We start from the raw sequence: 71,782 nt of genomic DNA, 5'->3' as shown, positions 1-71,782 counted from the left end.
TAAAAAAAGTCCCCGCACTGGGCAATATATAAAAAGAGGGCAGATGTTCACTGTTATTTATATACAGTCAAACCCTGGTCTAACGGCCACCTGTTTTAATTGTACCCTTGCAATATCCAATTTTCAATTTTAGAATGATTACAAAATGGAAAACCTGGTATAAAAAGTACTATCCAATTACAAGTCTCTTTTTCTGTTTCCCTTGCCTTGTCATTTAATAAAGGTTTGACTATTTTACAAAAATGCTAGGAAAATATAAATAATATTATAAAGTCTGTTATGATAAAAAGTATTTTTCACATATTTATTCGACTAATCGATAGAAAATTATAATTAATCATGATTAGGGATACTCTAAAAAAAAAAGGCGACATCTCAGTTGAAATCATAATAATGAATCAAAAAACACGTCCCTAAAATATGCTCACTCATTAACACACACACACTCAATCAATGAATGACTAGGGATGGGCCATATTTGTAGAATCCGAGGAGAATAAAACTCTAATAGTTATCTACAAAAATCCCATCTCAATTTTCATTTTCTAATCTGCTATCATTATTATCTAATTTCTAAGGAGTAAACTTCCTTTTCTACTACATCCAAGCTATCATTTTTATATTGAACCCCGGATTGAACATTTTGCATGTACTCATAAAAGACGGAGAGGAACCCTGAAAACTTGTTACAGAGCTCGTCGGACTTAGAGTATAATTGAGGATCGACATCGTAGTAATTTTTGCCTATAATTGCTTATTTCCTTATGCTCTCCTCCCTTGTGACAGCTTGTTGTTGCTGATCTCCTCCAAAACATTCTTTAAATTGTCTAGGTTACCATGTTTTTTTTTTTTTTGTTTGTTGTTTTTTAACATGCCCAAAATTCTACCAATTAGCATCACTACCTATCAGTATTCAATGTGATATTTTTGTCTCCATAGATATGTATTTCATCTCTTTTCTTAGAGCATCTTATGTCATGAGGTACTAATAAAATAAATTATCTGAATATTTTGAATCTTAAAGTCGTATGAAAATATAAAGCTACAGTAGGTCTTATATTGATAGAAATATAAGTAAGAAAGGATTGTCGAAGCATACAAATTCTTTGTTAAAAATGCGATAAAGAGCTTTAAAGCCTTGAAAAAAAATGTAAAGCCAATTTATCTTAATGAAGTATAAATTTGAAACAAAAATTACGTACATTTTTAACTTTAAACTTTACCTTTTTAGTAGCTACCTATTAATTATATGGGTTTTCTTGTAACGCCAGTAAGCATTGGTTTATTTAAAGGCCAAGCCTTCTAATTAAGGAATATTTTTTTTTAAAGGGAAAGATAATACCTATATATACTTGTTAGGAGTTTTATGGACATCATATAAGAGAGTGTTTGAACTTCTTGGATTATTATTAAGGAGACAAGAGCCTTCTAATTATTTGGGGATAGTACTCTTTGGAATGTTTGATCAGTAAAGGTGGGTTATATGTAGTGTATTTAAGATGATGATCAGATAATATTTTTTACACATAACTACATCCAAAGTTGGATAGTCATAATTGGTTTAAATTCATTAAAAGAACTAAGACAAATATATTTCTTTAAATTATGGTTTCAACAAAGATATTTATATTTTTTTTTGTCAGCTGTCATTTTTTTTTTGTCTTTTTCTCTTTTTGATGCTAAGGTTTATATATACATAAATAAAACGTTCTTTATATTGTATCCAATTGGTTAAATTGAAGTTGTTTTTGAATATTTCTCATTTTACCACAAATATTTTGTGAGATTTTTAGGACTTTTCAAATACACATACCTTGCACATAATATGTACAAGGTCTAAATAAGGTATTCAGAGTAAATATTTATGTAAGTCGAGGCCCTTTAGTATAAAACGAAACACTTTTTGAAATTTTTATCAAATTCGGACAACTAACAAGTATAATAATTTAATTGACCTTTCTCGACATTCTCAGTTCCGGCCTTCATTACCAGTTCCAGCCTGGTGTGTAATTTTGAACAGGAGTTGCTCACAAAGGTCGGGTCCAGGTTGGCCCAACCGGCGATAGGTGTGGCTTTTAGCTTACTTGGTCGTGTAAAGGACTTAGTGAAGATAGCAAAGTCATCAGAAAAAATGGAGGTACAATTATGACTAAACTCAAACAAGTTTATTAAAGATTCTGGCATTGCCTCTAATTAATGTCACGATTTTGGGGGGAAATTGCCCCAGCCCTACGTTTGACTATAAAAAATAAAGACTCCACAAAGTTTAGATTTGTTTGTAATATTTTATTAAAAATTAAAAAATTGGCAAGAATCCGCGTTTTTTGAAGTATCGGAATTTTTTGAAAAAAGTCCAAAAATTTCAAAAACTAAATGCTATTCATCTTGACCAAAAAATATCTAGTAAATAGCAAAATTTCCTTGATGGGGGTGGGGGGAGGGTAGGGGGCTACAGCCACTCCAGTCCACACCCTGCCAACACGACTGAAAAGGGACTTACACGTATAACTCCCGAGCAGCTCCTCAGTGAAAGTCTCCATCTTTCATGAGCACACTCCCTTGTGATATATTCTTCTCTCCTCAAGAATTAAATAATGATGATGGCAGCTTTAGAAAAATAAAATACATTCTTCAGTTTACCAACACCAACAAAACTAGCTAGCTAAAAAATGGCTATGGATTTACAACCTTATTTATAGTTTTTAGTACCATTCAAATAAATTAAAGGTCACTATTTATTATTCAGACATATTATTTAAAAAATATTTTTATTACAATATGTTTCATTCAAGGATCTATAAACCTTGAGTAAAATTATATTTATCAATGTCGTTCATATAAAACATGCAATCTTCAACCAAAGTTAATAAAAACAATATGGAGTTTTACATTTTATTTTTAAAGGAATTTGGTACATAAGATGAAAGTAAATTATTCTATATTTGCTTATTTATAGCTGTTGTTTTCTTTATTTTTAATGACACTTTTTCACTTTTTACAGTAAACAACATATGTAGTCTGTCAACACAAAAGCAAGCTAGACTAATTTTTCTCAAAATTAAGTATGGATTATATTTGTATTCTTCCATGAATTTTCGTCAATTTATATCAACAAATTATTATCATTATTCTCATTAACCATTTGGAGGCACGACAGATTGCACTTGAAATTGCCAAAAATAATGAGAAACTTTTTTTTATTTTATTTGATAGTCTCAAAAATCAAATATTTTAACTGTAGCTAAAATTCTTTGGTATCTTAAATCATCCCTTAAGTTTGAATACAAATCATATCATTAAAACAAATTTGATCAAATGAGTTTTTATGTTAATAAACCACATGTAAGGATGAAGAAAGTATAGGTATTGGTTGTTGAGCGACCAGAGTAGGATCCTTTCCTCCTGCTGTATCCCTTAACGTCTCCAGAAATGAACTATTGGTGAAGAAGAGAGTCCCATTCTGATCGTTCAATTACTAATAAGTACACTTTATTTATCCCTTAAAATGGTGGCAGTTCGGGATTAGTCCTCAACGTCTTTGAAGATGAGCTACAACTGCAGAAAGATAAAATAATATTGAAGGTAAACCAATGTCCTGGGCTTGTAGAATCCTTTGAACATCGCGTGGTTGCATAAACTATAAGTATATTGGACTGAACTTTTAAAGGTAAGAGTAATAGAAAAAATAGATCAATGTTTTTCCGTCAAAAAAAAAAAAAAATATCTCGACAAAGTTTACAGAAATTAATTTGGCCCTTCCGTTCTAAATGTACGGGGGCGGAAGGAAAATACAAATACCTGGAAATCTAATTAAATAAAAAGAGTAGAGTAGTTCCACTATCAATCACAAACAAGTAAACTTTATTTCAATGCAATGCTTAGGATTTTTCTTGAAGGGGGGAGTTACTTGTTGACAAAACATTGTCATTATATTTATAAAAAGGTTATTAAAAAAATATTAATATTCTATCAAAATAGTAAAAATATATCAGACATAATATGGGAACTATAATTTGAATGGGGATTTTCTATTGGACAACAACAACAGCGACAAAAAAGTAGAAAATGTTGACAGCAACTGCTATTGAAATTATAATTTTAAGTCAGGGGAGTGTATTTACGGGCTTGTCCTGAGGAGTAGATACATTTGGGATACAATCATTTTTTAACTATTTTTTTTATAACGTTTAATTATGATAGCAATTTAGTGCTTGGATAATTTATCCAATAAGTTTAATTCATAATTAGTTATTTTTTATTAACTTGGCTTGAGAAGAAGTGAATTTAGCCATGGAGTAGGAAGAAAGATTATGATGGATGACTCCTAGGGAAGACTCAATAAAAACATATAATTAATACACAACTTACTTTGTATTTCTTTTCTTTTCTCTTCTTTTTTTTTTTGGGGAAATTTTGTTATTTCTTTGCACAAAAAAAAAAAAAAAACGATTCAAACAAACAAAAAAAAATTCAAAAATCCACGGCTGTTGAGAAAATATAATTTTCTAGAAAAAAATTCAAAATTTATTTGCAAAAAGTTAAATTTAAAAATTAAAATTCAAAAATCCACAGCTATTAACAATAAATTATATTTCTTGGAAAAAAAAAATTAATTCATGGTTAGAAAAATATGTCAAATATTTAATTATTTTGAAAAAAAATCAAAAATCCAAAGCTTTTCACAAAAATTTAAATTTTTTGTAAAATTTTTTCAAAAATCTATTCACAAAAAAATAATTTTTTTGGAAAAAAAATTCAAAAATCAACAGCTATTCACTAAAAATTAAATTTCTTTGAAAAAAAATTCAAAAATCCATAGCTATTTATGAAAAAATTAATTTTTTGGAGAAATATTTCAAAAATCCACAGCTGCTCAGAAAAATTTGACTTTTTGGAAGAAAAAATAGAAAAATTAAATTTTTTGGAAATTTGGATATTGAGGGGAAATTAGAGACCCTTCAGCCCATCCCCACAGGAGACCCGCTCGTTATTGCTTGAATATATTTAGAGATTATACCAATCATCAGTAGCGTCTCTAGCCCCTGTTCCGCAATGCTTATGAAGCCCCATTTTTTTATATCATTAATGGGATAATATGAGACGCTTTTCAAAATCGCCAATATTTCTCAATCTATTATGGTCATGTAGACAGAATTTTTACAGTAGATGTATATACCTTCATACTGTGCAATAAAAATTATTAACACTTATTTCTAACACACAAAAATATTTGAAGTTAGAAGCCTTTTTTTAAACCTGCAATCGTCCCATTTTAGCCCATCTTCAGATTAGGACAGGCCACCAAAGTTACAATGGTATAAATGAAACTAAATTAATTTATTGTTTTATTTGGCTACTAATTAATTAATAATAAATAAACAGTATTAATCATTGATAAAATGGCATGTATGTATATATCATATAATGCTAGCAACACGTATCTGTTAGGTTATATGGAGGCTGCATCTCCTATTTTTCAAAGTTTGACAAATCTTTGCCAAAATTCAATGTTGTGCCTGTTGTAGATGCACCTCATACAAATTGAGAACTTGGAAACCTCATGAAAATATCAGAAACATTTACAAAACCATGGCAATATTATTCCAATTAGTGTGTTTCATATTACACATGGGTGGCACAAACTAACTCTAATGCAATATGGCTGATAAATGAATAACTGTGTCATGTCAAAACTAAGTAACTATAGAAGGAATACTAAAGTTTATATTAGTGTGTCTCATATTATGAAGGATTTTTTTCTTCGACCAATGCTGTCGTTTTTTTCTTCAAATCGTTATAGAATCGGTCCAATAAGTTGGGAAAAATATTTGTCATTGATTTTTATTGTGTTTTGAAGGTAATCTATGTGCATTATATCGTGAGTGTTCCAAAAAAACGGGTTTCAAGACTTTATTAGCTGACAAACCCACCTTGGTCTTCTATGGCACCAATTGACACGAAAAGACCTCCTCTTTTGACTCTTGCTTGGTCTTTTAGGTGTTGTGTCGTGAATCCATGTTTTGTTTATAGTATTTTTTTAAAATGTTCCTTTAATTGTTTAGATGGAGTTGCACTGATTAAGTATAAATTATAACTATAGTATTACATTTACTCCATCTGACAAAGGAATTGTCTTTAAAATCTATATACCTAAAGTAATCGACTGAACAGATCCGCTACTTTGACTACTGGTCCGTGTTTTGGGTGCAGTGACTTGAATCCATTTTTCGTTTACCGTTACGAAACGGCACAAAACTCATCCTTCGAAGTTGTCTTACAAATGCGTTTTTGGTCGATCGTGAGCAAATGCAGCACCCATCTGGCAGATAGCTCTTTTATACCCAAGTGATGTTTCTAAATATACACAATTGAGCCTTGGTATATGGCTATGGTTTTTTCACAATCTTTCACACTTTAAACTTAAGATCCCCCAATACAATATCTTAATCTCAAATGGGTTTCCTAAACGTTTGGAATTTCTGGTGCTTGTACGACCGCAACGAAATTCATAGAACATTTAGAGTCCCCCATAGTGTGTATCAAGCGTAGCCTTGGTTTCAGGGATGTTTTTTTATCATGGAACAAATAATGCTTGTTGAGCATACTAAATTAATTTTTCCCATTTTCACCACAATTCACACGGTAGTCTGCTATTAATAGTACACAATCACACACTAAATGACGCATCTTGTTCAAAGATGCGTAAGAAGTCAACTGACAGATGCTTGTTGACAGGATCAGTACTGTTATTCCAATTAAGAGCGGAAAATTCAAAAAGCTACAACCTTATTGACCTGCCTTCCTACATCATTCAAGTTGAGCAGGTCAACAAACGTCCAAATATAATGTTAAGGTTGCATAAACACTGAGAACGGTAAACATTTGTGAATTATTTTTAACAATCCATTTATTCACAAGAAATACATAGAAACCAAACTCATGTACCATATAAAGTAAAACATTTTGCCAAAAAAAATGCAGATGAATATTATAAATAGAGGATGATAGTTACAAAGTAAGAAAAAAATGCATTTAATACCTTTATAAAGAAATAAAATAACTTTATAAGTTATAACGGTTATATTTGCCTCGTGTTTATTGTATGCAGAGTGTATAAAGAGTTTCCATTTAAAACATTTATGCTCTCAATATTTTTTGGCCCTACAGAAGTGCTAGTAGTTTTGTGGTAAGAAGAACAAAGATGTATTCTCACTTAATCAGTTTTATTTATTTTTTTGGACAAAGGCAGACGTATAAACTGCATTGAATGGATCAAATCCTATTTTTGAAGGGTATTTGATTTTAAAAAGACATTAATATTTCATTATCCTAGTTGACAAAACTTACCATACATATATATTTTACAGTACGTTTAAAAAAAAAATGTAACTGCCCGCAAAAATTGGCTTCTTTTTGAAACCCAAAAAAACTTTATTTAAAAGAACTTAAATAGATCTTTTAAACGATGCCATATTAGTTGAGATCATAATTTAGATTGGCCCTCGATATCAGAACGAATTGGATTGGGTATTAGTAACGGATTCAAAATTCAATTACATTTTCTGAGCATATACTAGGATCTAGTGCCTTCGCTATCTCCTTTTTAAGCATTTTAATCCTATAAAACTGAGCAAATGAAAAGTGATGATTTGCCTTCGTGATAATTATAAGAGTATGTTGTTTACAAGTTGCAACTTATATAAGCAGATTGGGTGAATTACAAATTGTATGTCACATAACGTCTTATTTAATTACAACATCAGTCATTTTCATAAACAACTATACAATGATGATAGATCATTTCATTTGGATCAACTAAAACTACTTGACTATTAAGTATTGACGGGTAATACAATTTGAGGTTTAGTTGTTAATGTGCCACGAAAAACGTATCTAATCCATAAGTAATTTTGATCAAAATCGTCAAAGATTACGCCATTAATATATTGATATCTAATGTAATATTTAATAAATGCATATTCCTCACCACAAGTACTGGCAAATTATTCATCTAATTCCTAATTTCCAACTTTTGTACAAAATATATGTGTAGTCTTGTATTGCTCAATACTAACTGAATTTTGGTGTACGGTAACTTCGTATAAAACCATTTGGTATGGTTATTGGTCATTATGAGGAAACGGGGCCTATACTTTATGAATTTTCATTTTGTATTCCGAATGTTGGGGGGTGTTTTTGGGTACCGCTGATACTTAAGTAACTACTAAGAGCCCCTCAAAACCCCCTCAATTATAGCCTGAATGTTGGGGGGTATTTTCGAGTACTGCCGGGTCCAAAAACGGGATGTAACTTACCCCCAAAACTTGAAAAAAACAATTTAAAGCCCCTTACAAGCATCCAATTGTACTCCGAATGTTTGGTGCTGCTTTCGGGTAATATTATCACATTTGGACCGATGCAGTTAATTTTAATAGTAGGTATTCATGTAACAATTAATTCAGTTTACCTTTAGCTAGTTGGAGTTATAGACGTTACTTCATCTATGTATTCCAACACAAAGTGGATGAATAAATGCAGGAAATAGTACGTAAAAAAAAAATCTCGAATAAATAATTCACATTTTTGATTTGATATTTTAAAACTAAAGTTTCTTTTTATTTCGAAAAAAAAAAACAACAAGAAATGACGCTCATCAAAACTTGCTGCTCATTTTGGGTCACCTTGTATTTTTAAACTTATAAATGATTCCATCAAGGCTATCACAATAATACGACATACGTTCTATGTGTATATTGAATCAAGAGTTACACTATAATAATTAAATGTGAGTAGAAGAATAACTAAAGTTGAAAATACATATGTCGTTATATTCAGAATCATCCTGTTTAATTCAAGGTTTGATCTTTTATTAACACTGCTAAAATGTTTATCTGCTATGAAAGAATCCATCAAAAAATAGACTCAGAATGTAATCTTCTTTATAAATGTAGGTCAAATTTTATCTTCAATGTACATAAAATACTACTTCATAGAAGGTTTTTTCGAAATGACGCAATTCTACTCAATGCCAAGATTTTTTTTTTTTTTTCATAGGTATATATAACTTGGATGATGTTCCGACCTCACTTCTATGTTAAATATTATAATGTTTGTATCATACTTAATTTTAAATAATCAATATATGTTAGATAAATATCTTTTCCAAAACATTTTGCACGCAAATACCAAAATAGTTTTCAGGAGTATAAAAATGTGGCCAAGGTTATGAAATTCGAAAGTTAATAAAAATACGTCGTTTGCTTCATTTTTTTCTCTTGTTCTACCGATCGCAAAACTATTGAATAGCCTACAAATGTTTTATGCGTAGAATATACAAATTTGCGTCCTATTTTGTCCAATCAAATTCCAACTTTTATAGATTAATATTATGTCATTTAATAATTATATCCTCATTGGCTCATTGCTTTGCATCAAAAATCAATATATATTACCCAATGATTTTAAAAGTTGACATCCAATTAAAAAAAAAAAAAAAAAAAAACCATATTCCTAATTATTCGTCTCTGAATAGTTTCATGATGATATCACACATTGTTGCTTTAATTGTATATTTCAACCTCTCCTACAAAAAGAAAACAGATAAAAAGGTACAAGAATTGCTGAGAATTGCTTACGACTTAACAAGACCTAATACAAACAATAAACGTTCAGAACACTGATAAAAAGGGGGGGGGGGGAGGGAGACAAATCCACAGACAATAACAAAATACAAATTAGATTTGTATGAAAGTTTATGTAAACGCTGTCATTATATAAAAATAATTCATCAAAAATACTTAAGTTTGTAAGAATAGACACATCTGTTAAAATTTAAAAATGAACACATAATATTATACGTTTATTAAACGAATCGATTACCCTAATGTGGAGAAAAAGTGCTCGTCAATGTCTGTAAATATGTTCCTCTGATTGAAGAGTCCACCATTGATGGATCCCAAAACAAAGCGAATCATCACCAACACTCGAGATGTTGGTCTAAATACATTCATGTAGGCAGTTGAAAAGGTCAAATATATACCTAATGTATCAGAAACAAGTCTCACTGTTCTGGAGGCATGGATTGAATCCTTGTTTTATGGATTTCTTTCCACTATCAAGAATTATGCACTCAAAGTTAAGCAAAATTGCCCGAAAGCGACGGAGGGATTCAATTATGTGATTAAAAGGAGGGCCAATTTACGTGAAATCGGTGATCGGATGGGTGTAGGGGTTGTTGTCACCATTAATGAGTAACTTGATGAGATTTAAAATAATTAATACCACAACTAGTACAATATTGTGTGATAATCTAGTCTTGTCTAAAGAAGCAAATTTTCAGACCAATAATAATGTTGTTGTAAGTCTCTAAGTTATCTTCAAATTATGGTCAGTAATAGTTTTTATTCGTTTGTTTATTTTTACAAATCTACATAATTTGCAAATATTTAAATTTTAATAAAACTTGTTTAATAGTCAAATTAGCTGAATATACATTTATGTAATAAAATGGATGTCTTAAAATCCATTCACTTTTATTTATAAACGAGAACAATATCTTGCCTTATCAAAATAAATTTTGAGATTGGTTTCTTAACATTTTTATATCTATTTTTTTAATCTTTATTATTTTAAATAATATTTTTTTGTTTAATTCTACTATGAATATCTTAAATTGAGTATGTATCCATCTTACAAATAATATATGCTTTCTTACTATAGATTGTTTAAGGGCGCTGTTGTCGCAGGATTTCATGTCAGCTATTGTTAGAGGCAGTAAATCAATCAAATTTATTATTATAAGGAAATAAAATATGAAGTGATCATACAATACTTTATATTTTTTAGCTTTTTTCCAAAATAAAGGTGATAATAAAGTATATAATTAACTTTTTTTTTTGAAATATTTTATTTTTAAACATAAACTACTAAACCAAAATATTTAATCTATCATTTGACGAAAATGTATAAAGCTAAAAATAACATTCTATGCGATATTTACTCCATTATTTCTATAGACATAACAACAACATCATTTTTAATTCAAACAAGTCATAAATTTTTGTCTAGTACTGGGTAAAAATATTTGACCCCGACAACAGGCCACTCATAATCCACTACTGCAGCCCCATCAACTTTTTCTCTCTAAAGGACTTTAGGGAAAGAGCGGTCAGAGAAAAAAATAAGCAATTCAATCATAAACAAGGAAGAATATGTTTCTGACGTAGTCACTCTTATTCTTCTCTTTTCACTTCCCCCTAAAGGGGGAGACTCACTCCTGCCACACTGGCTGGGTGCCTAGGTGGAGGAACATTTAGCAGCTTCTAATTCTAAACCAATCAGAATTGAGAACTACTAAATCCTACCTTCCTTGTCTTGAGTGCCCACTCTTTGCCTAGAATCCTTTACGTCACTCTATATATTCTCTATTGTTCATACCGTTAAAAAAAAAAAACAAAAATAACACATATCTTATTATAAGTGTCTAGTCTGCGGGATTTTCAAATAAATTCATAAGAATTTATAGTCTTCATCTTATCCTTTATAAAATTCTTTGGAACTATATGCCTATTATGAAAATTTACACTTAATAATTCAAAGTTTAATTTGAGGAAGATCTTTTATTTTTTGAATATGTCTTTTTTTTTTATTATAACTGGTTAATTCAACTTTTACAAATGTTATGAAAAAATAAGATGGCTACCATTTATAATCAATGAAAACTTTATTTTTTTAAATAATACATTCTACAGGACATAATTTGAAGCCTACTTTTCAAAAATGACGTATCTAAGAGTGTGTTTTTTTTAAAGGGCAACAAGTGCCACAACATTGAATATACGTATCAATGGAAAAAAGATTTTAAAATGGTACTTAGCTAAAGGGCAGTCAATTCAAAATTTGTAAGCATTAGTATCTATTCTACATAGGGTTAATTTTTAGATTTTGAATAACATTTATTTTTATATGGAGTATTCCCAGTATTTACCCGATACACTAGCAAATAAGTTTGCCTAAACACAATCTAACAATACAATTAATTTCTATTTGCGTGTTTATAGGTCAATATTGTAAATAATCGATTAAAAATTGAAGTGTCCAAAATTAAATATCTAGGAAAGAATAACTTTATTCATATTATGTATAAAATGGATTAATGAAGATGAAAAAAATGATAACTGCTCCTTTGGAGTGTCAATTTTAAATATATGTATCAGCCTCCAAAAATCCATGTCGGTCGAGTTCTAGTATGTAGGTCCTAACAAATCAATCTTATAGAGGATAATAACGGAAACTATTTATCATAGACTGTAAATACATATAATCAAGGTTATACTTGGTTAATCAATCAGATTAAACTAATAGAAGAATCCTGTCCCACTTATTGATGTATTTCTTTGTTTTAGAAAATACAACGCGTAATTTATTGAACGAGACGGAACGGTTAGAGTTTATTGGTTCCGGTTCTAGTAGCATAAGAACCGGAGCTTCTAGTACCGACAGGCTGATAAAAGTACCACGTCCCATATAATTGGCAGCATAGTATATGTAACCGGGAGGCGTAGGGAAATGCAACTCCGCAAAAGCATTTAAATATAGGTTACACACGTCGAGTTTTTAGTAACAAATTAATAAATTATCATTGGCTTACATATTAAAAAATTTCCTATTCTTCCTATCGTTGCCGCAGCAGCCCTGTAATAGAAAGTAAATATATATAATATAGCCCCATGAAAATTTGATGGATTTTGAATAGAGTTATCATTTGCAGACCATCAAATTTAGTATGAACTAAATACAATATATTGTAGAGGCTCCTTTTACAACAGGGGATCTTAATAGGAGAACCTTGGACTACCTCTTGGGTGGCCAAACTCAGTGTTTAGAAACTTTGAATTCTTCAAAAATTTATCGCCTGGATCTCTCTTAGATTTTATTTGAGAATTTTTGCTTTATAACTTTACAGAGAGTAATAAACAGATAAAAAATTTAAGGACATGATTTAGTTTTGAACAACTTGAATGCAAATAAATTATATTTGGGCTATTTTTTATAATTATTATTTATTTTAAATATCAATCCATATAAAATTTACCTATAAAGAATATAAAAGTTTTCTTAAAAAAATCTTTTTAAATTTATGAGTTTCTGGCTAAAACGAATATTTTAATTCTCATGAGAATCTAAATAAAGTTAATGACAGATTATATAAGTAATTAATCTAATGTGAGCATTAAAAGTTATCATATGTATAGTGTATGTAGGATAGAATATTATGAAATATTTTTTAAGATAGATTATCATAAATATATTCAAATATCTTTGGAAATAATCTTAATATAGATATTTCTTTGTAGTAGCACATCATATTCGACGATTAAGACACTTCCTAATCATTTATCAATTAGGAGAATAAAAAATCAAATTAAGTAACAATTCAAAACATGACATTTCGTTTTAGTTTTTTATGTTGGTATCTATATATAAATATGTATTAAAACAAACGTAATGTAATTACTAGAATCTTTTTGTCAAAAGGTATTGGTTTATATGTTTAATACTTAATTTATAAAAGTTTTCCTTATTAACAACTTTACTAAAATCTTATTAGTATTTTTATTTGTTACACAAAATATGGTCATTTTTTAGTCTAATTTCTTGAAAAAAGCTTTAAATTGCAGTCCAGAGAATTTCTCTTTTCAATGAGGCGAAGGAAATACTCGTTCATTTTAAATCTGTTCTTAACCTTGATAAATCCTGGGAAAAGAAAATTGTACACTATAAAATTCAAGCCGAATTCCGGGGGTTTGTTTGAGCTATGAAGCAGAGTATTCTTCGCCATTTTGTGTCAAATCGGAGTATTGGAAAAATTTGTTATCGTTTAAGCAAAATATTATGTATAAAATATGTCAAAAAATCCCAAAAGCAATTGGTAGTTAGCCAATTCTTCCCAACTATAGAATCATTATTCAAGGGAGGGGGGGGGGATGTGTTAACAGCTTACAAGAGTTACTTACTAAGGGTTGTTACAAAAAAATTAAATTCAATATTTTCCTTTTAAAAAAGACATTTTGATACAAAATCGTGTCTCTAACTTCAATATTATAATCAATTTTTCATTGAAATTTCAATCCTTTTTTCTTCCTGTTTATGTAATAACTATAACAAAAATATGTTATCTAATATGATATTTTGACAAAACAAAACAATTTTCTTAAACAGCAAGAGAATTGAATGAATTTTTCAGGAATTACAGACTACAGTTATGTAAAAAATTTGTTACATTTAAATACCTGCAATTGAAAAAATAAAATAATAATAAGACAAAGTACTTTCATATTGTGCAGTAATAAAGATTGAAGGTGCTAATGCCGGGTTAAAATTTATGTACTTTGCATCAATAAATTGATTGGAAACTTTATAAGGTACTAGATAATGTAACTTCCAGTATACCTTTTATTTGATCCATTACACACAATTTGTGATTTTGAAGCCTATCTTGAAGTGACTTATTTTTCAGCTAATGGTGCGATTAAACAAAGCAACGTATTGAAAAAAAAAAAAACTAAGAAAATATTAAGAATTGATCTACATTAAATATAAGTCAAGTCTATCTATCATTTTTATGGGGATTCCAAAAACACTTCTAGACTTTCGTGCACGTCTCCAGCAAGTTTTTTACGGACCGTAATTCAGCATTTTGTAATATATCTACTTCTAATTCAACCAGTAAATGCTCAAAACACTGATTAGAAGAATAAAAGCCTAAACATCTACAGCTGACAACAAAATACACTGTACATTTTTGTGTTGTGATGTAAAAAGAAAAATGTAAAATAGGCCAAAAATCATTTGGTAGTAGGTCAATTCTTCCCATATGTGGGATTATTCTTCATTTAATTATAGAACATAGTTCACTGACTAGCAGCATCTAAGTCAAATTCAACTCTTCAATTATTAGAACCGGTAACTCCCTGGTTCTAATAGTTGACATTTCGTCCAAAAATGTCAAGGCTACGTAAAATCGGACGACAAGACGTTATCATCAATCTACGTCGGGTATCTTGGACATATTATAAAATGCTTGTAAAAATAAAAAAACACATTAATTTTGCCCTAAAAAAGAATAATGGCAAGCTATTAATATTATTATTGTACATAAATATACTTGAGGTTTTGCTGAACAACTTAAATTGATATACTGACGTATATACTTTGATGTAATATCTGTAATAATTATTCCATGTAGAGGGTGTTTCCACATATGGTTATTTTTTCAAGGACTGATGACACTGACGGAACCGATTAAAGTTCCTAAAATATGGACCAATACAACCCCAATGTTAACACTAATAAGAGAAAGAGAATAAGAAAAATAGAAAACTGACACAAAAACCATGTAAATCTGTATTTTAGTGAGATAATAACGTACATCGAATTTTTTTTTAAACATGCAAAAATGTGAAAAATATTTGTTATTCCCATAAATATTAAAAAAAATATATTTACTAATAATCAGATATTTTTCCGATTTCTACTTAATAACAATTCAGATCAACTGATACATCAGGGGCGTCCACAGGGGTGTGCTAGAGGGGATGTAGCCCCGACTAAATTAAGGAATTGTTGCTGTTTACTAGAAAACTAAATATTTGATGAAAAAAATCCAAAAAATTTTCAATTTTTTTCAAAAAAATTGAATTTTTTGTAAATACCTATGGTTTTTTTAAATTTTTCTCCGAAAAGTTTAATATTGAAATTTTTTTCCATAAAAATTTTACATTTGAAATTTAATTTTTGAACTTTTTTCCAAAAAAATTAGTTTCTTGTGAACAGCTGTAGATTTCTGAAATTTCTAAAAAATATAATTTTTTGCAAAATCGTTGCAGTTGCGGATTTTGGAAAGCTTTTAATAATTGAAATTTAAAAAAAAATTAATAATTTTCTGTAAATAACTATAGCATTTTGAAATTTTTCTCCAAAAAGTTTAATATTTAAATATTTCTATAAAAAATTTATGTTTGAAATTTAATTTTTGAATTTTTTTAAATTTATTTTCTTGGGAACAGCTGTACATTTTAGAAAAAAAATTCCTAAAAATTTAATTTTTGAGAATAGTTGTAGTTTTTGGGAAAAAATTTTAATAATTGAAATTTAAGTTTTGAATTTTTTTACAAAAAATAACATTAAATCCCCCTTCTCTCCCCCACAAAATAATCCTGCGGGCACCCCTACATAGTTAGATACACCATTTCACTATACATATGATAGATAATATTAGAAACAATGTTAGTAACAGGCATTACTCAGAGTTTTTATACCTCCGACGAATAGAGAAACTTTGCTTCCGTAATATAAATTTGAACTTCCCTAATAAATCCTCAGTATTTCCCTCCATTTTTCATGAGTACACTCACGCATAGTTACACAATACTTAGATATTCTCTCCTCAAAAATGAAAGAATATAGGTAACAGCTTGAGCAAATAAAAAAACATTGTTCATGTTGCCAACAACAACTAAATTCGCCGCAAAAACGCTTAGGATTTACAACCCTAAAAATATATCATTCCCCTTTCTTTTTTTATTAATATGACACGATGAGCTTTAGCTACATCAGCGCGTCGTTGTTAAAAATGAGTCCTCCTCAGACAATCAAACAAAGAGACAACCATTGTTTTAATAATATAGAATAAATAAGTAGATATCCATTAAAGTGATCATTTTTCATTAATGAAAAATATGAATTGACGAATAAATACTTAAAAATGTATTCTAAATATGTATTTAATGTACTTGTTGTGTGTAACTTATTCCTTATGTGGAAAATAACTTGAAAATAAATAATACGTCTAATATTCAACCTCGTTATCTGCAAGAAACAAATAACATTAAAGTCAAATTAACATGTATGTACATATACAAATATTTAACAAAAAAAAGATGTTTGGTTGTTACGAGGACATAATATGTAAGTCACTTCCCAATTAGATGGATGATACTTGTTGTAACATACATAGATAGATATGGAGGAGTGCTCGTATTCAATTGAAACAAAATTATTATATAAAAGGGATGACACTTTTACGCTCCATGAGACTTCCCATTAAAAAGGTCCCACTCAGTTACAATCATGGTTTTGTGAAGTTGAAATACACTTCCTTGTACAATGAATGTACTGAGAGCAAAAGGTTGCTACACATTTGCATACAATAATTGCTAAATAATTATTGAAAATACGCTAAATATATTTACAAAGTACCTATGCAATCACTATTTATTCAATTTTTGCAAAATCATTTTATGAATACACAAATTGCATGTAAATAAGATTTATGGATGTCATTGGATTTATAATTAATTATAAAAGTTCATTGAATAGTATCAAAATAAACTTTGTATTGTCTTTACATTTGAGGATTAAATCCAACTAATGAGAAGAATTGGGTTCTTTTCAAGTCAATTTTGACTCTGATTCAACCGAAGCTAAAAAAAAGAGCATATTCTTATTGGAAATACTTCTGAAGTGTTTAAATTTAGCTAGCAAATTTAAAAGTGAGAGTCTAATTTGGAGGATTTGAGAGAGCCACAACCAAAAGAAGATGTCTTGAAAATGGGATCAAATAAGGAGACATCAATGTAATTGTATTATAAATTAATTAAACTAATGTTTGCAATATTGCCGATTGTCAAAAATTATGATTTTGTTATCGAAAATTGATCCAAATCCAAAATTTTTATATGTAAAATATTAACAACTCTTTACAACACTTAATATTTCAAATCAGGAAAATGTGTTGCATCATATAGATTACTTTTTCTCGAAATAATCCGCGATCAGAGAATCGAGTAACTTATTCCCAATGTGATTACAAAGTTTTGTTTCAAGACTATGTTCTCTGCAGTGCTGAAGTATATTTTACTTTCAAGACTGGTAAGATGACAACTTAGAAGAGTCTATCCCAAAAGTTAGAGACTCATAGAATTGTATCTTTTCTTTATAACTTTAAAACTATCTGCGACATGCGGTAGGCCACCACCAGAGTCAGTGTTGGTAGCTCTCTGAATGCAATTATCTAGCTCATTAGCCAGTTCACCTGGTGAATCTTCTTCCAAATTATCCACATTCTCCATTTCAGTATTGCTGTTTTCGTCATTTCCACCCTTCATATATTCAAATTATCATCGATATTTTGTTTTCACAATCGACGTTGAAAACAAAGCAGTATTTTTTGCAAAATATCGATAACAATAGTCCTCGATTGCAAACATCAAAACAGGCAAAAAGACTTTGGTTACTAATGATTCATAATTAATGTTGTGTCGTATTTAGAACTGAAGACTTCAGTCCCGACCAGTTCAGTCTCGATCCGTCCAGTTAAGTCCTAAAACTTATAAAGTATGGTCCTTGATAATGACACTAAACTTTATTTCTTCTTTTTTAATCAGTCCTAGTACTGACGGTCCAAAGGATCGACGTTTTTCAGGAACGGGTCTCAATACTGGATTGTACCAAATAAATAAGGACTGAAATAAGTACAAAATCCCAATTTTTGCACAAATTAACGATGTAGGAATAATATGTTTTGATCTAAATGTAAGGAGTGTGTTGTATATGTATTCGTATATTTTGGAAATGAGAACGTAGTCAGCATCATTTTTGGAGAGTAAACTGTACAAGTGATCATTATCTTTTAAAACAATGACTGCTTGAACTAATTTGAAATGGTAATCGTCATTCCAGTCCACAATGATTTAAATTGTAGAAAAAAGTTATAATAACGATGGATACAAAGTTCAGTTCCCTACGTTTTGTCATTTATTAACACATTGTTGAAAATAATTTATTACCATAAATGCAATGATGACAGAATTCTGCAGAAATGGCTCTATAAACTATAATTATTATTTATTTATTCCATTGTTATTTGTAAGGAAACAAAAGGAATTTGAAGGCGTTTTTTAATGGATAGATAGAACATCATGGATCTTGAGTTTAATCTAAAACTTATGTAAAGGATTTTACATATACGGAAATTATTCCTATTATTAACTCTGTAGCATCCTACGTATCATATAAACGGCTTTTGTAACCCCTAATTTGTGCAGCTTGACAATTTTTGTCAAAAACTTCAAGGATACAATTGCCAGAGTATAATCAAGGGATCATTAAACAGAAAAGATACAATGTCTTACTTATGACCTACTAGTACTTCAAACGTATTGCCTCTTTTAGAAAAATGTTGCAACCAATGAGGCATGAATTAACAAAAAAATATATTATCCGAAAGGTGGTGTGACAGCATGTAGTTTAGGGCACGTCACAAATAAATAAAAAAGGAGTATTCCTTTTTATTTTATTTTTCTTGGACCCGAAATACAATTTTTTTTAATTTACAAATAATAAATACTAGTGGTAGTGCCCCTAGCTGCCCACAGTAATTAGGTGTCGTCTAAAAGACAAATTTTGCTTTAATAAAATAGACAATATCTACCCAAAGAAATCATCAGTGTTAATCTTCGTTTTTATTACCACACTTACACTTAATAAATCAATACTATACCAATTCAAATGACGTGGTTTCTCCTCAAGAATGAAAAACTAATAATAAGGGTTTTAGAAAAATAACTTAATATGATATGATGACTCATGAGTCCTTTAGTCTCTAGAGCACTTACTAACAAAAACAGTTCTCCCTAGATAGAAGCTTGACACTACATACAAAACGCCTGCTTAAGTTATTTTATTTTCACATGCCAGTGTTTATACTTTATTCAAATTTCGACATTCAAAATTTTGATACTGTAAATCCATATAATTTATGTATTATGGTTTTTCAGGTAGCAATAACAAAAATAAACAGAAACAGTTCTCCTTGTATACATACTCGATACTACATACACACGCCTGCAATATATGATTAATACAACTACATTCTTACTTGTTATATCAAAAATATGTATATGATATACATCACGGAGCACTGTATACAGTTCCCTCCAGTATAGACGCTACATATACGCACCTGCTATATTTGTTTATTTCACTCCATTGCTATTTTTAGATCAAAAATATGTATTTGATATACATCACAGAGAACTATATACAGTGCACCCTGTATAAACGCTCGATGCTACATGCTAAATTACTCCAAGATCTATATTGACTTGACATTTTTATGTCTTAGATCAAACTCCCTTCATTGGGTTCAAAGATTCATCCATAAATACAAATAAACTTTGCTTTATTAATATAGATGTTAAATAATATTATCATTAAAGAAGTTGTATGAATTATGAACATCATAATTCATGTGCATTTTTAGTATATTATATTGTCGCAAGAGGGTCCACTCTCCATCCTTTTGATATCAAACTAATATAAGTAAAGAACGCTCATGATACTTGATTTGAAAAATTACAGATCAAGTTTTAGACGTGTAGTTATGTGGAGAATATCCTAAGTTTGCAAGAACAACCATTTAACTTTGAATAAAAACTCAATTTCTAACCAAAAACTCAGAAATCTTCGATTTTGACCGATATAAAAAAGTTATTGGAAAATAAAAAGGATGTCGAATAAAGCAGAAAATTATAACTAAGCATCATCCCAGTGAAAGTGAAGGATTTAAAAGCAATGAAATCCTGCTTTTTACTCTTGGAAATGTGATTATAAAATAGAATAGAAAACGTCTCCACATGCAAAAGTTCAACGACATATTTATGTACCTTATATGTATATACTATATATATTACTATGTACATACGAAAAAGCATAAAGCGTTCTCTAGGAATGGAAAAGAGTGTAAATCAGTTACCATGAACTAACGTGAATACATATACTCGAATGTATATGGTATATCTTAGACCGTGAATAGTTAATATTCTGACATATTTTTCAGCAAATTAATTAGGTGTACATAGAAAAGAGTAGATATGATTATGAAATTAAAACTTTTAACTACGTAGAAAATACGGACTTATTTTATTGTTCATGAACGTTCCTTGATACTTTTGATAGAAAATTGACTTTTATTTAATAATGATTACAATTTATCATTTATTTTATTCAAAGTAATCCTTTAAGATTGTCAAATATTTATATTTTTGTAATGAGGAATTTAATAAACGTTTTTTGAAAATTCCACCTAGAATTTAGTGTTGAGTATATATATATATAATTTTAGGGGGAGCTTGGTTTTTTTTTTTAAATATCCCGAAATTAAAACTTTTTGCAAAAAATTCCAAAAATTATATTGTATTTTTTTAAATTTCAAGCAATAAATTTTTGTAAAAAAATTTCAAAAAACCACAGCTATTCTTAAAAAATAAAAATATTAAATTTCAAATATTACATTTTTTAATAAAAATGTTAAATATTAAATTTTTTAGTAAAAAAAAAAAAAACAAAAAAAAAAAAAATGGGGGCGGGCTACAGTCCCTCCAGTTAATATATAATGTATTAAAACGAAATATTACAGCAGAATACGTAATTAACACTCGTGTAGACCGAATTAGTTGGTTCTTATAAACCCAAAACACGTATAATTGTAAAATACTCGACTATATGTTATGGACAGTTGTGAAAATATTTGTATGTATGTAGAAGTAATTACAATATTAAAAATTTGTTCATTTTTTATTAAGAAATGAGACCCTCAAAATATGTAAAAATGACAAAAAAATACTTAAATATATTGAGTAATTATAGATTTACTATGTTGTAAGTATTAAATAGTATACCTATATATGTAATTGAAGAAAATGCCAACACTCTTCCAAGGACGGTCTTTATTTAAAAAATAAATATATTTACTGTAGGCAACACTTCAGAATACATTTGTATATGGGCGTCATTCGTTATTGAGTTGTTTCATTTAGGTGTGGCCTATACAAGTCATAATATTATAATAATTTTTGTTTCTCCAACTCTTTAGCATGCATAATGAATAATTATATATATATATATTAGGGGCAGGAGAGCGGGGCTATCAGGGTACTTGTCTCTTTTTGGCATATTACTAAGCTTGTAAAAGTGATATTGAGATTTGACTCTTAGTTATTTGCAAAGCTCAAAAAAATATCTAATTTTGTAGAATCCATTTCATATATTAATTAAAGATACTTTAGCCTGAATATCCATTTTTATGTTTGCAATTTTTTTATCCAACTTGTCCCATCGGTGACACAAGTGGTAGTAGTGATTATCTTCTTATTCGTAAAGCAAAGTGTATTTGTATGTATGAATGTCTGAAAAACAGCCAAAGGGTGGACTGTATATAGCGCTTCCTCATGTAGGAGTGTGGTCAGAAAAGTTGCAGACCTAATAGAGATATGAGACATTATTTCTAAATTTTATTTTTATTTCTTAATAGAGTCTACTTGTAACTTAAAAAACTTCTCCCAGCGATGCTTCCATCACTGTAACCCGTCTAAATAGTTTCTCTGCAAAATAATTGTTTACATGACACTTGTTGTTTTTGACTCAATTACTCCGAGCTGGATTGAGACTTAAAGGTGTCGACTTTAAACACAACCAGCCTTTATATGCCTACTGTTGTTTGAATCTAGTAAACCGCTACACTTTCAAAAACAAATACTTAATTGCAGCTCGATACTTGATTTTATCCATTTTGACAAAAACTCTCACATCAACTCACTCAAACGACTGTTATATAGCAACTGTGCGTCCAAAATGGCTGAAACTTTGGTGAGTAACTTTCAACAGATACTAACTAGATATCACTAGCTTTTATTTACGAGTTTTTTCATATTCACGTTGAGGTTGGAAACTTTTCAGACCACTCTAGTATATCATATGTTCATATTTTTGATTATTGAAATATTGCAGACGTATGCATAGAGCATAAAATATTTATTACTCTTTCGGATTATTTGTTGTTATTACTTTCTTTAGTATGTACTACCAGTAGTATTTGGAAAAAACAGTCGAAGGCTGCTCAGTATATAGTGCTCCCTGATGAATATATAATATACCAATACAGTATAAAGAAAAAAAATGGAATATAATATATATCTACCAGGAACATATAAAATGAATTAAATCTCGATGGTGTTTAGTTCAACTCAATGAAAAAGAAAGAAAAGAAGTACTTTATATAAAATTTAAAAAAAAATGAATGTGAGTTTAGATGAGGTTTAGCTAAGAGCTAAATTACTCCCTGACTTATCAAATCATATTATTTTTTTCTCAAACTGTAATTATTATTTTTTTATTCCTGAGGAGATAAGGTTTAAGTATTGAGTCAGAAGCTACGTGTGAGTGTGCATGAAAAATGGAAAGAGTAACACCAATGATTTGTGGGGAGTTGTCTTCTATACTATTAAAGGAAAATTTGTATATTTGTCGACGCCTAATAACTCCGGGAAATAGCGGTTACAGCGGTTAGTTAATAAATACTAGTAAAAAATCATTAGTATAGTTGAAATGAAATTTATTCAACCAAAGAAATGTATTTTAGATACAAGTAAACTAATAAACAAACTAAATTTAACATAATTAAAGTGATATCACAATTTTTTTTATGTTTTTTTTTTTGGGGTCCTAACAAGTATGAGCCAACTTACCTCCTTGTACTTTTTGAGTTCAAACTTAATAATAAATATCTATGATTGCTTAACCGATTAGCTCTACTTATATCTGAGATTAACAACTATTTGTGTATAAAAATACACAAGGGCTTAAGAATTGAAGGGTAATACTCGAGTTTCAGAAGAGATTCAATGAGCATAAAAAAATAACTCCGAGGTAGCAAATTAAGAAAATGAGTCTACTGATACTACGACAAAGAATATATAGTATAAAGCAACATTCATCAGGGTTTATTCGTATAAAGTAGCTAAATATTGAAGACCCCAACTTGTCCCGTGCATTAACTAGCCACCTCCTTACTTGATAGTTTGAATTTTCAAACTATTCTTCATTTAATAGTATAGAATTGTTCACAGAATGATAATAATATCTAACTTGACTTCTACTAATCATTGTTCAGAACACTAGCAATGAGTCAAGAATAGTAAAAAAATTAGCAGTTGTTCAAAAAAATACTGTGTAAATATTGATACAGTTCCTTTAGGTAAATCTGGGCCATCCTTCAGTACCTCCAGAACAATTTTCGAAAGCATTTAACTCGGTTATTTGTATTTTAAAATGAAAAGTTGCGCCTTAGCTTTAAGTTAGTTGCACAACTTTTAATTCAATGCAAGTATTGACGATGTAGGAGACCTAGAGGAACACCATAATCGAATTTGCTTGCGCGGGACACAGCACAACGTGAATCATGATAATGCTCATATATCCAAATAGCACAGTCTACGATGTCTATAACAGCTGGAAGATGAAGAAGAATGATTAAAAAACGCACTCCAATATTCTTCATAGGTCTGAAACGTTCCTTGAAGTCATCTCCTGAGACTCTGATTAATGGTCTTGCCAAAAAGCATATAGGAAGCCGTGCAACAGTCTCCAGGTTCATAAATACTGAACTGAGGATGAAATCATACCGCCTCTACAAAAGACATCTCCTTACAGACGAAATGAAGGCCACCCAGGCTTCCCACAGAAGAAAATGGCTGAATGATATTAAGTTCCTTGGTAACCAAATCATCTTTTATTCCGTTACCGAAAAAAATAGATAGTGGACAGATCCCACATCATCCAGAACAACAGATGGTTGGCCAAAGAGAGAACTAATGTCCTCCAGGTCTTTAAAACCAAGTTTAGGGCCAGCGTCATGATCCTTGGAGTGATTGGGAGCAACGGAAGTGCCATGCCCCCATCATATTTGACCCAAAGTACAGAGTGGATGCCGACAGATACTGTGAACTCCTGTCTGATCAAGTGATACCTTGGATAAAAGCTGGGACCAGTGGTATCAATTTCCTGGTTCAACAAGAATTGACCCCCTCTCACAAGGCCTGCAAGATCCAAAACTTGTTTAAAGAAGAAAGATGTAATTTTGACACCCACACACCTGGCCCTCTAACTTCTCCTATATGAATCCCATGGATTACTTCTTTTAGAGAAAAGATAGGCAGAAAGGTCTCTGCTAATCCACACTACAGCATCGACTCCTTGAAGGCACCCATCTTCAATTACTGGAACAAAGTATCCCCCACGGACGTAGTTAAACCACCAAATCCTTTAGGCCTCTTATTGAGCGAATGGTAGGCTTTAATGTCAAGCACATTCAATGATTTTTTTCTTTTGTATTATTACAACTTATAAATAAAATTGGATGAGAGATTCTTGGGATATATTAATATCCAAGAATATTACCTATAGTTTACAACATTCATGAGATTTGATATGGTTTTTCAATCAAAAAAATTTATTTCTTATTATTTCATAATGATCATGAATTTTTGATATTTTAAAAGTAATTTGAGGTGTATCCAAAGGATTTGTGTATAGAAATTGATATTAATAAAAAAATTGAAAAAGTTAAATTTTGTGGAAAAAATTTCCATACTAAATTTTTTGCTCTGCTGCATAATTTGCCAAAATGTAGAATTTTTTTTTTTTTGCTAAAAACAGAAATGCCTTAATTTGGAGGACCTCCTGCGGACACCCCTGCTTTGTGTAAACTACTTTTCTCAAAAGTATCATCAAGATTTGTTTTGCCATTGTTGTATGGATGGTTCCCTTGTAAATGTAATTTAGCATAATTTGGCTGTAACCCAACGATTTGTTCGTGGCTTGTATTAGCCTTCACATTCAACTATTTAATAATAAATTTTGTTCATATTCTTTCATAATTGTATAATATATTTACATATTCGTAATTTGATACTTAAACATAAAATCAATCCATTGTTGCACTCTATTTATTCACTCATATATAACTACATAAAAATAATTAAAGTTCCTATAGATACTTTAATGCATCAGAAGTAAGTTAATCTACATCTAATCAATAATTATTAACGTATTTTATCTATTAACATTATACGTATATGTCTTGAACATTATAATATTCTAAAATTAGCTAAAATAAAAAAATGGGCGTGTTTTCAATTTTTTGACACACCTTCGTTTAAAACCATAATATTACAGTGATATCTTTAATTATGATTAGTAAGAAATAATAGTTAACTGAAGATACCAGATGACGATTGTGCCTAAGGTAGTATTAGAATAGTTGTATTTATATCAATTATATAACCCTTACAGAATAAAAAGAGGTACGTATAGTAGAGAAAATAAGTATTCCATCCATTATGATTTTGTAAGTTGGCCCACTGGCAAAGAAATGAAATATAAATAATTTTTTGTAGGAGTTTGACTTGTTTAGATGATATGAAATATTCATCATAGTACCTTATATTCTTTTTGCCTTTAAATTTTTGTATAAAGGAATAATCATTTTTACTCAGCTAAAATAAAGATATTTAAATCTTAACATTGGTGACCCTGACGTGATATCATGCCTCCTAAAAAAATCTCATTCTGATGGTCAAGACCATGCAGACAATGTCCCTCAGATCAAACAAAAGTACGTAACGGAAGAGGTCAGCAACTTAACTCTTGCCGTAGCAGAACTACGTCTTCCAAAATTCTCGGCGATGGATCCGGAAAATTGGTTTCGAAGAATTGACCTGGATTTTTTGATGAGGAAGATCAATGAAGATCAGACCAAATATTGTTTAATGGCTTCAACATTACCTGGTAAAGTTTTTAGATCTATTCCTGTTAAAAAAGAAGGACTCATATATGATTGTGCAAAAAATGCAATTTTACAGAAATATGGTCTCTCACCTTTAGATAGAGTTGAAAAAATTATGATATGCTGTGCCATTCATTGGGTTTTTCTCCTGGGGAAGTTATAGATGAAGTTGAGCGTCTCCTTGACGAGGAATACATCCATAATTTGCGTCATCATTTACTACGGGAAGCCCTTATCAGAAATGTCCATAAACACCAGTAAGGGCACTTGAGAGCACAGCCCCATTCAGTTGAAGAGTTGAAGCAAATGTGGGTTGCAGCCAAAGAACTTAGCAATTCACATATTTCCACTGTTGAAGACTCGTCCGTTTCGCCTCCTATCAATCATGTTTTCAAAAAAACCTCTTCATAACACGTCCAAATTTACTAAATCTAAGGAGAAATAAGATATCTGTTATTCATTCTAAATTTAGAATGAACGCAACTGCCTGTTCAGGAGCTAGTTGCCATTTTTTGTTACTTGTTTCAAAAAACTAAATTTCCCTCGGTTGCACGGGACCGAAATTGTAAATAAATCATCGAACTTCTTTTTCATCAAAGACAATTCAAATTTTATTAACTTTCTCGTAGATACAGGAGCGCAAGTGTCTGTTATTCCATTTAAAAAATGTAAAAGTATTGTTCGAGAAAAACTCTCCCTATTATTGGATATGCAGGAGCCCTTGTTGATATTATGTATAACAACTTTAACTCTCAATCTAGAAAATCTAGGAGATTTCCAATGAAAATTTATTGTGGTACAAAGTGGTCGTCCAATTTTGGGTGCAGATTTTTTTATAATTTCAGATTTGGAGTTGATATTTTCAATAAAAAGTTATTCCGAGATGAACCGTGCTTCATTTCAGAACTATCGAAGACTCAAGAAATCAAATTGAAATATAATGATGTCTTTGATAATAAAAGTTTCGTTGAATCTTATCCAGCTCACGGAGTTGAACTCCATATCGAGACGAAAGGTCCTCCTTTCTTTGCGAAATCACGCAAGTTAGATGGTGAGAAGTTAAATTTTGTACGAGACGAAATCAACAATTTGTTAAAGAAAGGAATCCTATGATCGTCCTCTTCTAATTTTTCTTCCGCTATTCACGTCGTTCCAAAACCCAAAGAAAGTTGGCGAATGTGCGGCGACTATCGTCAGTTGAATAGGATGACGGACCTTGATCAGTATCCCCTCCCAAATCTAAGAGATTTGGTGGCTAATTAAAAAAGTATGACTGTTTCTAGTAAAATGGATTTACACAGAGCGTATAACCAAATACCTATGAATAGCACTTCTATAAATAAAACTGCAATTATTACGCTATTTGGTTTATATGAACTTTTGAGGACGCCTTTTGGTCTTAAAAATGCTGCTCAGACATTTCAGAGACTCATTGATACAATTCTACGAGGAATTCCAAATGTGTTTGTGTACCTTGATGATATCCTTGTCGCTTCGGAGTCGATGGATGAGCATTGGAAAACGTTGAACGTGGTTTTATAAATACTTAAAACAGCTGGTATGATCCTCTCCCCTGAAAAAATGTGAGTTTTTCATGAAATCGTTAGACTTACTTGGACATTGTATATCATCGAAAGGTTGTAGGCCTCTGGAATGTAAGGTAAAGGCAATCCAAAAAGTACCAACTCCAAAATCAAAAGATGAACTGCATAGATTTTTGGGCTTGGCACAATATTACTCTCAGTTCATCGAAAGATTGTCTCAATGGACAGTTCATTTGTACGCCCTGTTAAACAAGAATGTAATGTTTAATTGGAATACAGAACATGAACACGCCTTTCAATGTATTAAAAATAGTATGTCTAAAAGTACTCAACTCGCATTCAGAGATAGTTCATTGCCTTTAGCCCTGACGACTGATGCATCTGATACAGAGATGGGAGATGTTATCGAGCAAAAGGTAAATAAACACTGGCAACCTCAAGCTTTTTGGTCTCTGCCTCTTTCAACGACACAAAAGAAATATTCTACGTTTGGTAGGGAATTATTAAATGTTAAGGAAAGCATCAAACATTTTCTATAGCTTTGGATGGACAAGTTTTCACGGACCACAAACCTTTAGTCACTGCGATTGACATTTGCAATCCCTCTTGGACAACAAGACAGTTCTGTACTTTTGCATTCATAGCAGAATTCAATTGCGATATCGAACACATTTCTAGAAAATTAAATCATACTGCAGACATTCTTTCTAGAAGTATAAATAACATCATAATAGGTCCAACCTTCATTGAAGATATAATTGAGGATCAAAAGAAACAGGATCCTAATATACTTAAGTTTAAAATTAAACCTTCTTTTAAATACATTGCAGGAGCCCTACTTGCTGGTTTTGGCAATGCTGACGCATTCTGTGAGGCTGTGTCATCTCCAGAATTGCGTCAAAGAATCGTGCATTCTGTACATAAGGACAATCGTCCGGGATTCAAAGAAACGTTAAAGAGGGCTTCACTTTTTTATGCTTGGCCTAATTTGAGAACATACGTCAGAAACTTCTCTTGAGAGTGTTTAGCCTGTCAGAAAACCAAACCTTTCAGGACATCAAGACCAACGTCGTCTTTCGATCCACCATCTGAAAGATTTTCCTTTATTCACGTAGACATAATCGGTCCATTCCCACTCATTCAGGGACAGTACTATGCCCTAACTATTATGGATCGTTTCACAGGGTGGCCAGAAGTGATACCTATTCCAGATATAACCTCCAAGAAAATAGCAAATAATTTTTTCAGTTTTTTATGAAGATAAGATTTTTTACTTTTACTGGACACCAGCAAAGAGAAAAAGAATGAAGAGAAAAGTGTCGTTTTTCATCATTTTTCAGCATAAAAATGGATATATTTCGAGTTTAGATCAAGATACAGAATGAATAATGGAACAACGTAGCTCAATGGACAACGTATTTGGATCGAATTATTCTTCTGACCCCAATGTGTGGAAGTTTGCGGCCCGGTAATTCCTGGAGAAGGAAATATACTTTATGTATATTGACTTAAAAGAAGATTCCTAGGTTAGATGGAGTAAATGTAATACTATAATGTTTAATTATACTTAATCACTGCAACTACATTGGACCAATTAAAGGAACATTTAAAAAAATGTAATTCTTCACTCGAGGATCAATTACATATATACTTGACTTAAAAAAATGAAAAGGCCTAAATCATATTTTTTAAAAGTCACCTTATATCAGAGTCGTCGGAAAAAATGAAATGTCACACCAAAAATGCAAGAAAATATTATCCCCCCCCCTGCCCTCAAAGAAAAGTCCTACACTGCCACTAGGTACAGGTATTACCCGCGTCCATGTTTAGTATAATTCTAATGAATCAGTAGAAAACCTATTTAAGGAAAAAATAGTGTTCAGACTTCCACAGCTCTAACATTTTTTTTTAAAACTTAATGATATCTTCATTCGACTTTATTACATACGCTGCCGTACCCATAAAAAAACAATCAAAACTACATGCAACATGCAACAAAAATGCAACAATTAACAAATAAATATATTTTTTTTCTTCTTTTTGAAAGACAAAATTTACTTATTTTTTAACTAATACTGTAATTATTTTTGAATATCATAAAATAACCTGAATATAAATATACTATACATATGTCTATTTATTGTATAGGTACATGGAGGTAGATTGTTCCACCCAAAAAAAAAAAAAAAAAAACCCAAAAGCTTGTTCATTCTATTTTGAATCATAATTATTTATTTTCCACTTCCTTGATGTAGAATATCTGGATTACGATAAGTTTCTATGGTAGAAACATTTTTAAAAGTAAGTATATATATACTAGTATCAAGCCAAAAAGACTTCCTTGTATGCATACCTACATAAATTGGTTGATTTAACCATCCCATTAATGGTCAAAAGTGTGTTGCTATTGTAGTATAAGGTTAAATAGTAGTATTCTATTATAAAAAAAGGCTACAATGAAAAGCAATAACCCAATGGTGTAACGATGACCACGTAATCCATTTTTGTCCAAATTCAGTTAGCTAAGAGTATACTTTTTATCCCCTAGGGGTACCATGAATAATTTGATAGAAAATTTCGCAATATCCATGAAATTACTGTTTTAATTGAATGTCAACAAATTAATTCTACCATGGGGAGGAAAAATTGCATGCACCATTAGCAAAAATGATAAAATAATCTCTTCTGTGGTATCTCAAAAGAAAAAAATTGACGAGGGAAAAGTTTTTTCGTTACCAAGGAAGTATTTTAATATTAAAAGGCGCATTTGTAGCTTTATTTTATAGGTTGCTAGTTTTCTATTGAAAAAATGTCCTATTTACAGTGAATATAAGTTCAAAAGGCCATTTCTCATATTTTTATGGAAAATAAAGTATTTAATAGGTTTAAATAGTCAAATATATACATATATTTAAAAATCAGGCCTGTGAGATTCATAAATCACAGTTTTGAAGAAATTATTTAATTCCAATTTCAGGACTGTCACATGCCTCTTTTATAAGATAAAGGTAATCATTAGAGAATTTGAAAAATAAATAACGGCTGTTGTTTTCCATAAAAATATAACAAATGGTTGACCAATGGCTTTTTGAACTTATGTTATGTTAGTGTAGTAATTTCTCAGTTCTTCTACCCCATTTATAGTGGGCGAGTTTGAGCCTTCACCTACGGGTATCTAGTATTATAAGTAAGACGTTATAATCACAAACACAAACATTGACACTTTAATTGGTTGTCAACTGTAAATGTGTCTTCCTCTTATCAGTGTTCCTAACATAGGTTAGTTGGATGATGATTAGTTTTTATTAAGATGTGAAAAGCTCATATAATAATAATTCTAGAGTTTTTTTCAGTTTCTATTCAAAAGAAAGGTTCTGAGATGCAGTATATCTAGGTAACAACGTGTCCAATGTTATTAAAACAATAATTATAATAATACCTAATAATGATGTTCTGATTATATGTAAAAATGTAACCGTAATCCGGATACTATTTTAATAAGGTCCCGACTTTGCGTAAAATACTCATAAATTCGAGACAAGTATCTTTCTAATTTTGGTTTCGGATCTGGATCCTAAAGTTAGAGTACCCGAAATTTATCGGAGTATTTATTTCTAAAGATCCGAACCAACCTGAATCCGAAAAATGTAGATACCGCCTATCTTCACTCCCCCCTATTTTTTGAAAAACAATAACAGTTGAAAGTTGGATTATTTTAGTACCAACAATATATAGCCTCATTTTTATATGCATAAAGGGCTTTTTATATATGAATTGGTTCTAGTACCCCCATGTTCAAATTAAAACTATTTTCCTAAAAAAATTAATCTCCTCAGACTAAATCTAGGACTCAAATTTTGATTATGTTTTATACTCAAATTTATTTGAAAATGAAACATTAACAATACATATATTAAAATTACCTACTCAACAAAAAATTGTTTTTTTCCTAAAGGATTGTGCGAAAGGTAATCCCATACTGGGATTACGAAGAAGTTATAAATACTTTCAATGAAATGACCAATTCCAATCATTTTAAAAACACTGGCGTAATTAACAAACTTTGTACAATTTTAAATAAATAATATATATTGTTTATGTATAAAATACAGAAATATATTGACTAGAAAGAGTTTTATTCAACATACGTATCATATTTGATAAATGAGTTTTGAATCCTTAATTTGAGCAGTTTGACCATTTTTGGCTCAAAATTCATTGATGCAATTACAAATTGATCACAAATGGGTCATTAAACATTATTAAATGTAAATTTCTTTTTTATTAACTTGTATTGTTGTACGTACATTCTGTAGCGAGAAACTAGAAACGTCAGTACATCTATTCTACGAGTGTAATAGGATGAGTCCTTTGGTAAGAATGTGTGAAGTAAAATTACAAATAAAACTACAAGTTTTGACGTCAGAAGCTGATTGGGTAGTGGCCACCGACCCTAATCTGCCGATGGTTTTTAAGGTGAAGGGCATCATCAGTAAAGCGCAGGTAATGATATATTTTCCAGATGTTACAAGAAACCCATACCAACAAATTTTAAAGGTGTAATATAGAAAGAGCTCGACGTTTTAGCTAATTTTTCCGACAATAGTGGTTAATTCGGACTTTTAGGTGCTTGTATAGAAAAAAAGGAAAAAAAATGTAATTTTTAATACCGTTTAAATTATTATTGTTTTTCTTTAACTCATATCAAAAACTCAAAGAATCCTTAATCTCGATTTAACAAAGCACGTAAAATCTGTTATTGAGACTGATTTAAGAAAAAAAAGCTAATCAATTGGATTTTTAGTAATGGACAAAAGGATTGTAACTTCAAAAATAAGAAAATTCTGACTATGCCCTAATCTACTGTGTCTTATAGAAGTTAAAATATTTTTCAAACAAATAACAGAATCAATATTCAAGAAAATTTGTTTTTGCAATTTTTCCATTACTATTGAAAAGTTACTGCAGTATAATAATAATAATATTTTCCTAACCCTGTGTTTTAAAGTTTAAAAGACTTTGTTTTCCATCTATCAAATGTAGACCCATGTATTAATAAAAAAAAGCATGCGTGATATAGAGCTTTAGTTTTGTATTATAATGTATAAAATAACTTTTTTGAATTTTATAATGGATAATTATATAGTTTTATCGTGAAGTTGCAATATACATTACAAACGCAGGTACATCAATTGTTATATTTAATCAAATATCTACCACATATGACAAATGTCTTGTAATGCTTGAATTGATCATAGTTAAACTTTTAAGGTATGACCAGAAAATTGATTTGCTACCAATGAATTAATCTACCCAAAACAAAGGAGTGGCATACAGTGCTAGCCAAAGGGTTAAAAGCATCTAAATATTTGAACTTTTCATCAACTTTCAAATTATTTATACGTACACAAACAATAACTCATACTAAACTTATTTAACGGTAAAACAAAACACAGCCTTTTTAGACACCCCAAAAATGTAATGATAATGATTAATTCAATGTAGATAGTTCAAAGGATAACAACTGCATTCTGGGAATGACCTAGGAATACTTTTTTAAAAGGTTAACTCCATAAAGGGAACCGAAGGACTTGAGGTTGATTAATATTTTTCCTTTATATCGATACTTCAAAGATTTATTGATTACGTTTTTGTTATACCGATTCAAAGACTGTTAAAAGGTATTTCTTAAAGTCAAGAGACTTTGGATATTTTCTATTCACGAGGTATTAAAATTATAACAGTATCGAACCATGATTTGATACTGTACACGTGATTCAACGGCACAGTATTCTTAAAAATGAAATATTTATCTACAAGTATTTATATAAAGTATAGTGATGGACGATTAATCGGAATCGGGAAATCGAGTGTTTTTTCTGAGATCAGAATCGGGAGGAGCATCGGAAAAGTAAGATTTAATTTGGGATTCCAATTCTTATTTATTACTAGGATTTAACATTATTACTTTTCTTTATTAAAAAAAATTTTGCTTTTTACTAAAAAAATTTAATATTTGAAATTTAAAATTTTTTTGTTCAACAGCTATGAATTTTGGAAATTTTTCTACAAAAAGTTAATTCTTTGTTAAAGGCTGAGGTTTTTAATTTTTTAAGAATATACATGAGTTTTTGATAGTTTTTTTCCCAAAAAAAAATGAATTTTTTTGAAAAAAAAACGCTAAATAAATATACATATAATCCTGTGGACGCCCTGATAGCAAAATGGTATTTTTTAACTAATATTTAAAATATTAAAAAATCCGAATCGACATCAATTTTTTTGGGAATCGTCCCATCACTACTATTTTTCACTATTTTATTATTGAAAAAACAAACAAAAATCATATATTATGTAATATTAAGAACATTACATAATATTTTAGGTCCTTGCTTTTTTTCACAACTCCAATTCATAAATCAATTATGAATATGTACCATATTATGAAGCGGTACGGCTGAACCAAGGTCCGTACGGTACTGTGGATTTTTCGTACAATTCCAGTCCTTGTCAACTCAAACGAAAACTGGAATCCTTTTTATGAAAATTAAATTTGTATAACATTTGTATTCCTCAATTAATTAAAGCTAATTTATTCTTATTAATCCTAAGGGAGACGCTGTGTCCAATAAATCAAATGTTTATAACTATAGTTTACTCAATTAGGTATCTCAACTAGTGATGGGACAATTCAAAAAAAAAAAAAAAAATCCCAATGCCGATTCCAATGCGATTCTAGTGAAAATTCCAGATGCAGATTCGATTCTTCAACATTTTAGCGAAAAAATATACATTTTTGCAATCAGGGGCATCCACAGATATATAAATATTTTAAGGGGAGTTTTTAGTTGTTTTTTTTTGAGAAAAAAATACAAAGTTTTTTTTTTTTTTAATTTTAAATAATAAATTTGCAAAAAAAATTCAAATATACTATTTGGTATTCAAAAAAATTAAAAAATCCACAATTATTCAAATAAAATTAAATTTACAAAAGAAAAAATCAAACACCCACGGTTATTCTAAAAAAATAAAATTTGTGGAAAAAAAAATCAGAAATCAACAGTTGTTCACAAAAATTAATTTTTTTTAAAGAAGTTTTAAATATTAAAAAATTCTAGAACTAATTGAAAAATAACTAATTTTTTGGAATACAAATTAAATTTCTAATTTTAAAATTTAAAAAAAATATTTAAAATTAAATTTTTTGGAGAAAAATTTCAAAACGACATGGTTATTAAGGAAAAAATTAATTTATTCCTAAAAAATTTCAAAATGTAATTTTTGGAGAAAAATTTCAAAACGATATAGTTATTTAAAAAAAATTTAATTTATTGGAAAAAAATTACAAATTATTTTTTTTGGAAAATTAATTTTAATTTATAAAAAATTTTTTTCTATATTTCATCCAATGTCCAGCTACAATGTAAAATTTAACAAACAAATAAAACAAAACAATTTAAATTCCAAATATTAAATTTATTTAAATATTACATTTTCTAGTAAAAACCAAAGATTCCATAATTTAATTTTTTTTTTCTTGGTTACTTAGAAAAGTGAGAAGTTGTTAAATACCAGTAATAAAAAGAATTGGAATTGCAAATTAAACATTTAATTCAGTCCCGATGCCGATTCCAGAAGAAACAACCGATTTTCCTTTTCTCATTAATCGTCCTATCACTAATCTCAACTAGTCCCAAAAATTTGAATGCAAAGCCTATAATTATTGACTGCAATATATCTATTAAATATTGGGTTTTACGTATAAATATCATTTATGTAATTTTGCTTTTCTTGATTTTTGTTCAATATCGTTTTTGTGTTTACTCACAAGGCATGTAGTTTAGGATGTTGCGTGTCGGCGGGAGCAATAAACTTTGGAACTAGAATATAATATTTTAAGATATAAGCTATCTTTTCCATTTTGACAAAATAAATTGGGATGACTTATGCTAAAAATTTTAGTATCGTTAACCATGAATGAACTTCTTCATAATTGAGTGAATAAAACAAAATGAAATTATTGACAAAATACCAAAATTTTCATCCCATGTTCAAATAATATTATTACACACACAGAGTCAAATATGAATTAAATGAGGAAAAAGACAATAAAGTAATAATTAAATATCTATTTATTATTGAAATTTTGTACAGATTTCAAGTTCAGGGCCTGAAATTTTTACTTTTCCATAGACAATTGAATATTTAATTTTATTTTTTTTTAAACATTGTACATTTTAATCTTTTTTCCAAAAAAAAATTATTTTCGTAAACAGCTGTGGATTTTGAAATTTCTTGGGAATAATGGTTGATTTTTGAATCTTTTTTTCAAAAACATTAATATTCGAAATTTGATTTTTCCTCAAATAAAATAATTTTCTGAGAATAAATATGGATTTCTCTCCAAAAAATTAAATATTTGAAATTTAGTATTTGAATTTTTCTTTTCAAAAAATGCAATTTTTAGAATACAGGTGCGGATTTTTTAAGTTTTTTTTCAAAAATTTGTCCACCTCCCCCAAAAAAAAAAAATAAATCTAATCCATTAGACGCCCTAACGTTGTACAAGGATCAAGTTTTTGGTCTCAAAATACCTTGTTTAGTTATAACAACAACTATATTAATTACCAATTACACATTTGATTATTTGTCAATTAATTTGTTCATCATAACCGTATAATGACAATACATCAACCGTCAATTCAAAAACCAATAATTGTAATGTCTTTATCAAAAATACTAAAAAATCTTCATTCAAAACATATTTAATCTCATTTATGGATTGCGATTTGTGCAATTTGCTTATACTAGATACAACTCGTGCAACTTGCTTATACTAGATACAACTTGTGCATAAGTTACGACTTATACATATGTAAAAATAATTAGAAAAATGCTGAGTATCAATAATCGTATATTCATATTTCTTCATAGGTAAAGATTATAACAACGATTAATAGAAGCATATAACTTTTAAAAGACATCAATGTAATAGTTTAAAACAACATTAATATCATATTCTTCATTATAGAACATTATAATTCATAAAATATGTATGTGGTTATTTGTGCCGCAGAAGAGTTATAGTACTACTGTTCTGTTTCTCAGAAAATATGAATAAATTGGACATGATATAAAAAATTCTTGAAGAATCAATTATTTTACATAGTCTCTCAAACAAAAAAGCGTCATTAGATTAGACTTGAGCCTATTTAAGTTTTTTTTTAAACTGATGTTTGAGTTATTATTATTTGCTTTCAAGTAAAGTTAGATATTTCAAAAAATATTAAGGTGAGCAAGAGTAACTTTCATAAAATTGTCGACTTTTGTAGGGTTTTTTCGAATCCAATACGTACCAAATAGTAACAGGAATTGATTATAATATAATGAATTGTACATTATGTCATTATGAAGACTTGACCGATCTGTTTTCAGGTTAATATTTTTTCCCTCCTGCCCAAAGACACTTCCTGCTGGAGACAGTGAAAAACTGACTTTGGCAAAGTTTGAGGTCTCTAATGCCATTTTTGCCGTGGTGCAGGCTATTTTAGTGTGTAAAAAGTTGAATTTTTGGGTCAAAATTGGTCATTTTTGGAACTTCCCAAATATGGACTATTAGTAAAAAATTGTACTGTTTATATTATTTTAGTATTTCGTTATCAGTTAAAAATATTGTACATCCTATTTTTTCTATAAATTAAGGGCTCTAAGATGTACTTAATGATTTGCAAGTGATAGTTTTTGAACAAAAAGGAGGAAAAGTATCTAGTTCTATGATTGAGAAAAGAGGGGAAACTCCATTTTTTTACTATTAGCATCATATTTAGGATGGTACAAATACTAAAAACGTCAAAAATACAATTTTTCAAACTAGAATAGCCCATACCATGCAAAAAAGGGCATTTAATACATCACACTTTGCTCAAGTCAGTTTTTTAAGCTTGTTGATAGCAGAAAAGGTGTTTGTGCAGGAGGAGATAAATATTCACCGGAAAACGGGACCGTCTAATGAAGACAATAGAATTAAAACTTTTCATACAATATACATGAATGAAAGCATATATGGCCAATGAAATTCAAACAATTTAATAAACTGTATACATGGAATGAACTTGCTAGAATCCCAATTATTTGAGAGGAAAAAAACGGTCAACTTATTTTAAATACGAAATTGTTACTTTTTTATTAGAGAAATACTCAAATCATATTAGAACCTCAGCCTTGTCCTTGACAATAGATACAAGTATAGATATTAAAATTTAAGTTAAAGATGTCATCTTTATGACCATTTTGTGAGGAAGTAAACTAAAAATACGCAGTGAAATAATAAAAGCGTCCGCAGCGGGTAGGCTAGAAGGGATGTAGCCCCACTCCCCGAAAGAAAAAAAATTGAATTTTTGCATTTTGTAGTAATTTTTTTTTCGTCATTCGGGAAATGACAAAATAATTTAATATTGGAATTTTTTTCCAAAAAAACACTTAAATGGTGCCAGTAAAATAGTAAATGAACAAGACTAGTTATGTATATATCTAGTAGGGCTGGGACAATAAGCTAACCCTACAGTTTGGTACAGTATTATAGTGAAATGGTTTTTCAAGTTTTCTCGATATTTTATTCTTTAATAATTTATTTTCTGTATAAATAAAATTATTCCTAAATATACTTAACTTGTCTTAAAAAAATCAGAGGTTGATATGAAATATACAATGGTTATGTAATAATATTATTCATTATTTTTTTGATTTTTTTTGCAAAAAGATGAACTTGTCCGAATTTTCCGCTAACAGTCACAATATCGCCAGCTTCATAAATGAGCTGAAATATTTGATGTACTTCAACTGTCATAAACGATTAATGTAGAACAATACTTAGGAAATACCGTAGACTTAGGTACCAGAAGGAGTTATATTCAACTCGATATCAAATTCGCTATCCATAACAATTTTTTGTTGAAGAATGCTTAAATGAAATCTTGTTCTAAAATACAGATTATTTCGAAGGAACTAAGAACAAAGAACCAAATAACTCTTTATTATTGGTTGAATACATATTTAAGGGGAATATGACAGAAAATATATGTTTGATTTTGTAAAACATAATAACGAAGTCAATGGTTCCGATTGAATTATACATCTATGCTAAGCAAAATATATAAACCAAATAAGGAATGATAAAACAGAACCAAAATATTTTAATTATTAAAATAAATTAATATGCGATTATATATATACGTACCGAACCGATCCGCAATACAAACCCGTACCGTACCAGCCCAATATGTAGGTATATAGAAGTTATTGAAGTCTTGGAGATATGATTGTGATAAGATAATGCATATTTTTTAAAGTAGTGCGCATGAATATTAATAGAACACAAAAAATATATTTATATAAAATTAAAAATACGGACTTCAAGTTAGGTTTTTTACGGAGTGATGCATGCCTCCATTTATCACTTACCTTATTAATTCACAAGTTACTATATTATTTACATGCCAACTACAATTATAAGTTAACGCCTTCTTCTTAAAAAAAATTAGCCATTCTAAAAGATATTCATTATTTAGATAGAATAGAAGGTATTAAAAGTGTATATTTCATTCATATCACTTTGACATTGGTATATGAAGGCGCATTTGTTTGTCATTGTATGAAAAAATAAGCAAATAATCCATACACTATTGTCATAAATGAGTTTTAAAGCTTTCTTAATCATTAATGTAGACTCCCTTAGCGGCAATGATGGTTTCCAGACGGCAACGGAAGGTCTGGCATCCGCCGCAGATATATTCCTAGGTCATATGGTCCCAGTGATGGCTGATAATTGATTTGAGTGATTCGGTGTATGGATGACGTACACTGCAGGCCTTACACTTGACATGCCCCCAAAACGTGTAGTCAAGGGAGTTGGCATCAGGACTTTAGGGGGGGGCAAAAGTGTAAAAAAAAGTTCAAAAGACTCATTCAAAGGAGTCTTGCAACGGAGGAGATGATTTTCTTTCATTACTGGTGTCAAAAGTGGCCTCTCCACCCTCATAAGGTTCTTTCCATCAACTTTTTTTTGTAACACTCTGGACAGTCTGCTGTGAAACCCCAAGATCTCTTGTATGGGCCCTCATGGACTTGAAGGTATTGATTGGGCTATTTTTATCAACTCCTCCAAGTCCGGTTTAGCCTTTTTGACAGAGCCCTTTTTCCTCTCTAACATTTGGGACTTACTGACGGTAGTCTTGGAGCTGCCCAACTGCATGGAGTTCGCGAATGGAAATTTATCGATCACGTTCTAGTGTCATTTTCTCAACTTTTATTTAAGCTTGAGAGATCAGGTTTGTTTTGTTTTGTAACTAATTTGTTATGCTTTAATATATCGAAATATGAATTAATTTAAACCAATTAATCTTTATTAATTATTCAATTAGTAAGTGTTTAAATTTCAATGGACTACAATCAATAACCCTATAGTTTGTTTAATTTTAGAAAAAAGAGCCGTATATAAAGGTTTTTGAGAGCCTTAGATTGAACACCAATGGTTTTGAGCATTTAAAAATATAACTGATGTACTATTGGTCCAAATATGTGTTGAGTTAAAAATACAAAAACAAACTTAAACAAAAATCAGTAAAATGAAAGAATCCCAATATTTCATTGACATATTTCTGTTAAATATAGGCTTATATTCAAATTTATTGTATGAACTGAGGTATCCAATAGTGCTAGTTTTAGTTTTTAACCTTCATTTGATTTATGAAACTCAATTTGGGCCAAATATTTCCCTTTTTATAAAATCTATGAATTTCTAATTATTTCATTATGACAACAAATTTTTTTTTCTATTTTAAGATCAATTTGCAACAAACTTAAAGGATTAATTAGAATAATTTGTTATTATAAATTGATGATAATTCGTGCAAGAAAAAAAACTTGATCCCGATTTAACTTTGAGAACTGACATTCGAGTTGTTTTTGGTGTATGATATGTTTAATTTTATAAATAAATAAAAAATGGTCGCTATACTCAAAGTAAAAAGCAATTGACCTTAAACGTCCTTGAGGTACAACGTCATAAAACCAATACCACCATTGCATACATATTGTATGTTCATAGTAAAAAGAATACTTTAAATTCTCCAAATGACGTGTTATGATGATAAAACACAGGAATCTCTCCATTAAAAGTAATACTAGCGATATGATTGTATGTACAATGTATATATTATGTACTTAGAAGTTGAAGTAGATTATTAAGTAAATGACAAAAGCCTTCTGGTTTTGCTGAGAATTTCGGTAAAAATGCGTAAGCGTACTCGTTGCAAGCGTGTACCGCCAAGGTCGTACCTATATAATACAATCTTGTATATGTACCAAATTTGTTAGTCTACGACTGTTATTGAAAGAAATCGCATCTCTCAACGATATATATTTTTTTAAATCTAGATAAGGTGCTTAACCATACATATATTTAGATCTTCCGAATGTTGAGTCAAAAAATAATTTTGTATATTTAAAGGATCCACACTTCGGAATGAAAGCTGCCATTGTTCTCATCATCTCTTGCTTTGCTTTGAGCCAAGCTCGTCCTGGAGGATATACAGCTAAAGGAGGTGTAGTTGACTTTTTGAAGGAATTGGACTATTTAGATCAAGCCGTGGCTGCTGGTAAGTCCAAGAAAAATTCCTTTTAAGTGTACACTTATTAATATGAGATTTATCATCATAAGTCTTATAAAATAATACATATGAAACCTTCAGACGTGAAAAATAAGACATTCCTTGAAGGTTGTTCACATATATTTACAGATGAATGAACTTGGAAATTTTTCTGATAATCAAATGATTTATGAAAAAATAAAAATCCTATTTTTTTTTTTTTTTTTTTTTTTTTTTGTAATCCCTTGTGTTCTTCATTAATGTTTAAGCATCACTTTTGGGTTAGCATTGAACGTTTAAGTTTTATTTTTTTGAGTCCAATCTAATACTTCATTCTTTGTGATGTAATCTTTGTAGTATGTGTAACCAAGGCACATTCACCACACCCAATTCAGAAACAAGAAAAATAGTTTTTTTTTTTTTTTTTTTTTGAGTGTTGAAAAGACTTTGTCCTTGGAGTACAATGGATAGTATTAGGCACTAACTTCCGCTGAAAACAGGCAGGAGTTGCTAGTTTTGTTGTTGTTGTGTCTTGTATTTTTTTCTTTATTTGTCTTCCTTGACACTCCATTTTATCTTTTCAAATAAATTTAAAATGCCCATCTTTTCTTCCATACACAACACCATTAAAGCATAAAAAATCCATTTTACAGGAAAGTTCGCATGGAATAAACACATTGAGGAGGAACTCATCCAAGAGGAAGCTTTTCGTAACGAAAGATCAAACTCACCTCAGGTTCCATCCTTCTTCACAAGTCAACAAAACTTTGCCAAACTAGCTGGAGGATTGACCTTTGGAGAAGATGCTTCAGGATCAGTCCAACAAACTCGACTCTCACGTAATGCACAGCCATCACCTTCTCGTAATCTCTATTATAGTAGCGTCTTTGAAAAACATGCTGGTCAATAAGAAGGAAGGGAGAATCCAGAATCTGGAAGTGTTATTATCTATTTGAAAGATTCAACAACGACTTGGATCAATCATCAATCCCGTTCATATTATTGACAAAAAGCAAAAAAAAAGAGTCATTTATTATTATTTATTGAGTTTCATTATTTATAATGCATTTATTTAACTATTTCTTCCTTTTTTTTTTTTGCAATTTGAGCTGTGAAATGTAAATTCATTTTTTATAACGAAAAAATATAAACAAAAAATAAACATTTAGTTACTTATTCTGATTGAAATCGAGACTATGTGAGACAATTCTACAGGTATTTACCACAAAAGGCTGCATATAAATATGTAATATTTGATTTGTTTTGTGTGCAGAAAATCCCTGAGAATCTCCTCTACTATGGAGTCCTAATAGTTCAAGAAAAATAAATTAATGAACTTCATACATTATTCACAGCCTTACTTCACTAAAATAAAATTTTACTATGTATTTTCTTGTCTGCTTTCGATTTGTATGTTTCTTATCTCTTATCAGTGTTCTTAAATTGATTGGTTGTAATTAATGTCTTTACTTTTTTTTGTATCACACAACCTTTCATACGAAAAGAAACAGAAAGAAGGTCCAAAATCAGTTTAGTAGTTAGACAATTCTTCTCAACTATAGAATTGTTATTCAAACATTGTTGGGAATTCTTTACAGCTAAAAAAAAGCTCATTCTAATTGAACCAATCACGTTCAAAACACTGATTAGGGAGGAAAGAAGCAGAAACAGCACAGCTGACAACAAATACACTCTATATTTCTCTATTAGTGAGGTAACACCGTGAATAAGATTTTATTAGGCTTTGAACAATTCCCAAAAATAATTCAATAATAATTTCATAGCTGTCAAGAATCCATTAAAACCAACTGATTTTCAGACCTTTTTACTCTTTATTTTTGGAAGAGCGGTTGAGGACTAGAATAAAAGGTATGACTGGTTTTGTATGTATGTTAATAGTTCGTAATTCAATATCTATGAATATTTACAAAAAAGGTATTGTAAAATAATTTATATTCAGATCTCAAATAATTTTTGCAACAAAAGCTAAACATGAATAATAACATTCTTCTGTTTTAAAGATCTCTTCTTTTGTCATTTCCTTTATTTTTTTAAGTTCAGACGAAATGAAACTAGTTCCTCCATTACAGGGAGACTCAACTATTATGGGCCAATCCAATTTGACAATTTATGATGTTTGCTTAGATTCCTAAATTTGTATAACATGAATTTTGAAAAGCCCAATGCAAACACCCCCGCTGCTTCCCCACTTCCGACGGCCCTAGTAGGTGTGTATGATTTTTCAGCAAATGTTTCAGACAAAATGAAATTAAAATTATTAATAAGTTGTTTTGAGTTTGCACACTTATTCATCTCACTCAGATTCTTAGTTAGTAGTAAATAATTGTAACCGCTTTGAAGCAAGAAAAATATATAAACTAAATTTACAAAATGTTGTATTATTAGATTAATAAAAATATCTTAAGAATACATAATGTAGTATATCTACTTATCGGACAAAATATTTAAAAAAGTTTAGGATCTATGGAGTGCATCTTTTCCAATTTTGTTTACCTAATTTTCACGCATTTATTTAGTTACTGGTGTGAAGGATTATATATTTTTTGGAACAAAATGTTATATAGATAGCTAGTGATTATCAACACTTCCTGAAGTACCCAGTGTATGTGTCGACAAACTTTTAAAGATTTCATTCATGTCAGTACGGTTGAGGACCTCGATTATTAGTACATATATGTGGATATCAATGTTTATGTATGTCCTGTAGGTCCTTAATATCCTCGCTCAAAGAAAAGAAGATGACACATGGAGTCAGATTCTGTTATAGGGACTTTTTTTAGGATTATCATTGTAATAATCCTTGCATGGAATATATTTTATTTTCAGGCAAGTACCATCATCACTGTTTAATAGTGCTGCTCCACAAATTTCACATTTTATATACTTTAGAAGAATAAACTACAATGTATGAAATTTACAGTCAGATCAAAGTCAGACACACCATGATGCGACTTCATTAACAATTACAAAAAGTGTTTCTCTAACGTCTTTTTGTTCGTAGGTAGCAAATATGTAATTGTTAGTCTTTATTGTTCATATTTGAGATAGTCTAATAGTTAAACCTCACCTTTAGGAACACACTGACCATTGAGGTTATGAAAGATCACCTGTCTGGGAAAATCAAAGTGTGATCTTGCTTTAATTTATAGGAGCAAATGTACTATAAATTTATATCCCAAGATTTCATGTCTTAGAGCAGTAGTTCCTAGCCGGGGCTACTCAGAGCCCTTGTGCTCCGCCAAAGATTACATAAATAATAGATAAAGCATAGGGCTCTGGTGTGATGATATGGTTAGGAATCAAAGCCTCAGAGAACCAATACAGGAAGTGATACTTAATGGCCTCAATGTTTTATGAACATCTGATAAGGTTTTTTCAAGAACTTTGAAACATGCTCTAACATAGTAATTTTTTAACAGATTTAAGCAATAATTTCAGTAAAAGGTTTATCCATCATCTGACGCTAATTTTTTCTAATAAAACAGAAGATTCATTATTAATACAATGTTGACCATGACGTTGTGTATATAATATATTGCTTAGTAGTTAATGGTATAATAAAATAGAATTATGGATATAAAGATAATAATCAGACGTCGTCATTATTAGAACATTCTAAACATAGCAGTGTTATAACTGGAGTTGAAGGAAATATCATCTTCCTATATACTAAAAAACAAAAAATAACGAGGTGACACTGTCAATTTAAAGAATGTTTGAGAGTTGAACAGCTTAGCTGTCATGACATTTGATTAGATTAACTCCGGGCAGCTAATGATTAGAATAAAATAAACACTAATCCCACTCCTTATCTAGTTAGGATATAGAGAGGAAATTTTGTTTATAGGCATTGATATAAATCCTTCGATTTTTTTAGCTCGCCCGTTTTTTTGGAATTGGTAATCCGAAGAATGAATTTTCTTTTCCTTCACAGTTGCCATTATTATTTAATTCCTGAGAAGTGAACATCTTTTCCTAAATAGATTCAATTTCAGGGTGGTTCATTGAAAACTGAGCACTTACTAATTCAATAATTAATGAAGGTTGAGGGATTTAAATTAATTCATACTTCCATATATTAGAGTATAAACAATTAGTTACGAAACAAAACTAGCTTACGTAAAAGTCGAGAAAATGACACTTGAACATGATCCCACTAACCTTTACACCCTTTGGGTGCATGTCGAGAGGAAGGCCTGCAGTGTCTGTCATCCAAGCACCGAGGCCCTCAAAGCCACAGTCAGCCAGCACTGAGACGCCATGACAAAGGACTGCATCTACAGCAGGTTCCAGGACTTCTGCCGCCGCCTAGAAGTCATCATTGCCGCTAAGGGTGGCTACATTAATCATTAAGAGAGCTCAGACACACATCTATTTATAATATTAATTTTGTTGAAGTTATCTTTTTAATTAATAAATTATATCTTGTTGAAGTTTAAAATTCAAAGTGTTCAGATTTTAATGGACCACAGGATACATTCAAAATCTGATTAAACATTCATGTGTGCTCGTAAAAGATGAAGCGTACCCTTGAGGATTTTTTGCAGATTTATAATTGGAAATCTAGTTGGACTCAAGAGTGGAATTGGGGATATATATCGGAGTAATTGTTTATTTCCCCCTCCTCCCTTTTCACAGCTGACTGTAGCTGATCTCATCCAAAACATTCTGCATATTGTCAGGCTCATCATGTTGATTTTCATTTCCTTTCCATTTCCATTTTCTGATCCTACTACCGTGCTGTCACCTACTTCGACAATTTTTCCATCTATAACTTTACAAAACCTATATTTTAAACAGATTTTATACTTCTTAATACTCAATTCTGTCGGTGTTTAATTAATAAGTAAATATTACTTCCCTAGAAAAAAAAATCCTTTCCTGAATCATTAACTTATTTATAATGATATTACAGAATCCATATCCTACTAAGTACATAGGTTAATTCCTAATGTTTAATTCTGTCGAATCAATTATTTTTGACTAAAAAGTTCAGACTGAAGCAGCTGAAATGGGTAGGTAGTGTTGTGTCGGTCCTAATTTATTGGGGCCATCGCAATATCTTCTCTTAGGGGACTCGGTCCTTGAAAATGTTCTAATAACGACGATATCGTAAATAGCCAAAGAAGAGACATCAGATACCGGTTGATCCATGACATCTCAACACTTACTAATTCAAGAATTAATTAAAGTTGAGTGATGGAAATTTATTCATATTCCGATATATTAAAGAATTATCCATTACTTACATAAATAAAAAAACTTGGGCTCTCTAGCTTACGTTAAAAGTCGAGAAAATTACACTTGAACGTGATCGACGAATTTCCATTCTAGCACTCCAAGCAATTGAGCGTCTCCAAGAGCACAGTCTACCCCGTCAGCAATTCCGAAACCTTGGAGAGGCAGAAGGGCTCTGTTAAAAAGGCCAAACTGAATCGGATGGATTAAAGAAAACACCCCAGACCAATCCATTAAGTCCATGTGAGCCCATGCAAGAGATCTAGGGATTTCACACCAGACTGTCTAGAGAGCTATCAAAAAGTGGGTGGAAAGAGCTTTATGAGAGCGGAGAGACCACTTTTGAAACATCAATTAAAGTAACCCATCTCCTCCATTGCAATACTCTTTTTTGACACTTTTGGTCACTCCTACAGGCTCAGGCCAAACCCCTCCACTATACATTTTGGATACATGTCGAGGGGAAGCCCTGCAGTGTCCTTCATCCAAACATCGACGCCCTCAAAGCAACTGGCAGACAGCACTGCGACGCCATGATAGAGGTCTACTCCCACAGAGGATGCCAAGCCTTCCACCGCCGCCTGGAATCCATAATTACTACAATGGTTTGCTACATTAATGATGAAGAGAGCTAGACACACATCTATTTAGAATATTAATTTTGTTGACATTCTATTTTTAATCAATAAATTATATCTTGTTGAAGTTTAAAATTCAAAGTGTTCAGTTTTTAATGGAACACCCGGTATGTGTTAAAAACATTCCTATAAAAATACTCCTGTTTTCATTATATGTAAAAAGTTACAATACGGACAAATTATATTTTTTCTTAATCCCATTGAAATGTATTATATTAAATATATCTGAAAAATTAAATAAATATATTGTAAAACACTCACAATGACGTACAAGGGATCAATTTTATAGTGTTAAGACTGGACTGAAATAGTATGTACAACACAAATGTGAGTTATTCTCCTACTACACGAGTATTAGTAGAGTTGTAAAAAATACGACCTGCCGGTATGTTAAAAAAACGAAAATGAACGTGGTAGCTCTGACAATTTTAAGAATGTTTACAATCAGCTATGGAAGTGAGTGGAGTTGGGAGGGGGAGACAACACCCCATTCCGGATGTAGTAAAGACAGATAGGAATTTACAATCCTCAATTAAACTCGCAAGTCTAACAAGGACTTACACTTATAATTCCCCAACAAATCATCAGTGTTACTCTCCGTCCAGTGGCACTGGAGCCATAGTTCCCATTAAGACCCTAATTATAATATCTATATAATAAAATGAAAGGTTGCGTTAGTATGACGGTGCCATTATATTATATACACCCACCCCACTAGCAAATACATTCCAGCAACACTGTCCTTTGCCATTCATGAGCACACATTCTATATACTGAAATGTTCACTCTATAAGAATTAAGGAATTGTGATAACAGCTTTAGAAAAACAATGTTCAGGAAGCAACCAAGATACGTAGAGACAAGGTATTATCATAGACACTCGCATAAATCTTACAAATATAGGGGAAGGACTATGTTTACTTGTACCTAATGAAGGGATGTATATAAAGAAAAAAATTAATTTAGCAATTAAAAAAAGGGAAAACGGTTGTTGCTTGTACTCTTTTTTTTCTTATTTGTACATTATTTAAAAGATTTTCCTAGTGTTAACTTCTCCCTCTGAAGTAAGTATTCTCGCCTATAATTTTATAAATCGTTTTAGAAATGCATAAATGAATTTAAATATAATTATAATATTGCCCCTAAATGCAGAGGGTTCTCCTCATTATAGCAGTTATTCATTTTCTCACTCCTAAATCATATAACAAGCAGCTAATATCAACATGGCCCTTAATTCAGTAAAGCCATAAGTCTCGCTCCCGCTTTTTCCTTGCGCTCGTATAAAAATGCCTTGTTACTTATACTCAATCAGTGTACCTCCATTTGACAAATTAAAGTAAGTTTTTTTATGACCCTTTAATTGGTCAAATTTAGTTGTATTGATTAAGTATATGCAAACATATTGTATTTTACAATTACTACATATGACCAAGAAATTGTCTTTGAAAGCCATATATATAATACCTTCTTTAGGAGCGACCGAGTATCAAACCAACACACATTGAGTCGCTCTACATTTCCGGACATTCAACGGAGGGATGATAAAAAAATCAAAACTTAAACCTTCCTTACGTTAAGTCTACCTTGCGTGTTACAAAAAAAATGATTACTGACATACATTGTACCTAAGTATCTTGGAAGAAACTATAAAAAGTAACATACTCGCATTAAGTTATATTTTTTACAGTATGAGTATGTTGGGGTAAAATTATGCTACTCATTAGTTTATTAAAAATTATGTTATCCAATTACTAAATGTTTATCATTTCCTATATAACTTTTTAAATAGTTCAAAGTATCGATATAATAATAGATCAACTGATTTTTTAATTGATATAATGTACATATATCAATTGGAGGAATTTTCTCGGGTTTTATGATAATAAATTAATTCTTTAATAATTGCAAATGAAAGATAAATTCCTAAATTACGTCATCGTATAAACATATCTAATGTATACACAGGATCGACCGAATCAAATTACAACTCACCTTGTTACCTTATTATTTTTGAAATGTAAGACTAAAAAATTGTTAAATGATTAGCGTTTAAAAGAAAAAACTGAAAACCCAAAAGCTGGTAAAACGACATAGGTTTTTTTATTAAGGTCGAACGTTTCTATGGAAATGCAACTTCAATTCCAATTAAACGCCTATGGGTTTATTGTAAGATACGAATGAACTATTCTCGTTTAGAAACATCATAGAATTTTTAATAATTCCTTTTTTGTACTACATATGTATTGGGAATGTATCGGTCACAAAAATTGGGTGTCCGTCCTAAATATTAAGAACTCGTACGAATCGGACACAAAAGCCGTCTCTTTGCTAAATCCCTACATCATAGGTATCAGCCAGTGACGGCCTCAACAATCCATCTTCAACAATTTATAAAAGATTAATAAATTCATTGCATGGGACTCAATTATAAATAACGTCAAAATATTCTCGTGCTTGAAAGATATTTAAAGTTTTACTTAACTCATTGAAATGGTAGACTGAGATACTTAACTATTATATTAGTTAAAATGATGTCTTCTGTAGGAATATTTAAAATTTGGGAGTTTTTTCAAGGAATAATGTCAGAGACAGGAATTATTAAAAGTGTCAGGACTGATACAAACCTAATATTTATGTATGACTACAAAATATTAGTTGGAAGCTTAACGTTATAAACATTTCTAATATCTGTAAGGTCATACTTTAGAAAATTAATACTCTTCCAGTGAACCAGTTCTACATTTCTAGGACGTAATTATATGATTATGAGAGAGAAAGTAGATTATTTTTTTCAATCTGATAGTGAAAGTGACAGTAGATTAGTAGAAACTTACATGTAATAAATAAAAGTGGCAATTTAGTATTATCACAAGTACAATAAGTGTTAACTGGGGCTTAGGATATTCCGTCTCAAGCCTCTTCAGTTCCTTAATTAATTATCATGTCAGGCGCTGGCTGAACAATGTACCATCCCTAAAACACGTTCAGGGGTGACTGCAGTAGGAGACCTAACCGGCAAACTATTGCGAGGGCACCACAAGTTAAAGTTATTTTACATGTGCCCGTACTGATTGTATGTTTTCATATGATGTGTAGCAATTATTATTTTAATAATAAAAAGTAAATATACATAGTTATGGAAGATGCAATACAATATAGGTTTTGTGATAATGTATATCAGAACGGCAGTGCATTTGCATTCATAGGTTCATTTTATAGGTATGAATAAGCCACATGTGTTCAATATATTTTACATATATATTTAGAAACGCAAATAAGAACTACATCCCAGTACGTATAAAATAATATCAGTGGGCAACTGTCTTATTCTATAGGAATGTGATTACTATAGTTGATAAAAATATGACCTTAGACGTGCGCGATACTTTTTGTATTTGCAAGGAAAATAAGTTTTTCATATTTTCCAGGGATTAATCATTAATGCTTGAAGAGAAAATATCTTAGTATAAAGAGTGTGAGTTCATGGATAATAACATTGAGGATTCCTTGGTTCATTATAAGATTGAATTTCCTTATTGGACCTGAAGCAGAATTGAGGATCGACATTGTTGTAATTTCTGCCTATATCCTTGCTAGATACGGAGTTAGACTTGTTTTTTTTTCTTTCCTGTAGCTGCTGATTGCAGATAATCTAATAAAACGTCATGGCAGCTAAGCTGCTCTCTCCCAAGTATTCTTCCAAATTTTCAGGATGATCACGACAGTTTTCGGTTTCCTTTTTTAACATACCTCCAGATCATATTTTTTTACAACTACAATTATTCTCTACTTTTGCTTATTCGCTATTTTAAGCATATCATTATTAGGTATGGGATTTTTGTAAAGGTTGTACATTTTACAGATTATAAAAGGAAAAAAGGTTGGTGCGTTTACTCTTTTTCCATTATTCAAAGGTCATCCTGGTTGCTAATATCTCCCTCTGAAAGAAGTATTATTCTCTATTTTTGGTGTATATTGTTTTAAAAATACATATTAAAATAACTTTATGTGTACTTTAAGTTATTTAATTATAATATTTATCCTACTCTAATACTATTTTCAATGTAGAAGTTATCATCTTTATAGCAGTAAATAACAGGCAGCTGATATTAACAAGGGCCTTAATTCAGTAATATCATAAGTCTCGCTCCAGCCTTCTCCTCGTGCTAAACAAACATCCCATGCCTTATCATTGTTCAATTTAAACCCAAAAAGAAAAGAAAAATATATTTATAGACAAATAAGGGAGTGCTTGTGTGTAGTAAAAAGTATACACTACCAGTATTTAAGACAAAAAAAAGGAAGCAAAATGACTTCATAAATAAAAAAATTATGTTACATCGTTATGACTTTTTTCGCTTCTTTATTTTTATACCTATTGTCAGCACTAATGATTTTAAGCTCTTGAATGAGGGAAGAATGAAGACCTGGCGTGCAGGAGAGATTACTGATGATTACAGATGTGAAAAGGAGTCATTACCGGTGGCCATGTGTGTACATATAAACTAGTGATAAAAATCTGTTTAGTTTCAAAAGATTTTTTCAAGACTGATTTAGACTTTTCATGTAAATACCGATTTTTTTTTGTGACCCATCCAGACTGAACTTCTTCAAATAACCGAATTAGTTAAGTCCAAAAAAAAACCTTAACGGTCTCAGATCAAAAATCTGAGATGACTCCATACAAGTAAGTTATATCTGACTACGAGGGTTAAGGCTGGAAACAAAATTGAGCTACCAATTGTGGGATTTAATTCGATTCATTTTTTGTCTACATATTTCCCTTGGTATTTTTTGCACAAATTTATTTTTTAACTACTACTAAAATAAAACCACTGGCTCTTGTGAGTTTTTTAAAGCAAACATTTTTGAAATTGGTTGAGCTTGAGCGGAGTTACATATGTCACAATGAAGATTGATTATCCTTCGAAAATGGCCAAACTTTGGGCGACACATAAAGGGGTACTCGTGCTCACATGAGTCTAAAATTTCAGACATAGTGTTCTTTTATTGGGATAAACACCCTCACCAAAAATTATCAAAATCGGTGATGATAATGTCGTGAAAGTGTGTACACTTGACATGGCATGCCCCATATACTATTTAGCTATAATTAAAATAAGACCTTCAGAAGTAAAGTAAATGTAATGTAACTAAGTAATGCACTCAAGTTACTCATGAGTGATAGACGCCCGATCGTAGTGCAGAGGTATATACAAACACTGAGCCTATACATGATGTTTGCTCAAATCTGCTGGATGATGTTTTCCCCACAAAATAGTAGAATTAAAATTATTTTTGTCAAATAATCTAAAGTCCGTTGTTCCACATCAAGAAAGCAGAGAATAGAAATAAAAAAAGGAAAACCTTGACTGACAGACACCTGAGGGTGCTGGAAAAGGCACGAAAATAGTAAGAGAAAAGGGCTTAAATAGGAAGAGGGGGAATTAAGAAAATAGAATAAAAACCAGCAAGACCCAGTCATACGCAAATATAAAGAAAAAACATCTCGTGAATTATTACCGTGCATAAATATTGTTTTATTTTATAAATCCTATTTTCTTTTTATAATAAAATTTAATTGTTATCTACAATGTATTATACAGATTATAAATTAAATTACAGCAACAGCCTGATTTTGGCCGAAATTTTTGTAAAAAGCGTTAGCGTAATTGTTGCAAGCGTCAACCACTAAGGTTGCACCTATATAATGGATCTTGTAACCAAATTTAAAGGAACCCCATTTCAAAATGAACGCTGCACTCGTTCTCATCATCTCTTGGTTTGCTATGTTTGAGTTAAGTTCGACCTGGAGGATATACATTTGAAAGAGGTGTAGTTGACTCCTTGGCTTCATCTAAACTAGGTGAAGGATTGACTTTCTCCAAAATTAGGCGAAGGATTGAAAATTGGAAAAGATGCTTAAAGATTACTCCTTTAAACTTTAATTTCCCTAATACACTAATCGACCAGCATGTCCTTGTTAAAAATGCTGGTCAATAACAAGGAAGGTGGAATCCAGAAGTATTATTATCAATTTGAAGGATTCACACAACGACTTAGATTCATCATAAATCCCGTTCATATTATCGACTAAAGTAAATCATTTATTATTATTCATTAATATACTTTATATATTTATCTTTTTTTTTTTTGCAATTTGAGTTGTAAAATGTCCATTAATTTTTTATAACTAAGAAATACAAACGTAAATTAAAACTTGAATTATTCCTTAATATTTTCATTTAAGAAGTATAATATATTACAATGTAATATGGTCGATATGTTTTGTGTGCTCAAAATCCTGATCCTCTCCTCAAATAAAGAGTGCTAATAGTTTTAGAAAACAGATCAAATAAAGATAATGATTATACTTTGGATTGTTAGTTAATATGTCTGTGACAAAAGGAAGATAATTCCGCAAATATTGTGCAGATCCTACAAACGTACACATGAAAAAAGCTTGTGGAAAATGTCTTTGAGAAGCCTCAAAGCCTCTGTTGAGACAATATCCGTCTGTAATTTTGCCTCCTAAATTTCTGCCTCTTGCAATTTGGCCGTGTGACATATTCGGCGCCGTTTAATGTTTTTATATTATCGATTCGAACTTGACGTTGTATCTCAATCAGATTCATTATATAGCTAGCCTAAAAGAAGAAGAAAAAAGAACAACAGTAATAAAATAATAACAATGAAGGAATGGGTAATGAGGTTTAATGCTATCCGGAGAAGACACGCCCCAATCACATAATCTATTATGGTGAAAATATCCTTTTTTGATAAGAAATTCTTGCTATTAAACTGATATGAACTCAGTACAATTATTTATTTATTTTTTGTCTCGAAGAGATACAGCACTAAAGTTCGAACTGATAATATAAAAACATTAAGAGACGGCAAATATGGCATGCGGCAAAATCTCTTCATGGCAAAATTTACAGACAGAATTACCGGCGGCGAAAATGTTCACGGAAAAATTCCCTAGAACTGATATAATGTATTATATTACAATAATGAGACTCAAAGGAATAATTGAGACAAACATATCAAGCAAAAAAAAACCTTGAACGAAAAAACTGTTCACTTACTTTATGTTCATTTTTGACTCTTGTTAGAGATTTGATTTTTGTCGATAAACATCCGTTTTATTCTACTCGCGCTCTACAAAAGTCTTACTCCTTGTCATCCTTTGACCGAGCTGTGTGAATTTATATATTTTGATGTTTCTTTAACCGTCTTATATCTCCTACCCTTAGATTCTCTTTATATTATATTATTTCTTGAAACATTTTAATTAGTATTAAGTTTCATGATAAACTATCAACTAATGATACTTTTTATAAGTATGTCTTGAGTCCATATTACATTAAATATTGATAGATGACATCCAGTGAATAACAAATTGAGGCTAATTTCATCATTTGTATTATTTTCAATTAGTATAATGTTACATTGATCTCTCTAAAAAAGGTACGAGTACATACATATAATTTAAACTTTCGTTTAAATAAGTTTTATAACTATGGATTTAACGATTATCAATTGTGCAAATGTAAATATGTCACTAAGTTACACTTTACAAGATAATTGAATAGATCAAATGTATAATGGGATATGAGCTTTGTTTACTTAAGAGTAGCTTATTTATACTGTTACAAATAGTGGTGCCGCCGTCTTACGGCTAAGAGACTGAAACAAGATAAATATAGCACAACACATGTAATAATATAAGCCTGTCAATAATGCTCAAGCGCGCTCGCTACAAATGGGTAATAACTAATACTACAATGACAAAACATAAGTTCAAAATGGCATTTGTCATATTTTTATTGAAGAAGAAGGTATTTATTAGATTTAAATAGTCAAATATATATTAAAAAATCAGGCCAGTGACATTCATAAATCACAGTTTGTATGAAATTATTTAATTCCATTATCAAGCCTATCACATCCCTCTTTTTTAGATATAGGTAATCATAAGTCTATTTGAATATAAATAACGGGTGTTGTTTTTCATAAAAATATGACAAATGTTTAACCAATGGCTTTTTGAACTTATGTTATGTTAGTGGAATAATTTCTCAGTTCTTCTACCCCATTTGTAGCGGGGGCGCTTGAGCCTTCACTTACGGGTTTCTACTATTATATGCATACCATAATTTACTTTTTTTATTAATAGCTTGTTTGCTTATTTGTTTATTACTCAAGCTAATTACTGTGATGACACCTAGTGTATACGACCTATAACCTTACCTCATTGAAAAGACCGTCATATAAGCCCACCTAATCTAAATATATATCTAATATCTAAATATAAAAGACGGAGAGTAACAAGGGAAGTTTGAAATTTAGAGATCGCGCTTTCTTTGTAATTACTCAACGAAAATAGTTTTTTATTTAACAAACTCGTCATCATTATTCTTATTCTTTTATTCTTAAAGAGAGAAAAATAAATATAAAACAATCACTAGTGCGTGAAAGACGAAGAGTCACTCTGAGGATTTGTTAAAGAGCTATAAGCGTAAGTCCTTATGGACTCGGAGTAAAATTGAAGATCGACAACGCTGGAGCTACGACCAATATCAATACTAGATACGAAGTGGAATTTGTATTTATTTCCTTCATATCATAGCTGCTAGCAGCTTATTTAATTAACCCTCATTACAGCTAAGCTACTTTCCTCCCAAACAATCTTTAAATTTGTTTTTGACCGAGTTGTTGTTTATTTTAATCTACTGTAGTTTTTATTATTTGAATCTCTGGCCTATAAGTGCAAATCCTTGTTATACTAAGAGTAGAATTGAGGCTCGACATATGAGTAATTCCAGCTTATATGCCATTGCATTTTCATAAAAGTGTGGAACTTGTGTTTATTTACTTCCTCTCACAGCTGCTTGCAGTTTAACTCAGAAACCATTCTTCAAATTGACAGGATTACCACGTTAATTTTCGATTTCTTATAATTTTTAATACCGGCAGGATATATTTAATACAATACTAGATAATGGATATTTATATCTAATAACATCTACCTTTGGATGGTCTAAATAATTTGTTCAGACATTCCGACCCATGAACAAAGGTCAAATACAAAAATTTGACATTCAATTTTTAAAAAAGAATAAAAAATGTTGAAAATTATTGTAATGATCAAAGATCAAATAAATTCAATATTTGATTGAAATTGATAGCATTTTAACGACTTTTATAATGTATAAGTAATTGAATATCAGCACATATTAGGAGGCACGCCATCTTTCATCTGTATCAATGTGCATAAAGCTTAAAAATGCATAAATATATATAGTCTTACTTATATTTCATGGATTCCCTAAACAAAGAAGCTTCATCCACAAAATATATATTACATAAGAATCATTACTTAGCATTGCTATTGTATAAAAAATTGAAAAACGACTTGCCTATTCACAAAAGAATAATTAAAAAAAAAAAAGTCAGATATTAAGGAAAAAAATTTCAAAAACCCAGATCTATTAATGATAAATTAAATTTTTTTAATTATTTGTTTTTTTTTGAAAAAATATTTAAAACCTTAAAGTAGAAAAAAATATTTTATTTTATTTTCTTCTTTTTTTTTTTTAAATCCACAGTTTTTCGAAAAAAATTCAGATATTAAATTTTTGAACATAAATTTAAAAAATCGGCACTTATTCATAGAAAAATACGTTTTTTGGAAAAAAAATTCAAAAATCCATAGGAATTCATAAAAATAAAATATTTTGAAAAAAAAATTCAAATATTAATTTATTTGAATATATAAAAAAACTTTAAACCATATTTTTTTTTTTTTAAACATTTCAAAAATCCAATTATTCACAAACCATCAAATGTATTGACAAAAAAAATTCAAAAATCCACAGCTACCCACAAAAAATAAAAAAAATTGAAAAAAAAAATTCAAATATTAAATTGGATGGAAAATAATTTCAAAACTCCACAGTTATTCTCAAAAAAAATATATTTTTCGGAAAAAAAATTCCTTACTTTTGGGGTAGGGCTACAGCCCTCCCCCTGTGGATGTCTCGGACTACGAGTATGTATTTGCATAACCATGAATCCTTGAATCCATAAACATTTGTGATGGGGAATGAGGATTGAACAATATAACAATATCAAAGCATATATCATCGAACTATTTAATCATCCAAATAGCCATGGAAATAAATGTTGAGATTTTGATGACTGCGAAATAAATTCATTTGACATATTCAATATCCATGCATTAAACGACATAAACAAGATTGCTAAGGAGTTGAATATACCCCGCAGGTAGAGCAACATCCTGTACACACCTTAAGTAACAAACCATAGGCTAGTTTATGAAATGATATTTAATTAAATGTCATTTCTTCATTCTTTAATATTACAATAAAGAATATATAAAAACTTGATTTCAACGCTAAATCCAAAAACCAAAATTGATTATTAGTCAACTAATTGCTCACATATATATGAAATTCTTCGCTAACAGCAAGTTAAAGCAGGTAATAAAAGGAGTGTCTGCAGGGGGTGGGCTGGAGGGTCAGTAGCCCACTCCAAAATAAGGAATTATTGTTTTTTACTAGCAAAATTTCTGGTCCTGAAAAAAAAATTACGCTAAAATATGAGTTGATTTTTTTTTTTTTGAAGATTTATTTTGTTAAAAAAAGATAATTCTGGCAAATTATGCAGCAGAGCTAAAAATTAAGTATTTAAAAAAAAATTCTAATTAATTTAATTTTTTTATCGTTTTTGAAATGTTTTATCAAAAAATGTAATTATTTGTGAATAGCAATGTATATTTCAATTTTTTCGAAAAAATTTAATATTTGAAATTGAAAAATTAGATTAACTTTTCAGGAATATCATTGATTCTGTACTTTTGTCACGGTATCTCGTATTGCGAAATTTTGCATACATTTTTAAATAAGTAAATCGTAAAAAAAAAAAAAATTGGCAATATTACACGTGCTAAGAGAAAATTAAACAAAGGATACTATTTCAGATTAAATCGCTTAAATTTTCAATTATATAGATCCTAACGTTTTTATTTACCATCCATTTTAATGACGGGCGCTATTTTTTTGACACATCCATAAAATTAGGGAGCAGGGGTAATATTTTTTTTTTTTTTAAATATTCTTGTACAAAAATTATAGGTATAAATTTAAAACTAATTAAATCTCCAATAAAGTGATAGGAAATCAAGCCTGTAGGTATTTCCTATTCGCAGATAAGACTCCTTAGTCAGGCATTTATCGAAAAGTGTCAAATTTTTAATCCTGTTTGTCACTTGATACATATTTTTTAAACAACCATGGCACAATAGTTATGGAAGAAACAACCAAACAGACAGTTTTATTTTAAAGTCCTGGCCACTATCTATCATTTTAACATAAATAATGGTATTTTAAATTTACATTGTAAATTCTATAAGTCTACAAAAATGAGATTTCAAAAATATTGTCACACAAAAACTGTCATTTTTGGGCAAAATTGGTCACAAAATCAAATTTCTTGGCTAAACAACACAAAATACAGGATTGAAACTTACAAAAATCATAATCTTCATACATTTTTACCCTAGAAAAAACTTATTAAGCAATTCTCAATGCTTATTTTCTAAACTAAATATTTTTTTCAAACTTTTGGCAGTGAAACTTAAGTCAAATCTCCAACCATGTTATATAGCTGAGTCTTCAATTTTTCCATGTAAGGCTCACATTGATATTCCAAATAGATATAAGGGACGCATGTTTTAACAATTTAGTTAATTATAATTATTGATTGTTTAAAATAACATGTTGTTTTGAGGGGTGCACAAAACATATTCAATATGTATGTATATGTTGACGACTTCTGGTCTATAGAACACCAGTATATCAAAAAGGTGTATCTTAATAAAAAAACAAAGTTAATAGTTAATTATATTCGTAAGCAAAAACCTTTAGAAAATACATTTAAATAAATAACGGAATCTGAGAACTATTCAAACTTTTAAAATCCAAAATCAGTTGTTTTATCATGCATTTTATTATTCCAATAAAAATTAAAGGTATTAATAAATATGTTTATTAATACGAATCTTCCAAAAGATGTCAGAAAACACTTTAAAGCGGCTGTTATTAACAAAATACATTTAATATTTAGAAGGGTTATTATGAGATAGATATAAATTAAGTGAGCAATTCCAATTAAGAAAACATTCCTCTGCACTAATGTTTCAACCCCATCCCATTCTATATTTAAAAAACCTAAATTTTAGGAAGGAATATGAATGAGGATGAATGGAATAGACTCCAAATTTTGACACGTCTTTAGATAATCAAAATATCATAACAGCGAAATCCAGATTTAAGGTTTGAATTGAGGCCCCAAAACTCTGGAAACCACTTTCAGCTTTCAACTGTCTAGATTTTACATTTCTTAATAAGGGAACATCCATAAATGATACACAGGGTTTCAAAGTAAATCTAGTGTAGTTGCCAAAGATAGTATTTTTTCATATCAAAACTTCAGGAAATCGGTAAACATTACACATTTCTAAAAGGTTTCATATAAAATATGTACAAAGCAGCTTCATATTGAAAGAGTATGTATATTAGTGAAATAAATATGAAAACAGATGATGCAAAGTTAAACAGTTTATATAAATAATCTTTATTGGGTTTTCAAATATAGGATAATTGTAGTTACTGTATTCTTGAAATATAAATATATATATATTAACAAGACAAAGAATATTAAATATCACGGAGCAAAATAACATAGGTAAATAAACTATTTTCTAGTGGACATTAAACATTTACATAAATATCTAGAGTCATATCTAATAGGTAAGTATCTAACAACAAGAGACAAATGATTAAGCTCAAATTAAACTGGAATGTACTGTTGTTCTTTATAAGTTAACTTTTTTGTCTCAATAGGAAGAATGCCAAAGTATAAAAAAGTCTTTGTACCTTTTTTACAACTTTTCAAAAACACGTCAGCTAAGGGACTCGCGAACCAAGTCATGTAACAGGTACCATCAGATGTTGCTGGAATAGTAAAACAAGCAATATCTATAGCACCCCTAATATTATTGGACTTAATCAAAGCTTGAGTAATAGAAATAGGATTTTTGTTACGTAGGAAACCTGGTAGAACCAGGCGCCAAGCATAAAATAAACAGTACTTCTGTTTCAATCTTTCTCGAAATTGTGAAGGAGGTAATACAATAGCGTTGTGAAGATATTTGTTAATATTAAGCTGAAACCAGGATAACGATTTAGCGTCTCCAAATTCTATGATAAATTCTTTCTCCTCTTCATTTGGATTAACTCCTTGGAATGTTGCCCTCTGACAATTGAAAACTTCATTTGAGGTAACTTCGGATTGTAAAGAAGAAAACAGGGTTTCCGCTTCTTTCTCAGAAATATTTCGCAATTTCTGATTCTCTTGTACTCCGATTAAAAGTTGAAAGTTATTCGACTTATTTATTTTCTTTTTTGTGTTATTATTAACTTTATCTAATTTTATGCGAGAAAGCACCTTAGTTCGTTGAGGACAAATGACTTTCTGTGAGTTTCCCACTTTATGAGTAGGTTTATTAGAGCCTTCGATTTCCGCCATAAGTTCATCCACTTGGGTATCAGTTAATTTGAGTTTTTTCACAGATTCATAATAGTCAATTCCTAGTTATGTGTATATAAAAAACAAGAAAAGTCGTTAATTTCAAGAATCAATTATATTCCAATTGGAAATGCAAGTAGTTACATTCTTAATAGTTTACTTACTATTGATAAATGGAAAATTTGAAACATGAAATTGTTTATCAATTCTAAATAAAAACTAATTTTCATTGGTTATCAAATATATAATGAAGTTTCTTATTTATTTCCAGTCCTACTCAATTTCACAGCAAGGAGAAACATAATTTTGAATCAATCATTACAACCAGTTTATTCTGAGCAATCCCTTAACTCAATTCTAATAATATAATGTATCTACGACTAAATTGCTTAATTGTAACTCAAAAATATTTAACTCTAAGCTAAGTCTAAAACATAAAATCACTCGAGTAGGCCAATTAGAAATTACATTTTTTATATAACATAAATCTAGAAACTAGTTTAAAAAACAGTCAACAACGAAACACTTAACAAAAATACTAAACACTAAAAAAAAACTTATCAAACATTGACAAATTTAGTTGAAAATAATTACATGAAAAATATATTTTCTAGTTAAGTATAATGAAGAATTATGAACTAATTTTCTTCGTATTGTAGGGGTTGCCAGAATGAATTGCAAATTATTATGAAGACACAAATTTAGAAAATTGGATGATCTCGATAAGAAAATCAATTATGATTAGAAATTTTTGACCAAGTTGCAGAATTCAGCTCAAAATAAAAAGTATATTTAAAATTATGAAGAAATATATTGTACCAAAATATTCCGGCTTTCTATAGACAGTGAAATCAAAATAAAGATATTGACCGGAACTACACCATGCATAAACTAAATTACATTTCAGGTATTGACTCCATGTACTTACAATATAATAATGCAAATAAAGAAACAAAAAAGATTTTACAACACGTACATAAAATGTTATTACTCACATAGGCACTGAAATGGATTTATTACCCTTTATTTATTTATCAAAAATGAAGATAAGAGTGAATAGGAATTACTAAATAGATTTGGGATTTTCCATGAAATGTAACCAAGTTGCGGAAATACATGATAAATAAGGATAGAACCCTTTGGCCGTCGTATCAGTGTTAACTTCTGTGAATAAACGAAATGAATTCGTTGATGAATATTTTTGCTTGACGATGAAGAGACAAAACTTTTATATATTTTTAATGTTCAGTTTAAATAAAATAGATCCTTTTTTGTCCTTGAGAAAATAAAGACAAAACTATATGTGAAGAAGAACGGGACAAAATATAATAAAACGAAATTAATACTGCTTCCTGTAGAAAATTTTCATTGACGTATAAATTGCATCATAATTGAAGGAAACACCATCTTGGGGATCAAAGTTAATATTTTTACTACCTAAAATGTACAAATTTCCAATACATCGTGATTAAACTTCATCAAATTGCTATAAGAATAAAAAATACTTTGAATACTACTTAAAGTAAATGATAGATACTGATATTTGAACTAAATTAAAGTAATACACATTAAAAATTCCAAAAACTGGTCTAATTTGTATTATTTTTTTATATCAATTAGTAACGAGAAAAGTAGAATAATTAAGGAGAAATATCTTATGATTTCTATTTGTAATAGTTAATTTTCATCTCAAATTTGAAAACATGATTGCATAATATATTTTAATAGATATGAGTTTCAGTTATATTATACAACTAGGTAATAGATGGATAAAATTTTGATAGACAGTAAGTCCTTTTATTTGTTGGTTGTAATAAAACTTGGTTGTTTAGGTCTCCAAAATGGTTCATATCAATAATACTGACGTCACGTGAAAACGCTCTATATCTTAAAAAAGGATCATAAGAGTAATTACTAATTATAAGCTATGATTTATCATGATGTTGAACAAAGCATAAATACTAACTACATTACAAAGAGTACATTATAATTATTTAACAGACATACTACCATGTCTTATAACCAGAGCTCAGCGGTTGTTAAAATTAAACACTAGTAAAAAAAAAAAAAATACTAGCACTATGAAAAATTTCCTAACCCAGAATACCAAAAATATTGCATCCTTTTTAGACCAGTGCTGGACTAGTATATAACATTTTCAAACTACACAGGAAGAGCAATATTGCAAATTTAGTCTTTTAAAAATATGTTTTTCTTAAAAAACACGCATAATATGTTCATTTGACGTATAAGACGTTGACATAAGATAATACTTATGGTTTGAACCCCCTAAATGCCTATGTATAAGCGGTACTTAAGGGAAGGCATTACATAGCCAAATGGGGTAAATACAGGCCACGCTGTACTAGATAGACTTTTTTTGGTTTTTTTACTATCTTATAACCAAGTATGTGTTCAAATATTCACCAACTAAAGCAGAAAAAAACACATTTTTCGACGTCCCAACACGTCTAAGAAACAAAAATATAAAACTATAGGAATTTAGAAAATAAAATAAATCAACCGAATGAATTTGTAGAGTCAATGGAAACAACAACAAAAAATTGGATCCGGTAAACAAGAATTATATGCATTATATTGTCAAATACCATTCTTAATGTCCATTTCCATTTTCGGACCAATATAATTTTCATGGCTTAATTCCTCCACAAGATCCGAGAGTTCTGTTTCTTGAAGATCAAGGTCTAAAATATCATCTACGACCTTAGTCATCTAAAATTTCAAAAGACAAAAGTCAGCTTAGAAATGTAAAAATCCTGAATAAGGTACCTTTATTCTATGTAGGTAGTATCTTAAGAAACTTGGAATTAGAAGATACCAATTTCCGACAATCCAATGCCTTTTTTAACAAATAAAGTAAACAAAATGAATAAATAAGCACGGGCATTAAATATAAATTTTAAGGATACACTCATGACGTCATAAATTAGAAGGAAGGAGGGAAATTAGGGAGACACGAAAAAGTATTTGCAAAAGATTACCATCATTACATTAATTAAGACATGTTATTTGAAAAAAAGAAGTGATTTTGAATTTTATTTGATAATCTAATTGATAAGATGACAACTTTAAAATAATTATATGGAAATTTATTTTATTTTCTAGAAGTAAAAATATGCCTCCTTCCTACATTTACGTTCAATATTTTTTAGGGGAGTCAAATATAAGACAGTGACAAATAAATTTTTTTATCACATGTTGGGTAACATTAGCAATTATTGGAAGATTTATTTATAAAGAGTTTTGAATAATAAATAAATAAATACATCATCACATTTACCCAGGGACCTACTAACTTTATGGGCCAAATTATGAATTATTATTATTTTCTCATAATACAATTATTGACAAATGTATAGCTACGCTTTTAATAAAATATGACATTAATCAAGGAAATCTATACCTAACTATTGATTTCCTTCGATTAATACAGTAGCCTTTCAGTTAACGTCCACTATTTCATGTCATAGCGTAGCTATACATTTGTAATCCTCCAAACTTGTTTTACTCCAAATCAGTTGGAATGAAGGATTACAAAATCAATGACAATTATTATACTTAAGTTCTTATTAAATATAAATATATCCATTTGCGATAAACTTTCAAATTTCATAAACTCTGAATTTTAATAACGTCCATCAATGAATAAAAATAATATTTTATTAAGTATAAATTTCCTTATAGGAACAATATAAAACCGATGAATAGCTCTTGATTCATCACACCAAAAGTATTTCCCTAACTGAACTGTCATTATCTCTTTTTAAAGCCACAACAGCCGATCTTAAGCTATGAGCTTAAAAAGCTTCAATATCAATACCCTCCATTTACATGATCTCCCTTAAGCATCTACTAGCAGTCTGAGTTGACTGGGGTAACAATCCTCCCTTAAAGTCACAAACAATTAATCTGTTTTTACATTTTAATTGTACGGTCTTATTTACATATTCAATGATGTGGCTAACTTGATCCAGTCCATAGTCTGAAAAACTTTCTTAATTAACTCCACTTCTAATATAGCCTAAACTAAAATTCTTCTAAAGATCCAACAAGAACAGAAATATAGACCCACCGTAAATTATTCTATAGCTCGAACCTAATAAAGTTAAAGAACTAGCTCTAGCTATACTCATCAGAGCTACTAAAGTAAAGGTATTTATTGCCAGCATTTCATATGATAAACTACCTGAATATCTTTATTTATTTAGAAACAACTTAATATCACACGTATCTTCTTGGTAACGGAGGATTATACTTTTTATCTAAATTTTCAAAATCGAAAAAATTCTTAAAGAAAAAATAAATTGTATTGACAATACCCGATCATTTTTCTCATTGTCCAAAATCATCTTAAAAGGTGCTGGACTGAACATGAGAAGATTTGGAGTCCAGTCTTCAGCCTCCTCATTAAGTACTAATTCCTGAAGGGGCTGCTTTAGGGCTGAAACTAAAAGTCTACTCCTAGAATCCCTAAAGAGGGTACCCATCCTCTTTAAGCATTGTGCTCAATAAAAAATAAAGAAGGGAAGTACTCATTGAAGGAACTTCTTACGCTTTCCCACTCCTTCAGCCTTGTGGTCATGGGTTCTATCAGATTTTTTTTTATTCCTCACTTTGCTTTCTGCCTCCTCCAGCAGGTCATCAGTGCTCGGTATAGCTGCAAAAGCCCTTAGAATTTCACTAGTCTCCTCATATACCCCCAAAAGGGGTCTAGAAGACAATGAGAAACTTTTGTGTAGGATGGTGATGGTTGCTATTTGGGGCCCTGTCTCCAGACGTTTGATCTCTAGATTCGCCATTGGTATGGATAGTTGAGAATCAACTGAATCCTTGATAAGAATTATCAAGTCTTACTCTGAAAATACTGATTTTAGTAAATATAAAGTAATTTTTTCAAATATTTTACGTTGTATTTTATTTATTGCCATTGTTGTCGTTAACTTGCTATGTTCCTTCTTCAACCATAATGAAGATCTATACTAAAATTAACTCGCTAACCCTCTTCTTCCTTAATTTACCTAATTCTCTTTTATAATTCGTATTTAATTTAAAACACCCTTTTTCCGTTTATACAATAATTCGTTTGTGGGATTTTTAATTTTTTGCTGCATTTTCAAATCGACAACCCATACCTTAAAAAAAATACGAGATATGGGAATCTCTCTTGTTTTATGTCAAAAACCAACATCCTAGTAAAAAAAAACTTTCTCTCCAGAGCCAAAGAATCTGGTCTGATCAGAATTAAGCATAGTCGAACATATGTAACAGAATTTTGAACAACTTTTATTGTATATCCAAAATACGTATCGGTATCTGTTTTTGAAGTTTTTTATTATTGTTTTTCCAAGCGGGACGAACGTAAATCAGACACAAACATAAACTATTTTAATACTCCCGTCGTTACCTTTATTGTATCACGCAACCTTTCCTACAAAAAAATAGATGAAGAAAAAAAAGGTCCAAAATCGTCTGGTAGTTAACCACATAAATCAATCTTACTAACTGCTATTTATCCCTTATATACTCGCAGACTATCACTGTCATAATATTTATTCCCCATATTTAAAATGGATTAATTACACAATCCAACAAAATCACACTTTTCTTTATCCAAAAGAACAGCATATGCTCAACTTGGGACAGTTTTATCTCCTGATTTCAAATATAGTCTTATTTTTTCTCTCATAGCATCGTGGCCTTCAGAAAAAGGCAAAACATTTTATTTTTTTGGTTATTTTTAAGGTTCAAAGCTGTTTTAAGCCCTCAGTGTTGAAGATAAAGATAAATTATGTAAATATATATTAAAGCCGAATGTTAACAAAAACTTAAAACCATTTTTAAAATGTCTGCATCATACTTTTAAGTAGAATTATTTTTATTTAAAGTGGAGAAGATGTACTTTTTATTCAGAGGCACATAGTTTCCAGACGACTACATTCAAAAAGTTTAAAAGTATCTTATTGGCTAGCTGAAAATATGAACTTTGATTTAAAGGAATGAATCAATTTGAGATAAGGCCACGACAATATTTCAAGGATATAACTCATGTTTGAATTGATTTCATAACAAAAATCCATAAATATTTGTATGCCTAACTACAAGTGATAGAAACAAAGAGAGAGGAAAAGAAATTATATAGAAACCAAGAGAGGGAAAAAGAAATTATATAGAAACAAAGAGAGAGAAAAAGGAGACAAAATAAATATATTTTAGAATTTGTTGCTATAACATTAAGCCTCATGTCTCAAACTGAATAAATAAATTATTTCAAGATTCATGGGCATAAGAGGACTCGTTGCATACCCGTAATGGGTAAGGGATTCCAAAAAAACAGACATTCAAGGGAGCCCTCGGAGCAAATCCTTTTTTTTTATCTTTCTTTGTTTCTATCTCTTCTAGCTGTGGCGTACGAATACTTATGGACTTTTATTATGAAATCAATACAAAAATAAGTTTTTTCCTTGATATATTGTCGTGAGCTTATCTTAAATTAACAACGATATAAAGTGTTCTTGGAAGAGCTCATTTTTTTAAATAACAGTTCATATTTTCAGCTAGTCAATAAGATACTTTTAAACTTTTTGAATATATTTGTCTTGAAGCTATGTGCCTCTGAATTTAAAGCACCTATTTTCCACTTTAAACAAAGATAATTCGAGTTAAAAGTATGATGCAGACATTTTAAAAATCGTTTTATAATTTTTAAACATTCAGTTTTAAAATATATTAACATAATTTATCCCTATCTTCAACACCAAGGGCTTAAAACAGCATTGAACCTTAAAAATAGCCAAAAATAGCCAAAAACATTTGTCATTTATATGAAGGCCACTAGGCTATGAGAGAAAAAATAAGGCCATAGTTGGAATCAGGGGATAAAATTCTATTAAATAAAGTATATACTGTTTTTGTACCATTTTTGCTGTTGGACAGTGTTATTATTAAAATCTACATTGTATTTTATTCGATACTGTATCATAATATTGCTTAGTAATATTTGATTAAAAGAGTAGTTATTATATTATTTTTATGAAGAAATAGCCAAAATTTCTTCATAGAAATAATAAAATGACCAATATATATATATATATTATGTAAACGACGAGGGATCAACAAGAAATCTTATTCCGGTTCTTTTGGAAACGGAGCATAGGTATTCATAACTTATTACTTATTTTATTTATTAAAAATAATAAATTATGAAATAACCATGACGTATCAAGGGAGAAGAGGGAATAAACAATTGACAACAAACTACAAAGGGTATTTTTGTGTTAGCGAAGTAACGCTGTGACTATCTAGGATACGATGTTGACTCTTGGGAAGAAAGGGAAAGAGGAGGAGGAATGGAATTATAAATATATATCTCCGCTTTTAGTAAAATATGTCATTAATACAGTAGACTTAGTTAATGTCTACCAAGATAACTAGAAATACATTGTATTTCTAGTTACCTTGATGTCTACTATTTTTTGCTATAAATCGATACATTTGTAAAACCTACAAATCTTCTCCGCATAGGAGCCTATCTATAAAAAAGTGTCTGAAGAAAAGAAAACCTAAACCATAGAACCAGTACTTTTTATATAACGACTTACGTCATTCAAAATTGTTACTTCAGAGACACGATATGTTTTTATGGGAAAAGATTCAATATTTCTTGTTTGGACATTATAAAATTCTTAATTAAAATCATCAAAGAAAAAAGCCATAATAAAAATTAAGCTAGTGTTTGAAAGTCCTTATTATTTTTAACACTGGAGGCATTCTATAATAGAATGGCGAACAGAAAAATTACAGTAACAAAGAAGAGAAAGATTATGTCTCAAAACAGTCTTCAGCTTAGTTACATGTATTTTGTGTGGGTATGTTACAAAATGACAATTTAAGGAGGGAAAAAACTTCCAGGAGGCGCATGTTGAAGTTTAAAAGTGTTTTAGGGATCCCCATAGAAAGGCTGGATTTTCATTACTTAAATAGGGGGAAATAAATTTGACGTTATTTATATTTAATGTAGATAAATTTTTAATCTTTCACCTAGTTTAATTACTTTTTTTCAATGAGTTGCTTCGTTTAATCGCACCATTTGCTGGGAAATAAGTCATCTCAAGATAGTCTTCAACATCTCTATCTGTCATCTTGTTCAGTTTCCAATCAATCTGTGAACCCTAAATACATCATCTTAAAACCCGACATTAAACTTCAATCTTTATTACTGTGCAATATGAATGTACTTTGTCAATTATTTGGTATTTAAAAGTAACATTTTTGCACAATACTGTTCTCTGTAATTCCTGAACATTTCATTCAATTCTCTTGATGTTTAGCAAGATTGTACCCTTATCTAGCGGTTCCAATTCTTGAACCACTAGAACCGGAACCGAAAAATTCGAACCGGAAGCGAGACTGCAATATATTGTTTATCGGTCTGGGTTCTTCTGCTTTTTATGCCATATAGAATATATAGAGAAAATGCAATATATATTATTAAAAATAAATTATTTTTAATCAATTAGTCCATTTTCTGAGTTTTTTTTGTTTTTTTTTGTACAATTCCAGTGTTTTCGAATGATTTTTTTACGTCACTAGGATGACACAGTTTTATATGAGTTCCAAATAGCCAAGGACTTTTTATGGATCTGGAAATGTGGTGTTAGGCACCAGACGCTGAAAATAAAAGAGGGAAGGGGTGGGGTAGATAGATTATGAATCTAGGTCCGCAACTAAGCTAGTCTGTCCCCTATAATATCATAACTATAATATTTCTTAAGCCAGGGGTTTCCAAACTTTACTATGCCAAGACCCCTCTACACTTATACATTTTTAGCTGAGGCGAAACGAAACATGTGTATTATATATGTGTAGACTGAAAGGTATAATCAATTCTCGATCTTCATGTGCCCCCCTAGCCTCTCCTCACGACCACCACTTTGAAACCCATTGTCTAAAGAAACCTTAGCTTTTGGGGCTCTACTGGAACTTGGGGCACTACACACTCTGTGTATAAGGTAGCTGTGGCACTGTTTGTATCTAATATCATTTCCTGGGGCCGAATTTTCTAGTGAAGCCCCTTGTTTTAACTGCCTGTTACAAAATTGAGCCTGTATAAAAAAGAACCCAGGCCAAAGACTGGAACAGAGTACAACAAAGCTGAACCGAGACCTTTGAAATGAAAGAAACGAGACCGCGATCTGTAGAACCTCTCAACCTGAACCGGGCACAACCTTGCGTTTAAGAAAGTTAGGTGTTTTTTTTTTTTGAAAAATCATATTAGATCACAGATTTTGCTGTAGGTTATAACATAAACACTAGGGAAAAAAGGTATTAAATTCCGATGAGAAATTTGTCATAACTTCCTTAATATTGGAAAATATTGGAAAAATAACTGCATATTCCAAAGATGATAGTTGGTGGCCAATTGTCCTCTTTTGCCCATTTATATCATCTTATAACACCCTGCCCGGGCCGTCCAGTGACTTTTTTAAATCCATATAAAGTCACTTTTATGAAAATTGATCAAGATTTTACATGTTTTTTCTAAATATCTTTTCTCAAATTTAACAAGAGCCAAAATGTATTTCTAAACATCAAAATTTATTAACCCTTTATTAGCAAATTATTAAAGCACTGTTAAAAAAAATTATTATGCTAATTATCGAGTCTTTTGGGTTTTCTAAATGAGATCAAATTAATTTTTTTATATATGACTCTATATGGCATCATTGGTCACTTATGTATACATATAATTATATACAAATATTTTTTTTTATTCATATCTATTTATTCTTAATTTATCTATATAATTACAAAAAAATATATAAAAATAAATGTAATGGTCTTTAATATTATGAAATTCAATAAAACTAAAAACGATCAATTACTAAGCATAAATGTATCTTACATTTAGGAGATGTCATTTTAGAATTATTTAGCATTTTCTACATCTATTTTTCTCAATTAAAGGTACTGGCCAATGTTCTGTATGATCATTGGGGAGTGGTTAGATTGTTTGTTTCCGACTCTTAGTCTTAGTTTCAGCAATATTTTTCCTGGTATTACTTACATTTAAAGAATTTTTATGGGGATTCAGATATTTCTGAAGTAAATTATTTTAATCGATTTACGATTTTTAGACAGAAATTTGAAAAGTTTGTAGTGCCAAAAGCCATGCATTCATTCCCTTTTACAATGTCCATAATATTCCAAAACATTTTTATAAACCATCGACGAGGTTTAACTTCAGTCCTATATAAACTAATCAACATCCGCACCACCCATATTCTTATTGTACATAATTTTGGAGAGTTGATACTTTTTATTTCCTCAGTAGCCTTGAAACAACGATCTATTATTGCAATTGGATGGACAATAACAAAA

The 71,782-nt window shown here is 30.1% G+C and overlaps 2 protein-coding genes across 2 annotated transcripts; one reads left to right on the top strand and one right to left on the bottom strand.

Annotated features, from left to right (window-relative positions):
* Positions 1 to 41,534: 41,534 nt before the first annotated feature.
* LOC121115887 (uncharacterized) lies at positions 41,535 to 43,035 on the top strand. The gene is made up of 3 exons (XM_040710057.2): positions 41,535 to 41,666; positions 41,735 to 41,882; positions 42,527 to 43,035. Exons 2-3 carry the CDS (start codon positions 41,750 to 41,752, stop codon positions 42,781 to 42,783), a joined length of 390 nt encoding a protein of 129 aa, XP_040565991.1. The 5' UTR covers positions 41,535 to 41,666; positions 41,735 to 41,749; the 3' UTR covers positions 42,784 to 43,035.
* Positions 43,036 to 60,406: 17,371 nt separating this feature from the next.
* LOC121115886 (uncharacterized) lies at positions 60,407 to 64,308 on the bottom strand. Its single transcript, XM_040710056.2, has 3 exons — positions 64,175 to 64,308; positions 63,994 to 64,117; positions 60,407 to 61,446 (listed from the first exon to the last, which is right to left on the bottom strand). Exons 2-3 carry the CDS (start codon positions 64,115 to 64,117, stop codon positions 60,647 to 60,649), a joined length of 924 nt encoding a protein of 307 aa, XP_040565990.1. The 5' UTR covers positions 64,175 to 64,308; the 3' UTR covers positions 60,407 to 60,646.
* Between the last annotated feature and the right edge of the window lie 7,474 nt (positions 64,309 to 71,782).

Source organism: Lepeophtheirus salmonis, chromosome 4, assembly GCF_016086655.4.
Source record: "Lepeophtheirus salmonis chromosome 4, UVic_Lsal_1.4, whole genome shotgun sequence".
In the NCBI taxonomy this organism is placed as follows: Eukaryota; Metazoa; Arthropoda; class Copepoda; order Siphonostomatoida; family Caligidae; genus Lepeophtheirus; species Lepeophtheirus salmonis.
This window is presented reverse-complemented; position numbering and strand designations above follow the sequence as displayed.

Coding starts and splice junctions, on each gene's coding strand:
- LOC121115887 (XM_040710057.2), top strand. CDS start 41,750: ATGAAAGCTGCCATTGTTCTCATCATCTCTTGCTTTGCTTTGAGCCAA. Junction 41,883..42,526: donor AGATCAAGCCGTGGCTGCTG/GTAAGTCCAAGA, acceptor TCCATTTTACAG/GAAAGTTCGCATGGAATAAA.
- LOC121115886 (XM_040710056.2), bottom strand. CDS start 64,117: ATGACTAAGGTCGTAGATGATATTTTAGACCTTGATCTTCAAGAAACA. Junction 61,447..63,993: donor GGAAATGGACATTAAGAATG/GTATTTGACAAT, acceptor ACACATAACTAG/GAATTGACTATTATGAATCT.